We start from the raw sequence: 72,089 nt of genomic DNA, 5'->3' as shown, positions 1-72,089 counted from the left end.
AGACGTGCATAAGCATAACCTCTGGAATGACCTCCCGGCTTCCTTTGAAATCTTTTAGCCATAAAAACTCATTTGTATTTAATATTTCCCCCTTTGGATCAAGATATTTTTCCAAATCCATTGCTATTTCATGGTTGGTCATGATTATAATAACCCCTTGGTGCCAGGGAGGTTTATCCCTGGGAGTCATGTCCCATGCCAGGGGGGTAGGTAGTGTGTTTATATGCCACCTTTGAGTAACAAGGAGACTTTTAGGAGGTAACTCTTAGGCAGTATACAATTCTAGGATAAGTTCCCATTTCAGAAGAACAAGGTTCCTAAAGATAAACATCAGTATCAAGGGCCTATACTTTGGAGTTTGTGTTTCTGTGTGAGGGAGCTGGACTCAGATGTAATCTTTGTCCACAAGTCTCTCCTGTTACTTTTACAGGAACGGTAGTTGGTGCTGGGGTTTAATGCATACCCAGGGGACCTGAATCTCTGGACTGACCATGTGATGGCCAGGCCCTGAGCCTCAACAGACTTGCAACTCCTACACTCTGGTTTATTGGACTTACCCCACTCAGCTAACATGGAGGTGAAGAAGCTCAACCACCATAACAGGGAGCCAAGAATGCCTACAACTGAAAGCAGGAGAATTGCATCCAGCATCCATGTGGAATCTAAGCCCCATCTTGATATAGATGTAGAGTGGACACAACCATTCTAAGGTCCATAGGATGGAGAAATAGAGTATGGATTAGAGTGAACTTACTGATATTCTATTCATGAACTATTGTGATTAGTAATCGAAGAAAATGTGGCATTGGTGTGGAGAAAGTGGCCGTGGTGGCTGCTGGGGGTAGGGAGTGGGAGAAAGAGATGAGATGTGGGGGCATTTTCGGGACTTGGAGTTGTCCTGGGTGGTGCTGCAGGGACAGTTACCAGACATTGTCCTCCCATGGCCCACTGGGTGGACTGTGGGAGAGTGTGGGCTATGATGTGGACCATTGACCATGAGGTGTAGCGGTTCTCAGAGATGTATTCATCAAATGCAATGAATGTCTCATGATGATGGAGGAGGTTGTTATGGGGGGAGGAATAGGGGGAGGGGTGGGGCATATGGGGACCTCATATTTTTTTAATGTAACACTAAAAAAATAAATAAAGACAAAAAAAATAGAGTCCAAATCCACTTGGAAAAAGAAAAAAGAAAAAAAAATATCAAGGGCCTGGCATAATGGTCTGTCCCCCTTCACTAGGCAATACCCATGTACTTGAGGGATCCTTGCCACTCTATTAGAGACTGTAGCAGGACTTCTCATGATGGGAATTCAATATTCTTCTGATTATTGTGTGGGTTTCCACCCACCAAGACAACACCCCATGACCACTTGAACATATTCATATGCCATAGAGGCATGCTCCAGGAGCAAACCTTCCCCCACATCACCCCATCACTGATAACTCTGCACCAGTGATCCTCCCCTTCCACAGTTTTGACCCTTCTGAGATCCAAAACTTCCCCGAAATAGATCCAAAAATAATCAGAGAAAATAATAAGAAAACAAAATAACAATACTAAAAATATAACAAATAAAATAAAAAAATAAAAACAATTTTTTCATTGTGTCTTCCATCACTGGAAGATCCATTATCTTTTATGGACAACAACAATTTCTTCTGAATGTTCTCCCAGTGTCTTAGTTTATTCACTCTATGTTCAAAGAAGCTTTAGATTATAGAAATGTCACATAGAAACTATAAGTGATTCCCATATACTAAATCCCTTTCCTCTCTCTTCCTATCCCTTATTAATAACATCTTCCATGAGTATGGTACATTTGTTACAATTGAAGTACAAACATTGAAGCTTTGTTACTAACATGTGGTCAGTGGTTTTTTTATGGTTTACATTTTGCACTGTACACTTTCACACGTTTTGACGAAATTTAAAATAGCCTGTATCCACATTGTAAGTTCATGCGGAATAATTCCAATGCCCTAAAATTGCCAAGTTTTCCATCTATTCTATTCTTCCCTCAGAACCTATAGGAAATATTAAGCTTAAATTTTTGAAGTATAAAGTTCATAGTTACATGCAAAAGTGTTGAGGGCTTGACAATGGTCTATTTTCTTTTATTAGGCACTGCCTATGTTCTCCAGAGATTCTTGTTCCCTTAACTGAGAATATAGCTGGACTCCCCGGATGGGAGTTTAACGTTATCTTGTTTACTGTTTGGCTGTCCACCCACTGAGATAACACACTATGACAAAATGAACACTTTCATATTTCATAGAAACATACCCCAGGTGTGCCCTATCCTGCATATTATTCCACTCTTCATGCTCTACACTAGTAAACCTCCCCTGCCATATTTTCCAAAAGAACATTCAAACCATTGTAATTTTAATAACATATCTAGCACATCCCCAGAGTTCACCCGCTTCTTCATCCAACTCTCCCCATTCCATGGATAGTCTAACCCAATCTTTCACCATACTCCTCCTCACGTTCCAGCACCATCAAACCCAATCACATCAATGCACCACTATCACCCCATCCATTGTCTGAACCACCCCTTTCTACCTTATCATAGGTTTTACCTGTATTGAGCATCAGTTCAGCACACTCTACTCCGTTACTATCTCCTGATCACCTATCTTACAGACTTTAGCTCTCTGAGTCTGCTCAACTTGTTATATCAGTAAGGTCATGTTATATTTATCTGTCAGTGACTGTCTTAATTTACTCAACATAGGTCTTCAAGACTCATTCATGTTGCCCCATGTGTTAATACAGAATTCCTTCTTACAGCTAAGTGACATTCCATTGTTATGTATATACCACAACTTGTTTATTCATTTATCTGTTGACGGACACGGGTTGTTTCCAACTTTTGGCTATAATGAATAATGTTGCTATGAACATTGGTGTACATATATCTGTTCCTGTCCTTTCTTTTAATTCTTCTGGGTATATACCCAGAAGAGGATGTCTTGATTATATGACAGTTCTATAGTTAGATTCCTGAGGAACCACCAAACTGTCCTCCACTGTGATTGCACCATTCTACATTATCAGAAGCAGTGGATGAGTGTTCCTTTTTTTTTTATAGCCACCAGTCTATAGGTGTATGATGATATCTCATTGCAGTTTTGATTTGCATTTCCCTAATAGCTAGATGTTGAGCATATTTTTATGTGCTTTTTAGCCATTTGGATTTCTTCTTTGGGGAAGTATCTATTCAAATCTCTTGCCCATTTTTTAAAGAGGTTGTTTGTCTTTTTATTTTTGAGATATAGGATTTCTTTGTATATGCTGGATGTTAGGTCCTTATCAAATAAATGGTTACCAAATATTTTCTCCCATTGTGTAGGCTAGCTTTTCATTTTCTCAACACTCTTTGAGGCACAATTTTTTTAAATTTGAGGAGGTTCCATTTATCTATTTTTTCTTCTGTTGCTCATGTTTGGGGTGTGAAGTTTGTGAATCCATTTCTTACTACAAGATCTCATAGATGCTGCCTACATTATTTTCTAGGAGCTATATGGTCTTTGCTTTTATATTTTGGTCTTTGTTCCATCACGAATACATTTTTGTGTAGGACATGAGATGATGATCCTCTCTCATTCTTTGGATATGAATATCCAGGTCTCCAAACACCATTTGTTGAAGAGACCATTCTGTCCCAGTTGAGTGCACTTGGTGGCCTTATTGAATATCAGTTGAACTTATATGTAAGGATTTATCAGAACACTCAATTTGATTCCATTGGTCAGTCAGTATGCTTATCCTTGTGCCAATACCATGTAGTTTTGGCTGCTGTAGCTTTGTAGTATCTCAAGCCATATTTTTACAAGCTACTTTATTTTGTGCTTTTTTTATTCCAGCACCTTAAATTACTTCCTCATTTATACAGGTTTGTAAAAAATGAGTTGTGAAATTGATTTTTAGAAAAGATCAAGTGTTTCATGTTCTACATTTCTTGGAAAAGTTTAATTCTATCCCTACTAGTGGAGCCCAAAAAATGTTTGAATAAGATCATATGAGTGGTTGAAGATAATGTGCCAGGTATGCAAGGATGGACACAGAACTGAATCCTGTTTCACTTTAAGGCCTGTTTCCATATTCCCAAAGAGCTTGCTTCTAGGAATCTAAATTTCTGAATAACTGAACAAAAAGAGCTGGCTGAACTATCATTACATTATTTTGTGACTAGTTCACAAACAATGATCCAAAGTCCTAGATATGAACTGAGTAATATGGTGACTGCTAGCCACACTGGATCTTTAAATAATAGTTTTAACTCATTACAATTAAAATTTGATTCTTCATTTGCACCAACCACATTTCAAATGTTCACTAGTCGTATGTGTCTACGTGTTACCATATTGGATATTGGAGATATAGAACGTTTCTATCATCAGAGAGAATTCTATTAATCAGCTCAATTCTATATCTCTAGGTATCTAGAGAATGTACACATTCCATATCTCTTTCCCTGAAGTTACAGGTGATTTGGGGTCACAGAAATATAGAAAACTGAAATGCAGACATCACACTCTGGCACACAGTGATATGTGTAGGACAGTGAGACTCGAGTGGGCTGTAGCTTTGCAAATTAAATACTCCATTCCCCTACCCTCCCAGGGTTTGGCAACTTGCAACTAAGTGGTAAAACATGCAGGTTAGACTTTTTGCCTCTACTCAATTTTCTCCTCTGTCATAAAACATTTCGTGATTTCTCAAGAGAAAGATCCATTTTTCTAAATTTTTCAAAATATTTGTCTGCATTCCTTTAATGTGACCTACCTTGTTTATCTGTCTACCTCACTAGCCTGAGTTTCTTGAGATCCAGGGCCACATCTAGTTCACGTCTGTTTTCCTCACAGTACTTAGCATAGTATTTTTTACACAGTTAACAAATATTTCATGCATTGAGCAAGGTTTGCTGACAGAACAGAATGTATTCTTGGACTTCTGGTCTCTAACAGCTTTGAAGAACTCACGGGGGTGCGCTGCAAAGAGTATCTGAATAGTAAGGAATTAGGAGACCTAGGTTTTAATTTCAGCTTCATGGCTCCCCAGGACTTATCTCTAAGCATTTTCCTGTTCTTATCACATGTATCGGTACTTCATTCCTTTATATTGCTTGATAAAATTACCTTACATTGTAAGTCTATACCACATTTGATTTATCCATTTATCAGTTGATGAGTATTTAAGTTGTTTCCACTTTTTGGCTATTATGAAAAATGCTGCTATAAACAATGCTAAAACATGTGTGGACATGTTTTCTATTCTCCAGGGTATAAAACTATGAGCAAGTGAATTTACTGGCTCATATAATAATTTAAATATTTGAAGAACTGAGTAATTGTTTTTCAAACTGGTTGAAACATTTTACAATTCCACCACAGTGTATGAGGATTCCAATTTCCCACATCTTCACCAACACTTGATATTGTCTGTATTACTTCAGCTAACCTAGTGAGAGTGAAGGAGTATGTCATTTTGATTTTAGTTTCTGTAAAGATTAATGAGGTTGACCATTTTTTCATGCTTATTGGTCATTTGAATATCTTCTTTGAAGAAATAGCTCTTCAAATTGCTTACCAATTTTTAAAAATTCCAATACTGGTTTTGGTATTGTTGAGTTGTAAAAGTTCTTTAAGTATCCTTGATAGAGTTTTTTTTTAAATCAGGTATATGATTTCCATATAATTTTCTAACATCCTATGAGTTTTCTCTTCACTTTCTTGATGATATAACAAAAATTTAATTTTGATGAATCACAATTTTTCAATTTTCTAAATATTTGAAAAGACAATTTTTTCCCCATTGAATTGTCTTGGAACCTGTGTAGCAAATCACCTGATTGTAACTCCTTATTTCTGAGCTCTCAGATCTCTTCCATTGTTTATACTTATGCCAGTACCATATTGTCTTGATTACTGTAGCTTTGAAGTAAATTGTGAAATAGAAATGTATGTCCTTTCTAAATTTGTTTTTCTTTTTCAAGGTTGTTTCACTATTTTGGGCCTTTTTCATTTCCATAAGTATTTAAAATTAGCTTGGCAATTCCTGCAAAGCTAACTAGAATTTTTATAGGAATTGCTTGAAGCTGTAGATCAAATTGGGTAACAATGCCATCTATATCATATTAAATCTTCTGATCCATGAATATTGTATATCTTTCCATTATTTGGACCTTTAAATTCTTTCAATACTATTTTGTAGGTTTTAGTGTACTTCATTTCCTTGATTTGAATGTTTTCTCATCCTCAAAACCATGAGCTATTAAATTCCCATTGTTTAACCTGACCTATTTCATAATATTTTCTTCAGAGGCCTAGGAAACTAAGACAGGAAGTTTTTGATTATTCATTCAATCTCTTGTTATTTGTCAGAAGGGATTGTCTATTTCTTCTTAAGTTAATTTAGGTATTTTGTATATTTATAGGATTTGTATATTTCACCTAGGTTATCTAATCTGTTATCAGGAAATGTACATAGTTTCTTGTTATAATCATTTTTATTTCTGTAACATAAGTAATGTCCCACTTTCATTTCGGACTTTAGTTACTTGTGCCCTCTCTACTTGTCAGTCTATCATAGAGTGATTCTCTTGTTTTTCTATACTTTAGGTCATTTACCTCCACTCTGATCTTTATTATTTCCTATCTTCTGCTAACTTTGGATTTAGTTTGTTTTTCTTTTCTAGTTCCTCAATGTGTGAAGTCAGGTTATTGATTTTAGATTTTATTTTTCAATGTAGACATTTATCGATATAAATTTTCCTTTGAGCACTGTATTTACTACACCCCATTAAGTTTTAGTATATTGTTTTTGTTCTCTTTCACCCCTAAGAACTATCTAATTTCCCTGTGATTAATCTGTGATCCATTGGTTATTTGAGTGTCTTGTAAAATTTCCACATACTTGTGAATTCTCCACTTTTCCTTCTTTTTTTGATTTTAGCTTTTTTTCCTTTGCATAAAGTAAAGAGGAATTGTATTTCAAACTTTTAAAATGTGAGACTTATGTTTTTGCCTAACGTATGGTCTATCATGGAGAATGGTCTTTGTGTACTTGAGGGGAATGTGTATACTTCTGTTGTTAGATGGACTGTTCATTAAAGTCTGTTATGCCTAGTTGGTTTGTAGCAGAAATATAGGGTTTTTGTTTTCATTTATGATGCTGTATTTTCTATTTTCTCTTGTGATTTCTTCTTTTACCTATGGTTATTTGGGAGTGTCTTGTTTAATTTCAAGTTATTGGCTAATGTCTTTTCATTTCAGCCAGAAGGACACCCATTATTATGTTTTTATGATACAATTGCTGTAAAAAAAAAAAAAAACCCTCAATTTTGCCTATCTCATTGTGTCATAGTTTTTCTTTAATCTTATAGGATATTTTTTGCTCAGTATAGAATTCTTGGTTGACATTGTTTTTCTATTAGCACTTTAAATATATCACCTCTCTGCCTTCCGGTTTCTATAGTTTTAGGTAAGAAGCTAGCTGTTCATCTTATTGAGGATCCTGTACATGGTGAATCATTTTTCTTTGTTGTTTTCCAGATTCCCTGGTTGTCTTTGGTTTTTAACCATTTGGTCATGCTGTAGCTAGAGATGAATCTCTATACATTTATTAAAATTACCATATTGAAGTTCGTTGTGATTTTAGTATCCACATATTAATGTTTTCCCTATAATTTGGGAAGTTTTGTGCCATTATTTCTTCAAGAATTCTTTATTTCCCTTTCCCTCTATCCTGTTCGTTTGGTGTTCCCACAGGTCTCTGAGGCTGTTCATTTTCTTTCATTCTCTTTTCTTTCTGTTCCTTAGACTGGATAATCTAGATGGAGTTATCTTCAAGCTCATTGATTTCTTCTTCTGCCTTGTAAAAAATGCTGCTGAACACCTCTACTATAATTTTCAATATGGTCATAGTATTTTCAACTCCAGTATTTTTGTTGTTTTGTAATTTCTATTATTGCTTTATCTATTTTGTGAGATATTGTTCACATACTTACCTTTAATTATATGGACAAAGTTTCTTTTAGTTGTTTGAACATATTATTAGTAGCTGATTTAAAGTTCTTGCTTAGTAGATCCAATGTCTGGGATTCTTCAGGGACAGTTTCTATTGTTTTCTTTTTATCCTGTGAATGGGCCAAACTTTTCTGTTTTTTAATTTTGCATGGTCTGTAATTTTTGGTTGAAATTTTAATATTTATAATAACAATATTTTTTGGAAACTCTGGAAATTTGAATCTCCCCGACCCAGGTTTGTTATTGTTACTCTTTGTTCTTGCTTTTGTTACATCTTGTTTAGGGACTGTCTTGGACTTATTCTATAAAACTGGTATCTATAATACATGGCCACTGAACTATATGCTGTATTATCATAGTGTTCAGTAGTGACTGGACAGAGGTTTCCTTAAACACCTGGAACTAGTAAGTCTCCTCGCCTTTGCCAAGAGACTCATGATATTTTTGTGGCATGACATACATACTGCAGAACGTGATTTCAACTGTTTTTTCTTAGTCTTCATTTCCTGCCTTTGCCGACCCCCAAAGTCAGTCAGATGTGAGAGATTTGGTCCTCAGGTTTTTCATGGACGTAAGCACAGCCCTTGCATGTCATGATCTTCTAGATTCCCAGAAATATGCTGGAGATTTTTATATCCTCAATGCACAATTCCTTCCTCATTTTATTCTTTTAATATTATTAGTACCAACTGTATTTCCATCTTTGGCTAAGGAAATATGAAAGTCTCCTGAGATTTTCAACAAATGCCTAGGGATAGGACTGTGTTGTTTGCACAGAGTGAGCTATGAATTAGGTCAAATAAAGACAAGCTTAAAAATGGATCTTTACAGGAAGCTGCCAGGCTGGTCAAATAGTGTCGGTTTTCTGAAATAGGCTTTTGTTATGCTCCAGACCCATTCTGTCCCCTCCAGGCACTGCTTGGCTGTTCTTTTCAGAGCTACCTTGGTTACAAGGCAGTGTCTTTCAAGGATACTGCAGAGCTGGAAATAGGGGCATGAGAATAAGGCAGGTTAAAAATGCCCCAAAACTTTTTATTCTTAGTGAGATTCATCTGTTTTATTTTATTTTTAGAATAATTGCTCAGATTTTTGCAAACCTTTAGTTAATTTTGGAAAATTTGATGTTGACAGTTCTTGTCAATGTTCTCTGCTTTTAAGGAGATGGATTTTTAGAGGTCCTTACTATGCCATTTTTGAAGTGCTTCTCTTTACAAATCAGATTTTTGGAAGAGTAACTGAACTGAGCAATCAGTCTTAGGACTCCACATTTCCTAGAATGTGCAACTAAGGCACATAGAAGTTAAGGGCTTGCTGCAGAGTAATCGATAATCTATGGCACACTGCTGCACTACTATTTCTTCTCTGCCTCACTTGGCTGCTTCCATCCCCCCCATCTGTTCAACATACATTTACTATGCATCAAAAACTGTTAGGTATTAAAAAAAAAAAAAAAAAGACAAAAAAAAAAATGTAGGAAGAGGGATAGGGACCCTTCAGGAAAGTTGGTGTAGGCTCTTGTAGAGTGGCTGCTTGAACCTTATCTGTGACTGTTGCGAGACCCTCTCTTGTGCTGACAGATACCAAAGCATTGCTGGTAATAAGAGACTTGGTTGAACCAGGCTACCAGGCAATTGCTTCATGTCCATCTTTTAAAATAAAACCTGACCTTATGAATTGTTTGCCTGATGACATCTGTTTTGGCTACCTGTCAGTTCTGGAGAGGCCTTTCTCCCTACTTTTGTGTGTAAATAGAGGAGGGGCTCAGAGGGTTTCATGTTAAATATCAATTACCTCCCATTCTCTGTCTTTTTTTCTGTGATGTGATGGGCCACTCAGACCCATTTTTACTTGTACTAATGTGTCTGTCTTTTCTCCTCTGCCCACTCATTATTTTCACCTATAAATGACCTTTTTTTATATTTTCCAGTTCTTGGTGACCAAAACCAAAGCTGCTTAAATATTTGGGGCAGGATATTTTATGGAAATACTTTCTCTTCATTTGAGTAAATATGTACAACTGGGGTTACAGGACCATTTGTTAAGTGTATGAATTACAGGGTGTGATGCTTCCATTATCTTCTAAACTGTTTGTATTATTTTGTTTTGCATTGTCATGGGCAATAAATTTGAATTACTGAAAAAGTAAAAAAACAAAACTGTTAGGTATTGTGCTTATGTGAACAAAATTTCGATGTAATAGGGAGATTATATAAGTATAGAAATTATACTTGAAGAAAATTCTCAGGAAATGGGGGAGGGAGAATAACTGGTTGGGAGAGTTGAGGAAAAGGTCCTCAGGGAGTTGATGTTTAAGCTGTGTCTTACCAAAAGAATAACAATCTGCCAAGAGGAGCTGGACATTTCCTGCAGAGAAAATTGCTTATGTGAAGACATGAAGACCTGTCCTGTCCAGGGAATTGATAGTTCAGTAGTGTGGCAGGAGAAGCACTAGGAGATATGACTAAAGAGGTTATTGGTTTCAGATCACAAAAATAATCATATCCCAGCTAAGGAACAGAACCACCACACATGGCTGTGTAGGCTCTACATGGCCCAATTCCAGAGGCACCCTTCACATATACTACAAATCGATGGCAACCCTGGGGTTTTTGACAATCATTTCAAAGAACTAGTAATTTCCCATGTTCAAGAAGGAACAGCAAATAATCCCAAAATATTAATGGCTAACATTAAAACAGATTCATTTTTCACATCATATGATGTGTCCTTCATGAGTCAGCTAGGGTTCTCTTTCATGTCTTTGCCATTTTAGGGTATAGGCTAATAGAAATTCCCTTATCTAGAACATTGTTAGTCTCATAGCAAAGGAAAAAAGAAACATGTTGAACTGTGCATTGGCTCTTAAATGTCTAGGTGACTAATGGAAATTTTGTTCCCATTTTGTTTTCCAAAGCAAACAACTTGGCTATTCCTGCATTCAACAGGATGGTGATATATAATCCTCTACAAAGGGCAGCATCTCAAGGAAGAGCATCCCAGAAATGTATAGTGCAATTTCAACTAATAATGTACTTTAACAGAGCAGCTGTTTTTAATTCTATTTTGTAGATTAAAAAATAGGTTCAGGAAAATATAGCAAGTTGTTTAATTCACAATTAAAATTAATAAATGGCGGGGGAACAGATGTGGCTTAAGTAATTAGGCACCCACTGCCACATGAAAGGTCCTGAGTTTGGTTCCTGGTGCCTCCTACAGAAGATGAGCAGAAAAATGAGGGAGCCATTTCAGCGGATGGGGTGGGGAGAGATGAAAAGTAAAATAAAAATAAAAAAATAAATTTAAAAAAGTTAATAAATGGTAAAGCTGAGAATTAAATGTAGGTCAATCTAGCTCCAAAGCCCTGGACTTCAATTCTTCTGGTGCCCCACACTACCCTCCTGAATTTTTTAATCTATTTTTGTGTTCATCAAAACCCTGTGTTATCTTTGAATTCTTGCTGTATCTTGGTAAACAGAAGCCACTATCCAGACATTGATTGTTACAACTGGCTCCATCAATGATTAAGTGTCAGCCACTGCAAGTGACCCTTTGCATTTGGCCTTTTCCTCTTGCTTTAAATTCTCATCTGTTTCTATAGAAAATGGAAGAGCTCAGCTTTCAGAGTACAACAAATATTCCATGTGAATGCACTAAACACAAGAAGTCTCAGAAAGCATAAAACAACCTTTCAGGGACATCAGCCTGTTCTTGAGCATGGGACAATTGGATAGGGGTCCATTCTAGAAAGCCAATTGGGAACTGGGACTGAAGAAGTATTATAAGAACAATCATGTGCTCCTGTATTGTGTTCCTGGAAGATTATAATCGAAGTTAGCATCAAGACTGGGAAATGAGTCATTATTGCGAGATGATAAGGACAGAGGAGCAATGGAAGAGATCTGATTGCTGGCAATAGGTCCAAACTAGCACCACTTCACATTAATTCTACCTTATTCTGTTCATTGATTCACTATTCAATGTTCTGCCCATTGTTCTTAATACTAAAGATCAGTAGTAAATAAGACAGTTACTCTTTCTGCCTCAGGGAGGCTATCAGAAAGACATTGCTATGTAACAATGAACCTCAAGACCAAGAAACTTAACAAAACTATTTAACTCACAAATTTTGAGGTTGACAGTTTAGGCTGGGCAATTCTTCTTGTGTTAGCTGAGCTTATTCATGCATCCATATTCTGTTGCTGGATACACTTGAGCCCAGCTGGTCTCAGATGACATTATCCATAGTTCTTATAGATGGCTTTTAGCCAGGGCAAAGTGACAGGATTGACTGCCGCACTGTGTGCCACTGAGGCAAGCCGGGTGCCCCTCCTCCCACACTAACCATCAAGTATGAAGAGTTGAACACTTTAAGCAACCAGGAGAGATCCCAGTAAAAGCACAGGTTAGGAGCCTGAGTATAAAGTGTTCTCTAGACCAACATAAAGTTTTAAATAGGTCCTGAAAGGATCAAACTGTTCTAAAAGTGAATTCACTGACTGTCAAACAAAAGTCAACACTTTTTATAGGAAGACAACACAATTCAGGGACTCAACAATGTAACATTTCCACAGTCAATTATAATCACTAGACATGTGAAGAAGTACAAATATGCCACCTAAAACGCTGAGCAAAATCAGTTAATATAAATGACACCGACATGAAAGAAGTGATGGAATTATTAGACAAAGACTTTAAAATGGATATTATAATTATATTGAAATATATAAAAGAAGACCTTGCAGAGAAAACCTACAAAAATTCAAGTGGTACTTCTAGAGTGTGAAAATACAATATAAAAAATAATGGGTAGGTTAAATGGAAGATTAGACTCTGCAGAAGAAATAGAAAGTGAATTTGAAGACAGATCAATAGAAACTATCCAACATGAAGCACAGAGATATAAAAGCTGAAAGGTAACAACTTCAGTGACCAGTGGGTTATTCTCAATTAGGCAAAAATATATTGTGCTGACACCCCAGAAATATGGTGAAAGACGTGGGAATGCTCTCAGAAAAAAACTTGAATTCATAATGGCAATATATTTTTAAATTTGCTAAAATAATGAACATGAGTTAATAGAAGCAGCTCCATAAACTCCAATCAGAATCCAAACAAAAAGAAGTGTATTAAGGTCCATTATAATCAAATTTTTGAAAGGTAATAATAAAGAAAACAACATCTGGGTAATATCTATAATTTAAAAAAGAGAACAGAGAAGAAAGATACGGATTATTGTGAACTTTCCATCTGGAAATATGCAATCTAAAAAACAATGGAATGACATCTTCAAAGTGCTAAAAGCAAAATTCCTGTGTATCTAGAATTCTGTATCTGGTGAATTCTTGTGAAATTCTTCAAAAATCAAGAAGAAAGAGAAGGAGGAAAAAAACAGAATTCAGATCAGAAGGTTTTGCACTGATTCTTAAGAAGGGGTAGATGGGTAAGGGGGACAACTTAATGGACTCAATCATTGCACATCCCTACCCCTGAAGATTATTATGCTGTGATGAAATTGATGAAAGATGTATGGAATTGCATGTGGTTGTGAAAATTTCCTTTGGTACTCATTCCTCAAATGGTATCACTATTGTAAATTTGTTTATATGTTTATATTCCTATTCCATCATAATTAGACTGAAAGCTTTAAGAATGGATGACACTGTATCTCCCCTTGTTAATCACTGTGTAGCTGGCTTATGGTATGTGCTCAGTAAATATATGTTGAATATGAAAATACTACTAATGTGAGGATTGGTTCTAATACCCAGAGTATGTGGGTATTGGAGGAATCAGTGCAATTTAACCAGTAGGAATTTAACTTCTGAGTCATACAGTCTTATGCTGCCAAGCCTACAAAGCTAATCAGAATAAAAGGAAGGAAAGTCTTCTATTATAAATATATTTGAAACTTTACTTTCAGGGACTTAATGGCGAAAAATCAAACATGTGATAGAATAAAAATTAAAATTAAAAAAACAAAAACACAAAAGATACTTTGTAAGCTATGTCAGAGTTCAGCAAATCTCCAGTCCAAGGTTTGTTCCATTAACAGTCTTGACCTCTTCTTGTGTCCACAGTGATATCCTGGGGACACAGCAAGGTCCTGAGATGTCCTGTGGGTCATACATCTATTTCTTTGTTCAACACATAAAGAGAAAGAGCACTTATTAGGGTCTTATTGTGGGCTGGATATTTGTACCAGGATGTGAAAATGGGCATCTTCCTATTTCAGTTTCAGGTGAAGTTCCAATTTCTGCTAGTCAATGAATATGTGCTCAGTGCTCAATAAGCTCACAGTTCTAAAGTGGATGCTTGATATCGTGTGTAGGTAGGTCTTTCCATGAGGGCATCCAAAAACTGATTTTGTGATGCTTATAGCCCTTCACCTATGTAAAGGGTTTATAAAATTTCAGGATTAAGGAGATAGGGGCATCTGTGGGAAGTTGTTGGACTTTCGGAGTGTTCTGTGGAGGTTGTGAGAGCCCCGTCCATCCCACCTACCCAATCCTCCCAATGAAGGAGGGGTGGGGCATGGCTTACCCTCATATATAGAGAGGCTTCAAATCAAAAGGAGTTTACTTGTGCCTCCTAGAGTTTCTGGGTTACAAAGGTCTAATCCCACACCGAAATGAGTTCAGTGTGAGGCTGACAGAGGGCAGAGGAGTAAAGGCTCTCTTGGAAGGGATGTGCTCTGCCCTCCTGATGTGGGGAATTTGACTTGTACCTCATGGGAATGCACAGCATGAAGTCCCTGGGGCCCAAGAGATGATTGCCTGGAGGGATAGTGTGGACTAAAGAGAAGTTGAACTGGCAGGTGCCCAGGAGTATATAAGAACTCAGCAAAAGGAGAGCATGGTCCATGTCAAGGGCACTGCAGAAGGAGGGCCCTGGTTGAAGAGGCCTCAAGAGGGCAAGTATTAGCACTGAGAATCCAACCCTCACCCAGAGGCGAGATGTTCTGTTCACCTTCCTCTGCAAGATACAGGGAGCCAGAGGCTGCCTTTTGTGGGTTTGGGGGAGTGGTAAGGGAAGTGAAACAAAAAGGAGAGTAGGCCATGCCTCCTGCCCACTATCTAGGAGACTGCTGGGTCTACACTGGGCCAAACATGGGGAGCAAAATCAGCTAATTTATGGAGATGTGTAAATAATAAACTTACCAGCTGCAAACCTTATTGATCAAAATGACGGTTCTTAGGACTGAATGCAATAAGAACATTTATTGTCTAAGAGTGACCAAAAAGTGATGGACTCTGCCCAAAATTTCTTTCAGGGGCAAAATCAGAAGTCCAGAGAATGTTTTGGGGGATAGGGAGGACTAAAGCTTGCATAATATGAGTCTCATGCCATCAGTCTAATTGCTATACAAAGAGTAATTCATGATTTTAAGTTTTATCCCTGGTGCCACACAGTGAAATTTCTACTCTTGTACTCATGTTTTAGAATAAGAAAACTAGAAACTATAGGCTTAACTATCTTGCTCAAGTTCACAGTAAGGGATTTAGGAAAGACATCCCAATGTGCCTGGACACTCATCTCCACCCCAGACTCCATTTGGTAGATTTTAGGTTGAGTTTTGTACCCCCAAGAGGTATGTTCAAACCCTAATCCCCTGTCCCATGTATGTATGCATGTGACATTATCTGCAAATATTGCCTTTGATGATGTAATTAGCTAAGATGAGGCCAAACTGGAATAGGTCCCTAGTCCAATATGACAGGTAGATTTAAAAGAATAGGAAATTTGGACACAGGGTGAGACAGAAACACAGACAAAGGAGGCAAAATCATATAATGATCAAGACAGAGATTGAAGTGCTGCACCTACCAGCTAAGGAATGCCAAGGATTGCTGGCAAACATCAGAAGCTGGAAGAGGCAAGGAAGGATTCTCCCCTAGGTTTCAGAAGGAGCAGGGCCCTGTTGGTACATTGATTCTGGACTTCTATCCTCAGAACTGTGAGACAATAGATCTCCAAGTTTTAAGTCAGCCAGTTTGTAGAACCTTGTCCCAAAAGTCTAGGAAATGATTCAGCAGGTTTGAGTTAGCTCAGAGAAAGAGTGGCTTGACACCAGAGACAGAGCTCTGGAGTTCTGGCTGTAGAAAGCCACCTCTCACCCAGGAAGTTGTCCTTATTAGATAGTCACCTAGTCACCCCATCTTCCCTCTTAATATCTTGGGCAATGTGAGGGTGAGTCTCTCCTGGAGGCCCCTTTCTGATGCATGCTGTCCACCTATGCTGAACACGAGCACATTTCTGTAGGAACTCAGGGTGTGTGTCCTGCTACTTTTCTGCGCTTACAGTTCAATGACCCCCTATTCAGTTTTAAATTTAAATGGCACAATATGTCTTTGTCTCTTTGTAGGACAGCGGAGAAGAGAAAATTCACATTCTAGGTTGTCTTACTTATAGTGTGCCTCTTCTGTGATGCCACAGAAAATGTTGTTTTTCTTTCACACTATTTTTCAGGCACACTTTGGAGTTAAGTGGTCCTGGAACTTCACAGGTAGATGGGTGAATAAGAGAAGTAGAACTGTGAGTACAAAGAAATCTTTGTATAATGCTTGAACAGGAAGAGGGCTCATATTCTACAGTCACGACAAGCTTTGGGAAAAAAAGGTATTTAATGTGGCCAGAAAAATCCATTACTCACCGTCTTCTATTTCCCAAGAATTTTTGATAATGGCAGTCACGCCTTCCTGGGTCCTGGGTCCAATTATATCCATTAGGTCATGATGAGACCCCAGTGGTTTTACATTTATCCACCAGTAGGTACTGAGTACTTACCCATCTAGAAGCATGGAAAATTTGCAACGGGAATGGAACTCATAGATGATTTCAGTAAAGGGCTTCATGATACCGATGAGGAAACCGAGGCATATAATGTAAAGTATCTTGGCGAATATCCCAGTGAGTCAGTGATAGTGCCCTATCCTACGTGGGTGATCAAAATTAAAATGAAATGGAAAGCAAGGTCTCAGACATTGGGAAAGTTCGATGCCTAGTTTCATTGTTTTATACCTGAATAGAATTGGGGCTATTTTCTAGAGGTATAACTTTCAAGTGGGTTATAAAGCAAATGCACTTGGGTGGCATTTCTTGCTTTTCCTTCTCTCTTCTATCAGGTAAGAATGACTAGAGCCTCTTTCTACACATTGAGAAATGCAAACATATCTGCCTTCCAGAACACCTTCTTTTCTAGCTCTCCCAGGCTAACTTAAACTACCTCCAAACAAACAGGCTCTTCCTCAATCCTTTTGTCTGTTGCCCTTTCTCATGGTGTCAGTTGAACTGGCTTTCCTCTGATTCCCTGATTGGTGATGGTATGGAATCTGGGCCACAGGAAAGAAAAGCCTCATGGCCTCACGGTCCATTTTGTTTTTGTTGTTGTTGTATCTCTTTAAATTATTTCAGTCTAGCAACTCTGGGAAAATGATCTTTTCATATGGTTTAGTACAGTTCACAAGGTTCTTTGTTTTTTGCATGGGAGTCAGGGCCAAAACTCAAAGTTACACAGTCTTCCCATTTATGACTATCACCTCCTGTGAACAATCATACACAGAAAGGTTGAGTAGGATCCTGGCACTTGTTCCTGGTGCTATATGTTCTACCAGGATGCAAATGAATATGGGCTAGTAATACTTGCCATCCAAAAGCTTAAAGTATGTACACCCACTACACAGTTAAATCATGGTGTAAATCATAATGGGAATAAATGCATAATGGAGGGTCTAAGGCAAGGAGGCTGTACAGTCACTCTTAAATATTGAATGTATTTCACACTTTTTTCCTAAAATTGTTTCCCAGGTTAATTGTGGTCACATCCTACTTGACCCTGAGTCCAAGGCCAAGGTAGTTATTTCCTTATGCAAATCACAGAAACTGCTCAACAACACTTGCTTTCCATGTTTGTAAATAGGAAATGATGTATTCCCTGCTGACTACAAAGGGTGATTCTTGGGCACAAGCGAGATAAAACATGCACCATGCTACCAAATATGAGAGTCTTAATGCTAAACTATATGAATGGGACCCAAGTTCTAACATCTAACTTTTATCAACCATTTGTACCACTTTGAAGGAGCTGAAACATGTTAAGAGACCACAAGCAAGAAATACCTATGGAAGGAGGAGGCAGATAATAACTATAATTTTATGATATGCTTTATGATTTACAAACCATCTAAAGTCCATTATTTCCTTTGATTCTTATAGCAACTCTCTTTAGGAAAAAAGTCATTATCCTCTCATCATCCAGGAGACTACATTTCATTTTCATTTCATGAAGAGGTAAATCATTTGAATGTAAATAAATCATCAAAGAAGATGTCGGAGCTTGGATTTGGATCCAGGTTCTTCTCTGTCCACTTCCAGTGATTTTTCCTCAGGGCCACGTTCATTCTGCCCCCCACTTCTAAGAAAGCACCAGTGTATTCAGATCACATTTCTTGTTTCTTCTTGCTTTCCTTAACCTGTCCTTACCCAGCAGCATCATCCCTAGGAATGGCACAGAGGCGGTGTTTAACTGGGGAGATGGTGATGCCCATTCTGAACTGCAGGCTCAGCTTCTCACTCTTTGGAGGCCTGAAGGTAAATTTTTGCAGAAGGGAGGTGAAGAAAATGAACAGTTCAGTCCTGGCCAACTGTTCTCCAGGGCATGCCCGTTTTCCTGAAAGACAGAAATAGTTAAGACTGAGTTATCTTCCAGGTTGAGGAGGTACACAGCAGAGAACGAATGTCTGCTTAATGTCTGGGAAAGATGTTCCCAGTGGTAACAAAGTCATTTTAGCATAGGAGACTGTTAAAGTCAGATCTATTTGCATTTGCACCAGGTTCTTGAACCCAATTGTCTAAGATGCTGTTTTATATTATAAAGACCAGGAGAGCTCATTGATATCTCTGATATCTGATATGTCTGAGTAGCAAAAGTCCATTCTATGGATGTAACAGGTTGGAAGAGATGATCTGAGGCTCTCTCCAACTCTCACAGACATTCCTGCAAATTCTGAGCAAAGGAAGGACCTGCTATGCTCCTGGGCTTTAGGTACCTAGTGGCAACCTGTCAGGCAAACTAAAGCACAGAGAGAGTATAAGCCCATGATCGTAAATTCAAATACCTTCAGGGATTAGGCTTGTGAAGGAATGAAGGTCAGGGCACAGGTAAATAAAAGTGTGAGTGCTGGGTTGACCAAGAAAGTGGATGTCTAGTCTGGAATAAAATCTCAGTCTTTCCTAAATTTCATGACTAGTATTTTTGAAGATTACAGACTAGATATTTTGTAAAATATCTTTCATGTTTCCCTATGATTACATTCGTTGTGCGGTTGTACATTTTGATAGGAATATCATGACATGACACTATATTCCTCACATTTCAACCTACCAGGTTGTGCATGATTTTCATCTGTCCCATTATTGGTGATATTAACCTTGATTACTTGATCAAGGTGGTATTTGACATGTTCTCTCTCACAAATTACTTTTTTGCTTTGTAATTAATATTTTGAAACAAATAAATAAACCATAAACTTCCATCTACTAGTTTTAGCATCCATTGATGTTTCCTAACAATGATTCATTACCCTATTTTATAATTCCATCACTCCTTTCACATGTATTAGTAGGAATTCTACCACAAGGAAATCCTTGTGCTCATCTTCATTTATTTTTTTGTTTATACTAGTGTGGATTTATGTATTACTATTTTTGTTTCAAGGGTTATAACATTCTGTTATTGTCATAATTTATTTTGATGCTGACAATCTTCCAGATACAGCATCTGGAAGCCCAATCAAGCTGGTATTTCTTTACTTTTAGCACAAAAAAATATTCCAGGCTCTCCTTATACTTTCCCTTCCTCAGAACTGGAGTAGCCACCATTCCAGATATCCTGGTTCCTTGTTTCCCACATTAGTAAAATGAGACAGTTGACCTAGGTCGTTGGCAAAGTTATTTCCAACTTATTTTCCTAAGGTTTAATGATTTTATTTGAAAAATGAGGCACTAGACTCTTGCATTTCATGAAGCTGCCCCCTACATTGATGGATCAGATGAGAAAGACTTACATGAGGAAAAGAAATTCTGAATTTTTAATAATAGTTTTTAAATCTTGTCTGATTACGCACATGTAGTAACCACATACCTGATCATCTTTTCCAAGAAAACAGAAGGAGCTCTCCACACCTCAATTCCACAGGGTGGCTCTCTTTAGAAAGTGCTACCCAAGTATGTTGAAAAGTACCTGTGTGCCAAAGCTAGGATTGTGATGGATAAAACCAGCCAGTTGTGTTGACATCTCTTAATCTTAGTTTCCATTTACTAAGAAAAAGATACCAATCCTTTTCCTGTTTAACTACTAATAACTGCATTATGACAGGATTAAATAAGATAATTTTGCTTTCAAATGAAATTTATAATTAAGGAGTGATAAAAATCCCAATAACAAAGCCCCAGTGAAGAAATATTTGTAGAGCTTTTCATACTCCAACAATAAATGCAGATGGGATAGATGAAGCAACTATAAGGAAAAGCCTTCTCTCATATGAAGTAAGTTATTCAGGCATCACTCAATTAGTAGGATCCCTCTTCTTAAGCAATGGATATTTATTAAGATTTCTCTCATCACAGTTGTAGCAAGCATTAGGTGATGGAATTTTGTGAAATGCATAAACAGCAACATTTTTGGTATTTCAAAATCACATGGATCTTATACAAGGGCCAAAGAACAATATAATAATTACAATAATTGATATATGCAGTTGACACTTTGTACTGTAATATAAGAGTTGAAGCTATTACAGACAGGAAGCCTGGAAAGATATTCCAAAGAGGAAATGACTTGTCTAATGTGATCAAAGGTGACACATTACCAGATGATTCAATACAAACAATGTAATCAGAATCTGCCCAGATACACTTAGGGCAGTGCAGTACAGTGGGAAGGCATGGTCTCTGGAGTCACACTGACTTGGGTTTCAATTCCAGTTCCTTCCTTTCTCTCTGAGCTTTCACGGTATCATCAGGAAAATGATACTGTTTCATAATATGATGCATAACATATTTTAAATTAAAAATAAGCATCATTAATGATAAGAATGATGGGGCATGTTTTCCACACTGTGGACTCTTGTGTAGTGTTTATTTTTAGGAGATAGAACTAGAATGAGCACAGGCTTTGGTTTTTGAAAAAATTACTGGCATTGAGCCCCAGGACTGACATATAGAGGTTTTATGATCTTGTTTCTTGGTTGCCATACTTAACCTTCTACACATAGTTTCATTATTTCTAAAATGGCGATAGTAACTTGAACCTTGGAAAGTTACACTAGACATAAACTCCATGAAGACAGATTTATTTTTTCTCTTTTATTCTTTGTCATATACTCTAGGTTGAATGCTTGACAGGTAACAGTTTTCTTTGCATCCTCTTTTGTACTTTTCAATTCGTGCACAATTTAAATATATTAACTAAGTTTTTAAAAGACAAAATGACCTTTCAGGGAGTAAAGAGAAGAAGTGGATCTAGTTAAGCCTATGATATTTATAGTCATAGCCTGATGCCCTTAAGTAGTGAGTAGTCCCTTACTCTGGCCCTTTCCCATGTCTTTATTTTAAAATGTGGTCTATGTCTGTGTAAGTGGGTCAGTCTTTAAAAAGGAAGTAAAACAATAAAAAAACTATGTAAAATGGCAGAAGAACAAACTTTCTTGTGAGCAAAAGGCAGGGTCTGTTTTTCTCCTCTTGGTGCTCCAGGGTAGTCAGAGCATAGCTGAAATTTCCATCAGAGGCAAGCGAAGGCTCAGGAAGTAAGAGCAGTTAGAAAAAATGTCCAGCCCAGGGAACCTTGAGGCTGCCAACAACAGCAAGACAGAGTCACACTGGGTGCGACCGAAGGGAGACATTCCAAATAATTCAGAGAACTTTAGGAAAATAGCTGAGAGGGCTGAAAGAGGAACTCTGAACCCTCATGCTCATTTACTAAAACTCACCTATTGAGAAAGGCAAGAAGGATTCTCTCTTTTTAAATTGTCCATTCTCCAGAAAATGCTCCGGATTGAATGTGTCGGGGGTGGCCCACTCTTCAGGGTCTCTGTGCAGTGCAGTCAGGTTGGTCATGATTAAGGTCCCCTAGAGAAGACAGCAAAAACTTCAGGCAAGGATTGACATGCGCCACATGCCTATGTAACAGGGATAGGTCTTCAGGCTCCCACACTGGCCTGACCACACCCTGAATTTACTGAACCCATCATCTACTGAGGCCCTCCTTCTTACTTCCCTCACTCAGAACCCTGCTCTTGACAGACTGGATCACAACTGCCTGTAGGGAATTTTATCAGGAAAGGTAATGCTAGATTATGGGATGGGTCCCTCTCTACAGGGACAGATGAGCTTAGGACTTAGAAGGGATAAAGATACAAAGGCAACGCAATGGAACTGCTGTCCAGTCAGCATTTTACCAAAATCAACCATCTGCTCAGGTGGCAGCTCACGAGTGCACAGTATGTCTCATTCATCCCTGTATCTCCCATTCTTCTCCCTCTATTGCTTCCAATAGCACATTGACCCCACCCATATAAACAGTGGGTTAAAAATAGAATCATGCATTGCAGTGAAAATCATCATTGTCCATCCTATTACGCACCAAGGGGACAGCCTTAATGCCTTTCGTTGCTCACTGTACTTTCATCAAATTCATCAGCTGGAATGGTCCACTGTTCTACCTAACTTTCTCTGAATTCTGTCACTCCATTCCATGTCCAGCGCTGCCACCCTAGACAAGCCATGTTGCTTTTCTCTAAACCTATATTACACTCCCAACTCTGCCCTATATCCTCTCTTGCCCCTTTCAATTTGCTAGGCACCCTGAAAGCAGAGTAAGCCTTGAAAAATATTTTATCATCCCACACCTACCCACCCATAATACCAGGAACTGATACTCATATAGCGTTTCCAGGCACTGTAGGTTAAAAGGACCATGTGGGCCCTATCTGGGCCATTTCCTCCTCCTCTCTGCATTCCGACTACAGTGGTCTTCTTTCAGTGTCTTAAACATGCCATTTTGCCCACTCATTTCAAAGCCTTTTTAAATACTTTGGGCCCTTTCTGGAATGTTCTTCCTCCCCATTTTCTTCACTGAGCTAACTCTTGATCTCCCTTTAATCATCAGCTCACACATCAATTTCTTTGGGAAGCCTTCTTAGACTACTCTTGCTCCAGTTAATCTGCATTGTGTGAGCCTTGTTCTTTGGGCCTTTATCATACCTGGTAAATATATTCTTGTGCAATTGTTCCCCTGGTTATTTTTGCTGAGGATTTTTCTCCAGATCTGAGCATATCAGTGCATAATGAATATTTTTTTTAATTAATAAAGAACCATACCTACTATTTCTTAGCTCTCTACATTAAGCAGTAGGTTAAGTGTGCTATATAAATAATCTCATTGTACCTCCTCAATCACATTCCAGATGAAAAATTGAAACTCAGAGGTTAAAAGCATAAGAGGAGGAAGCAGAGATTTCTTTGAAGCAGGTTTGCCAAAGCCCTGGTTCCTCACCTCTCTATCATACAGTCAATTAGATTTCTTAGCTCTCAGGCTGAGAAACTTTCACATTTAAAATTGATGCTAAAATCAGTGGTAGAAGCATTCTATTGAGCTAGGCTGCTTCCCTGGAATCTAGCAAACTGCTGGAAAATTGCAAGTAGCATATTATAGCATAACTTTCACCCACAAGATGGCCCATAATGAAGTAATCAGTGAAGGTAACAGCTGTTCTTCCTAGCTCTGCAAGGACAGAGAAGAAGGAGTGACCAAAGGTAACCAAGGTGTAAATGGAGGCTCCTCTGGTTCAGCCACTTGAGATCATCCCTTTATAAGACACACTCAGAAGGACTTTGGCAAAATGGAATCGATCCAGGTTGGCTGTCCTTTGTAGTATGAAGGAAGGGGAGGAACTGAGAATGTGTCATCTGGAGATAGGAAACTAGGGGGCATAGGAGAGTTGCCTGCAGAGCTCTGGACCTGTGGAGAGGGAGTAGAATCAGAATTCCTTGTGAGGATAGGGAGAATTTAATATACACCAATTGGAAAGAATTATAGGGAGACTCTTTTAAAGTCAGAGTCACAGAATCCCCTGTGAAGGGAACATGGGATAATACATAATATACATGCCTTGGAATCAGTAAAGATCTGTTTCTGGATCTGTTAGTGGCTGGAGACCTTGGCCAACGTACTTAATTTCTCTGAACCTCAATTTCCCAATCTACAAGGCAGGTATAACAAAGAATTATTAGAGGACTAAGTAAGACACTTTGAAAGAACCTAGAGAATCCATGGCAGAAAACAGATGAGTAATAAGTGTGGAATCCTTTCACTCCCTTTCTAACCTGGGTTGGAAACACAGGTTATACTAACTAATTAACAACCTATTTAACTAACTAAAAACTAACACCTAGTTTGTTTTCCTGACCTGATAGTTAAGCCCCCATCACTTGGACTGTAACTATCTAGCTAACTAACAACTAATACCTGGGTTGGATTTCTTTGTGTGAGTGAAGTTCTCCATCTCTAGGAATGTAAAGTAAAAGCTAGAAAAATACCTGTGGCGGTATTACGTTAGAAAATCCAGCATTGACGTGACTTGTCCCAGGTAGTCTCAAATGTCCCTCAACATTTTAATATTCCATTACCCCAGTACTGAATGAAGCTGTATTTTCAAAATACAAGTCTGCAAGATGCTCTCTTATGAGAAAGTAGCATTACTGCAAGTTGTAGCCGCCCAAAGATTCACAACACACAGTAGCATAGTAAAACGCTGAGAAATCCCACAGGGATTCTTGCCCTAATCCTACTGGAATTTATGAACATCTAGTTGAACTAATGTTTTAAAGTTCATAAATGGAGGAAAAAAAAATCTATTGAATCTGGTATAATATACTCTTTCCACATTCATATGATTCCTTAAGATAAGAACACATGCACTTTACAAATTCAGATTCCAACAATCTAAAAATATGGGTTCGACCATCTAAAAAGATGGGCTTGAAGTCTGAGGAGTCCCTGATTACCTTGGGCAGGTAGTATCCAGCCACAGTGGTATCGGCTGACACTTCCCTGGGCACATTGAGGGGGATGATGTTGGCCATTCTCTGCACCTCGTGGATGACAGCATTGGTGTAGGGCAGGTGCTCTCGGTCGGCCATGCTCGGCTGCTTCATAGGGCCGATCACTCTGTTGAGCTCAGCTTGTACTTTCTCTGGAAAAGAAGAGAATGTTCTGTTTTAAATGTCTTTGATTCCTTTCAAAGATGTAGGGGTGGTGCCCAAGTTCTCATCTGCTTACTCCAATAGGTGACCAGGTTGCAAAGAAATAAAATGGGCTTTAAACTTTCCAAGGGCTTATTTAGAAAAGTTCTTAGTCCATAATTTTTCTTGATCCTGGGTAGGCGAAGGAGTGGATAACCAGGATCAAAATGGCTAAGACTGCAGTAAGCTCTATAGACTCTAGTTTCTCAAGGAGGCATAAATGAGGGCAAAGTGAGCCAAGATATAAGAAAATGTTGGATATAAACTTTTGTTCCACAACATTAATGCTCCAACTTACTTAAATTTTATGAGCCTCATTTCCTAATCTGAGTAGTAGGGACAAATTTACATGCATCATAAGGATATTTTGACAATTGCATTAATTGATGTATGTAAGCTCCCAATATGTGATAGGAACTGCTAGTTGTCCCCCAATATGTTTTCCTTCTTTTCTATAGTAATAGAGGTTTTATCTGGATACATGATTGCTCAGCTATAGAGTATATTTCCCAGACTTTCTTCCCATTAAATGTGACCTTCTGGCCAACTGAGTGTGCACTGACTCAATGAATAACACCTGGAACAAATCCTTAAAGGAAAGGAATGTGCTCCCTTCTCCTTTTCCCCTTCTTACTGGTGCAATGGCAGCCTTAGTGGTGAGCCATCTTAGTGCCAACAAAGGCATGATTCTAGATACGACAGAGCAACAAGTTGGAAGGAGTTTGGAAACTCTAAGGACTCTAGGGAGAACAACTCAGACTTTTTACCTGATAGACAAATAAATCTTCATTTCAGCAATTGCTATTTTGGAGCCTGTGTTACAGAAACAAAATCAATGTTCTAAGTAGCTTTGAATGTTTTTTTTTAAAATGTAATCTAAATTGGAAATGCATTTTACATCATATCTTAAGAAACATATACACAAATATACTTACATTATATATACATTCATGGAATATGAAAGAAATAAAGTTTCATGAACATATTTATCCTTAGTTCATAGAAAGGATGATAGTTTCTACTCTATTTTTATTTTGGTAGAAGTTTTGGTCTTGATCCACCAAATTGATTTTCTGTATCATTAATAAATTGCTACCCACAGTTTTTGAACACTTGTGCCCTAACAGTTCTCAGCCCTCATTCTGAGAACTGGAGAAAGAAAAATGAATAGAGCACAGTGTATGGGGAACACAGGTAAATACTGTGTGATCAGTAGAGTGGTGGAGGTACATTGAATCATCCCCTAGAGAAGAAATGCTAGTAATTTCCTAGAAGAATTAGAAACATCATGGGGAAGGTAGTGTTTGAGAAGGTTTTTCAAGAAGACTATTGGCTAACAATATAGGGAATTGCAGTAGTATGTTCTTTACAGAGGGAACATCACATGTGGTGGCTTAGAAGCATAAATAAGGACACTGCAACGGGAAATGTCATGTAATTTAGTGAGACAAAAATGCAGCATGGGTGGATTGACGCTGGACAGGTAAAAAGAAGGGCATTAGAGGATGTTATATACCAGTGGATTGAGATTGGATAGGTAAAAAGAGGTGCATCAGAGGATGGTATATACCAGACTAAGGAGTTTGGACATTATCAAGAGGACAATGGGAGAAGGGATGACCAGATTTCCATATGTGAATGCAGCTCTTTCATGGGAATTTGTCACAATGCCAATTGAGTCCACTGTTTCTTCACTCCCTGTGCTTTGTTTAGCACAGGGACTCTCTATTGTATTTATATTATCAGGACTCATCACAATCCTAACAAAAACTAAATGTGTTCCAGTTCTCAATACCATATTACCTCTGGAGTGTTCAAGTGATCTTTTCATTGTACCCTGCTATCTTCTGGGCCCAAATTCTGGGCAGTAGGTTCTGGGAGGCAGTCTTTCCTGTTCCAGGCACAACACCAACATGCTCACCTTGGATTTCTGGGTTGATGGCCAAGTAAAGTAGAGCCCAGCGTAGCGTTGTAGAAGTTGTCTCCGTTCCAGCAAAGAAGAGGTCCAGGGTGCTGCAGATGAGGTTTTCTTCATGGAAACTTGATGCAGCATTATCAGAATTCTACAAAGAACAATGTTTATTGATTTGTTTGCAGTGTTTGTGCTTGACCATAAAACACAGGGCTTCATCATAAGGAGGGAATGTGGAAGGAAATGTCCTCTGGATAAATGATTCTCCTTTTGGCATACTCAGGAGACAGCGGCTATTAAGTCAATATCATTAGCATTGTCCTGTCCCAAAGATCAGAAGTTACCTAGGACTTCTGGTACTCGTGGGGATAAAAATTGAGATGGACATTTTCTTTAGCCTATAATTTGGGATTAGGTATTAGTACAGTAGAAGGAGAATAGGCTATGAATAAGACAGATTTGAGTTTCAATATCAGCCACATAATTTAAAACAGTATGACTCAGAGAAAGCTATTTAAACTCTCTGTGCCTCAGATTCTTCCTTTATAAAATGAAAATAACAATATGTGCCTCTTAAGACCATATCATGAAATGCCTGAGATGCAAAAAGAACATGGCAAATACTCAATACATTTGTACTAATATCAGAAAGAATAAACTAAATTCCTCTTTAATGTAGCAATTCTCATAGTTTCCTGTGGATCTTTTCTAGATTAAACCTCTCTGATCTGATCAAACATTCCTCGCGGCACCTTATCATCTTTATCACCTTCCTCTGTAACTTTCAGTTTGTCAACATTCCTCCTTTTCTGTGGTCCCATACCTGAGCATCTTGTAGGAAGAAAAGGCCCCCCCTTTGAGGAAAAAGAATGCTTCCATTGATATTATGCCAATAAGATGAAATAAGAGAGGAAATGGAAATAAATCCACCATTCTTCCCATTCTAGAGAAAGGAACCACTAATCTGAAGAGTCAAAGGTTACAACACCTATTGGATGAATGTATATTAACTGTAGGGGACACTGTGGTAAAAGGCAAATATCCCTTTAGCTTTATCCCTGTTTTCTGCCTATAATGTTGGAAAGTAAATGATATGGTAGGAGGGTTGGTAGGAAGCCCCACAAAGGCCCTGAATAAACTCTAGCATCTAACTCAGTTTAACTTGTGTACTGCAATGGGGGCTGGAGGAAAGGAAATTAACTGGGCAGACACCCAACTGATAATAAAACAGTGTTTTTATTATTCTCAATTCCTCTTGTGAATAATTCCTTCACATATGGGTAAAGGGCAGGGAATGAAAAGGCAATACTTATGCATTCCCAAGGCTCAGGCTATATACCACTTAGCCCTCATCTTTACTTACTTGCAACACTAACCCTGAGTTATTGCTAATCTTACTCTTACACTCACTGAGAGATGCCTCAAGTTTTACCTCCAGAATAGGTTGAATATGGATAAAATGTTCATGTCCTAATTCGAGAACATGTGAATGTCACTTCAATTGGCAAAAGGGACTCTTCAGATGTGAAGAAATTAAGGATCAAGAGATGGCTAAATTGTCCTAGATTATCAAGGTGGGACCTATGTAATCAAAGAAACTTTATAAAGGGAGAAAAAAGGGTCAAAGACAGAGAACAGCTATAAGGAGAGAAGCAGAGGTCAGAGAGATGCTATACTGCAGGTTTTGAGGACAGAAGAAGGGGCCACAAGCCAACTACTCCAGGCAGCCTCTAGGAGATGGAAAAGGCAAGGAAGCCAATCTCCCCCATAGCTATAGCTATAGCCTGCAGAGGGCACTAGCCCTGTTAGCACTTGGTTTTAGTCCAGTGAATCAGATTTCACATTCCTGATCTCCAGAACTGTATGAGAATAAATATGTGTTTTAAGATACTATGTTTATGGCAATCTATTATGGCAGCAATATCTTTATTTACCCTTTAGGAACAAAACACAGAAAATGACTTTGGTTTCCTTACCTTTGCTATTTCATTGAGGTAAGCATCAATAAAGTCTCTCGTTTCAGCAGGATTCCAATCTCTCTTGTGTTCTTCAATCGTACAATAAATAAACAATTTCAGGTTTTCCCAATTTCTAATGAGCATTTGGTGAGTTCCAGGAAGGAATTTCATTATCCGTGGAAAAAGACTATAGAGCTAAATGATAAAAGCAAAACCATCATGGAGACCACATGTTGTCACTTTTCCACTTTTCAAGATAAACAATCTTCTGCTTCCATATCCCTTTTATTTGCATAGGCTTAAACCGGCAAGTCATCCTTGATGCCTCTTTTCCTCTGTCATGCCTCTCACCCTTCTAGAGAGATTTCAGCTCTCTATCCAAAATATATCCAACCTCAGGTCACTTCTCACCATCCCAACTGCTTACTGCCCCAGAACAAACCACTAGCAGTTTTTACCTGTAGTTATCTCTTATAGTTTTTCTGATTTAATTCTTAATCCAATTTTCAGTCTGTTTTACACAGAACTGCCAGATTGAGCATTTCACAATTTAGCCATATAATTTCACTCTTTAGCTCTCAACCCTCCAATAGGTTTTCATTACACTCAAAAATTGCCCAAATCACTACCTGGGTCTCTAAGTCCTTACACAAGCTGGAGATGGCCTACTCTATTATCTCCTTTCCTATCACTCATTGACACTGTACTCTCTACACTCCTGGAACACTGGCCTTCATGACTTCATCAAGTATGTTTCTATTTTAAGCCTTTCCCAGTGCTATTCATTTTACCTGCAATCCCTCTGTCCTCTATAAACCTGTATGGTTCACCTCCTCATTTCATTAAGGTGCTGCATAAATGCGACTTCATTGCAATGGTTTACCAGGAAATGTTGAAAGTGGCAGCACCTCTGCACCCTTTATTTTCCCTTATGCTGCTTTATTCATGGAAATTACATATATATAAAATAATACATACACCTACACATACATGCATAGATGTACATACTTACATATATGAATGTACATGTATCTTTGTATTTTTCTCTCCATTATTATGCAATTTCCATTTGGGAAAAATTTAGCCTTTTTACTCAAATAAAATAGGTGTTAAATTTTCTCTAATGTCTGGTAGAAAACAGATAGCATAACATAATATACACTGTCTAGACTTAAGATGAGACAGACAAGTGTTTTCCTGTTAGCTCTCCCTTTTTTCTAGCTTTAATACAGCAATAGTAGTAATAATAATAAAAATGAAATTTGTTGATCCTTGCTTTCACTGCCTGTGAGGTCCAAGGGTTATTTTTGGATCAAATGACATGAGATACATAGAACATTTAACCCACAGCCAGTAGACCCCTATCTGTATTCGCATGCACACTTTCATATCTGCTTGCACACACTGTACAGCTGCATTTCCTTTTTTAGGACTGCTGTGAAAATTAACTGAGTAAAGTATGCACAGTTGTCTACCAATGTACCTGGTATATTTGGGGGCTCCATGAAATGATTGTTATACACAATGTACTTTCCTGTTTCTACCTTCCCTGCCCTGGAATTCCTGCCCCTGAGATATTTACTTAGAAGTCAACTGCATATCCACTGAACTCTGATTTACTACACTCTGTATTAATAGGAAGGAAAACATGAATTTACCTAAGAGAGACCTACCATGAGTATAAATGAAAACAAGGAATTCAAAATAACTCTGAAAATAATAACAGCTAGCATTCATTATAGCCTTTTTATATGTCAAAAATCAGGGTAACTGCTTGACCAATTTTCATGTTATGGGTCCAGAAAGTTCCAGGAAAGGTACCTTTCAACAGTAAATATAAATAAATCCACTTCTAGGTACATCATAGGGAAAATAATGAACTCTACAGGCAGTGAGGTCTATTATAAAATGAAGCCAGAGAAAGGAAAAAGTGGATTCTTCTACTGTCTCTCCATGGTACCAAAGCCAGAAAGTAGGGAAATAACATTTTCCATGTGGAAAGAAAAATAAGAGTCAACATCAAGATACATTTTTTAAAGTGAGGGCAAAATAGTAATATTTAAAGTAAACAAAAATGAAATAATTTGTCACCAACTAATATCTAGGAAAGGAAATACAGGAGGAGAGTCTGGATGCAAGAAGGAATGATGAAAACGTGGTAAGTGTGTAGGTAAACATAAAAGGTTACAGAATAAAACAATAAAAATCATGTACTTTTGAATTAAAAAGGAACAAACTAAAACACATGATACTAGGATCCTAGAAGAGTAGTCAGAAGTAGTGTTTAAAGTTCTTGTGTCATTTGGGGAAAGTTTAAAGATATTAATTTTAAATATTGACAGTTTAAATATGCATATTAAATTTTCTAGGGTAAAGACTGAAATAATAGAACAAGAGTTTCTAAAATAATACAGGAAAAGATGAAATCAGCAAAACATGCAATCAAAAAACTAGTCAACAAAGGAGAAAAACGGGGTATGAATAGAAAGCACAAAATGACCAGAATTAAGTTCTAATTTTCAACAATTATGGTAAATGAAAAGAAATTAAATGTGTCAATAAAATGGCAAAGAGTTTTAGATTGAATAAAAAACTTTACATTCAGCTATATGTTGTTTAAAAAAGAAACAAAAAAAACATAAGGGAATAAAAAAGTAAAAAAAAATGATGGAAATGGTTTAACCAAATTCTAATGAAAGGAAATGTGACTAGCTATATTAATATCAGACAAAGTAAGCTTTAGAGAAAAAAAATATTAATGAACATAAAGAACATGACTAATAAAAAGTTTCAGTTCACTAGAAAGACATAACAATTTTAAATTTGTATGTACCTACTAAAGACATAGAAATATAAAAAGCAAAAATAGACATAATTAAAAGGGAAATAAAGAAATCTGCTATCATACTAGCAATTTTTTTTAACAAGTACATTGGAGTCTCTAGCCAGCACAATGAAGCAGGAAAAATAAATTAATGATGTGACAATTGGAAAGGAAGAAAAAAGCTTTTATTATTTGTAAATGATAAAACTGTCTATGAAGTAGCCACATATGAATTACAATAGTAATGAAAGTTTATTACATTTGATGAGAGACATATCAACCAAATTCAACAACATATGTGCCTAGGTCGGATTACGATTCAAAGACAAATCATAAAACCCATAGAAATACTTAGGAGACACTTTGAGAAACCTGAACACTGGCTGAGTATTGAAGACAAAGATATTATTATCAATATTTTGCAGGTTCAAGAATATTATGTTTTTCTTAAAATGGGTCTTATAAGACATATACTATAATATTAATGGATCAAAAAATTGAGGACTATAATTTGCCCCAAAATAACCCAGGGTCAGGGACACTAGTTGAGTGTATATACAGATTAAATGAAAACATCTGTGTCGATAATTGTTGGAGCCTACTGATGGGTATATAGGATTCATTATTGTATTCTCTCTACTTGTACATTTGTCTGTAATTTTCAAAAATAAAGTGATTTTGAAAGTTAGGCAATTTTTTAAAGTTTGGCAGTGAGGTATATCAAGGGCAACACGTCTACCAAGAACAGTAAGATAATATAAAAAAAATAAACATTTGTGTACACAAACACACACGATTACAAAGTAGTGAGGAGTTCAGGGATAAGGTCTACGGAAAGAATGAAACTCAGAGAGGTTAACTCCAAGTGAGATATCCACAAATATACTTTTACAGGAATGATCATGGTAGCTTTATTCAGGACCTCCCCAAAATGGAAACATACCAAATGCCCATCATTAGAAAATAGATAAACAATGACAAATTCATGAAATATAATGTTACAAAAAAAAAGCAGAGCAATCAACAAAAATGAGTCTCAAAAGGATTTGTTAAGTGAGAAGCAAGATTCAAAAGACAATCTCTGAGGGAGTAGGGAAATGGATAGGATTAGAAAGGGACTAAAATGTAATGCGAACATTGTTCCTCTCTTTAAGAACAACATGGGTGCACAGGTGCCTGTCATATGAAATTTTGTACCTTGCATAAATGTTAAAACTGATCTTTGCACATAGTAAATATTTTAAAATATTATTAAAATGTGAAAGCAATCAGATTGATTTCAAATTAATTTTGTTGAAGTCAATTAAAAGACATATTTTAGCTGTGGAGAAAGGGGGAGGGAAGAACTCATCTGTGTCTGATTCAGCCCCACTTTCCTTAACCAATATTTTCCTTACTTGGCACTGCATTGAAGTTTCCATATATGTAACCTCATCCAGCCACTTCAGCAGTTCCTGAAATTGACCATCCTGGTACTCAAAGCGCTCGCCAAAGGTGACAGAGCAAATGATATTGGAAACTGCATTGTTGATCTTGAAGTGAGGATCAAAAGGCTGACCTGGAGGTAGAGGAAGGAAGAGATGGATCGTTCAGATCGTTTCGTTTTTGCTTTCTATGGAGAACCCACCCAAAATGACACATGGCATACTTAGTATGGAACCACATATGAGGTTCAGGTCAGAGCACCCTGCACTGGGGCTGCACACCCAACAAGTACTCAGTCAACACCTGCAAAGTCAAATTGATGACCAGAGTTTAAATCAGCAATATTTTAAATGCCTGTCTTGTGATTAATTCTAGAGCCCCAAGAGAGCAAGGACAATTAGTTCTTCACTATTATCCCCTAGTGCCTAGCATAGTGCATGCAGCAGGCACTAATGAGTACAGTTCAGTCAATAAATGAGCCACAATCTCTTGCACCTGTCCAATGAGACACTCACCTTTCTCTTCTTCTATTGCTGCTATGAGGTGGCGGGCCTCCTCTTGAATGCGTTCTTCTAAACTCTTCTTTCCTAACCCAAAGTTCCTTAGTGTTGTCAGGACAAACCTTCTTTGTTCCTTCCACATCTGGCCATTGGACATGAGTACACCTGGGAAAAAGAAAGTCAATATTATGCTATCCTGACTTTATAATATGAATGTTTGCAACTACTTTGGGGATCAGAGGGAGAGAAGGTGAAGAGCTTTAAGGCACTTGAAATATGTTCTAGAAATAATCCCAAAGCAATGGATATAATGACTAACATTTATTGAATGTTTCCTATGCCCAGCACTTTACTAAGTGTTCTTCATGCATTATTAGTTTAATACTAACAAAACTGCATGGGGTAAATTATTATACAGTTTACAATTATTGCTTTCATTTTACTGAAGAAAACGTTTTACAAGGGGTACTTTGCAAAGTGCCACCATTATAAGCAGTTGAACAGGCATTCAGATTTAAATCTGCCTGATTCCAAAGCCCATACTTAGAATATGATCCACAAAGGTAAATTTAAGTACTTATGATGTGCTAAATATTAGGAATGAACTCAGTGGCAAAACAAGGTCCACACTCTGAAGAAGGCATCAAAGGCTTTATGGGAGGTTTCAGCTATTATGGGTAATAACGAAAGAAAGACTCAAGAAAGCAAGGAGGAGGGAATATACAATAAAGAAAAAAGAACAGAAAAGAGAAAGGTAAACTAAATCTCCTGTGCTCAACCTAACATCATTTGTTTTATATCACAGGTAATGGTACTTACTTTTCTATTTCTCATTCAGCTTCTCTAAAATCTGGTGTTAGCTTTCACCATTCCAATGAAATGGTCTGCCTTTTGTAAAATCAGTGGTACTTTTTTAAAAAAGCAATTTTATTGATATTGATATTTTATTGATATTGATATTAGTAAGGCATATAATTCATCCAAGGTGTACAATCAATGGTATTTGCTATAATCACATAGTTGTGCATTCATCACTCCAAACATTTCCAGAGAATTTTCATTATTTCAATAATTAGAATAATAATAAAGAAAATAACAGAGAAACAAACAAGAAAATTCCTCACCTCTCAATCTTTCTATCCTTCCCCCACTGTACATAGTTGCTATTTCTGGCTGTTCTATCCAAAATGTATAATCAATAGCTTTTAGTATAGTCACAATTTTGAACATTCATTATCTTAAAAATTCTAGAACAATTTCATTACTCCAAAAAAGAAAGACTCCAAACTCGTTAGCATTCCTTCCTCAGACCTACATAACAACTAATGTTTCATCTTTGTGAATTTACTTATATTTACATTTTATGTAAATGGAATCATACAATATGTAGCACTCTGTATCTGGTCTACTTCACTTGATATGGTTTTTTTTTTTTTTGGTCTGATATTAACATTTTGCAGTATTAACTTACATTTATTCAGCTTTAAGGAAAAATGGTCTTATATATGCAATTCTACCCATATTCATATTTTACATAATATATTTAGTTCATTACAGCGTAATCATACAGTATTTGTCCTTTTTTGTCTGGCTTGTTCCACTCAACATAATGTCCTTCAGGTTCATCCATGCTATTATTTGTTTCATGACTTCATTTCTTTTTACCACTACATAATATTCCATCATATGTATACTCCACAATTGTTTATCCATTGAACAGTTGATGGACACCTGTGTTGTTTCCAACTTTTGGCTACTGTGAATAATGCTGCTATGAACATCGGTGTGCAGATCTATTTGTGTCATTGTTCTCAGTTCTTCTGGGTATATACTTAGCTATGGTATTAGTGGGTTCCCTGGCAAGTCTATATTCAACTTTGTTAGGAACTGCCAAACAATATTCCACAGTGGCTGTACCATTCTACATTCACATCAACAATGAATATGTGTTCCTATCTCTCCACATCCTCTCCAACATTTACATTTAAAGTTCTCTGTTTATTTATCCTCTGTCCAGATGTTCTATGCAATCTGAGAGTGCTGTATTAAAGTCTCCGACTATTATTGTAGAAACATCTATTTCTCCCTCCAGATTTGCCAGTGTGCATCTCATGTATCTTATATCTTGGGGCACTGAGTTTAGGTGCATAAATATTTAGAATAGTTATTTCTTCTTGCTGAATTGCAACTTTTATTAATATATAACGACTTCCTTCATTTCTTATAACAGTTTTGCATTTAACATCTATTTTTTCCAATATCAATATTACTACTCCAGCTCTTTTTGGTTTTTGCATGGAATATCTTTTTCCAAGCTTATACTTATGCCTGGTTGCATCCTTATATTTGAGATGTGTCTCTTACAGACAACATATAGATGGGTCATATTTTTTAATCCGTTCTATCAGTCTTTGTCTTTTGATAGGGGAGTTCAAGCCATTAAGATTCAATGTTATAACTGTAAAAGCATTAATTACTTCATCCATTTTGACCTTTGGCTTTAAGTTGTTGTATCACAGTATAATCTATTTTTTTACCCTTTCTAATATTCTTCATTTCTTCATTTCTACACTCTTTACCATTTCTCTTGCACTTGTTCTTTCCTTTCAGGCTGCATCACCCCTTTGTAATTCTGGCCTTTTGGTAACATATTCTATCAGTTTCTGTTTGTTTGTAATGACTGAACTCAAAGATTTTTGAAGGACAGCTTTGCCAGATACAGAATTTCTGGCTGGCAGTTTTTCTTTTTCAATACCTTAAATACATCATGCCACTTTCTTCTCTTCTCCATGGTTTTTGATGAGAAGTTGGCAATTAATCTTATTGAGTTTCCGTGTATGTGATGCTTTGCTTTTCTCTTGCTGCTTTCAAAATCTTCTCTTATCTGTCATATTTGGCATTCTGAATAGTAGGTGTCTTGGGGTAGGTCTATTCAGATTTATTCTGTTTGAGGTGAGTTGCCCTTCTTGGATATTGATATTTGTCTTTCATAAGGGTAGGTAAGTGTTCAGTCATATTTCCTCAAATAGTCCTTCTGCATTTTCTATTTTCTTCTCCATCTGCTATACTGATAATATATACATTTTTGCATTTCTCAATGTCATTCAATTCCCTGAGACCCTGTTCCTCTTTTTCCATTCTCTTTCTGTTTTCTTGTTTGTTCCAGTTCATATGTTCTATCTTTGAAATCACTAATTTTCTCTTTGGGCAATTAAAATCTGCTCTTACGTGACTCTAATATATTTTTCCATTTTTAAAAAATGTATTGAAGTGTATTGCTCATACATAAACATACATATACAATAAGTGTATAGTAATAGTTGTGAACTTACAAAACAAACATATCTAACATCATACAGGACTCTCATAACTCACCCTACCACCAATACCTTGCACTGTTGATAAACCTTTTTAGCTAATGATAAAAGAACACTGTCAAATATTACTACTAACCAAAGTATTTTCCCCCAACCCACCCTATCATCTTTATCTTTGTATCATTTATATATGAACATACATAAACAACTACTATATAGTAAAAGTTGTGAACTTACAAAGCAAACATGCATAATATCATACAGGGGTCCCATACATCAACCCTCCACCAACACCTTGCATTGTCATGAGATGTTTGTTACAAATTAAGAAACAATATTGTCAAAATTTTACTACTAATTATAGTCTTTATCTTACATTTGGTGTGTTTTACCCCCAACCCATCTAAAGTTTTTTTTTTTTTAATTTTTTTTAATTGATTTTGTAAAAATATTACATTAAAAAATATGAGGTCCCATTCGACCCCACCACCCCCACCGCACCCCTTCCCCCCACCCCCCCAGCAACACTCACTCACTCCCATCATCATGACACATCCATTGCATCTGGTAAGTACATCTCTGGGTATCTCTGCACCTCATGGTCATTGGTCCACATCATGGCCCACACTCTCCCCCATTCCATCCAGTGGGCCCTGGGAGGATTTACAATGTCCAGTGATTGCCCCTGAAGCACCATCCAGGGCAACTCCAAGTCCCAATGTGGATGTGGATGCGCCTCCACATCTCATCTCTTCCTGCCATTCCCCATACCCAACAGCCACCATGTCCACTTTTCCCACTCCATTGCCACCTTTTCTCTGAGGTCCTTGGATTGGTTGTGTCCGTTGCACCTCTATGTCAAGAGGAGGCTCAGATTCCACATGGTTACTGGATGCAATCCTCCTGCTTTCAGTTGTAGGCCCTCTAGGCTCCATGGTGTGGTGGTTGCCCTTCTTCAACTCCATCTTAGCTGAGTGAGGTGAGTCCAATAATTCAGATTGTAGGAGCTGGAGTCTGTTGAGGCTCAGGGCCTGGCTATCATATTGTCAGTAAAAAGATTCAATCCCCTAAATATATCTTAAACCCCAATACCAACTACAATTCCAGTAAAGTAGCATGATAGTCTTATGAAAAGAGATCCCCTCTGGGTCCAGTTTCATCACTCAGAAACACCAGCTCCATAGAAGGGCCATCTGACATGGCAGTGAACCCTATCTGCCATGACCGTAGAACCCGTGGGTCCCTTTAGCCCTCAAAGGAACCAATACCTGGGGATTGTATCTCCATCTAAAGTATTTTTAATCTCATCCATCATGTTTTTCATTCCCATAAGATCTGTTTCTTTTCTTTAAAAGCTTTCAAATTGTTCTTTATGTTCATCCAATGTCTTCTTAATATCCTTTATTCTTTCATCATACTTTCTTTCAATTCTTTAAATTGATTTAGGAGAATTGCGTGATTATCATTGAATAATTGTCTTCAATCCTGTATCTCTTCAGGATATTTGGTTTGTTCCTTTGGCTGGGCCATCTCTTCCTGTTTCCTAGCATGGCTTGCAATATTTTGTTGATGTCTAGGCATATGAATATATTGGTGAATTTACTCTGATGGCCAGTTTATGTCTCTAGTCTTGCCCATTAATTTTTCACCACTCTTTGATATTTGGTTCAGCGTATCCTAAGTCTTTAAAATTGCCCAGCTTAAGTTACCAAAATCTGTGGCAGAGACTTGCTAATGGGGTGCAGGCTTTCTCCCAGGAGTTGGGTAAAGAGAGCTCTAAAAGCAGTTTCTGTCCATGTAATTTCCAGACAGGCCAGCAGATAGTGATTGTTGGTATACCTTTCCACGGTGGTATATCTATCTCAGTATTCCTTTGTTTTCATCTGGCCAGAGCCAAGATTCAAATTGGGCTCTGCTGACTGAATTCACTGAAGAAACGCACAGCCCCCCGACTCCCCATTCCCTCTCCCTTGTAAAAGCCAGCAGGTGGAAGACATCTGCTATCTTCTCAGTGAGGTACAATGTGCCACAGGTCACCACTGCTGAACAAATTAGGCTACGAAGTTTTGCTTCATCTGCCATATTCACCTGATCTCTCGCCAACTGACTACAACTTCTTCAAGCATCTCAACAACTTTTTGCAGGGAAAATGCTTCCACAACCAGCAGGAGACAGAAAATGCTTTCCAAGAGTTTGTCAATTCCTAAGGCACAATTTTTATGTTGCAGGTATATAAACAAACGTATTTCTCATTCACAAAAATGTGTTGATTGAAATGGCTCCTATTTTGATTAATAAAGATGTGTTTAAGCCTAGTTATAATGATTTAAAATTCACAGTCCAAAGCCACAATTCCTTTTATACCAACCTAATAATATACATCACCTTAGACTTTCCCTTTCAACCACTATTATAGCCATAAAAAACACTGCTATTTATAAATATTAAGTTGTGCTTTCACTTTTTCTATTTATTTCCAAAGATTAACACACATCCTTTTTTACCAATTATACACAAAGAATGGAAACCCTCAGCTTTCCATTCTCTAACCTAATTTCATTTTCTGATAACCCATATTCAAGTTATTAAATCCATGAGATTACACAGCATATATGGTTTATAACAGCACAATCATACCACATTTGTCCTTTTGTGTCTGGCTTGCTTCACTCAACATAATGTCCTCTAGTTTCATCCATGTCGTCATATGCTTTATGACTTCATTTCTTCTTACAGTTGCGTAATATTCCATCTTGTGAATATACCAGTTTGTTTACCCATTCACTGGCTGATGGATACATGGGTTGTTTCCATCTTTTGGCAATTGTGAATAACACCCCTATGAAAATTGGTGTGCACATGTTTGTGTCACTGCTCTCAGTTCTTCTGGTAAGGAGTGGTATTGCCAGGTCATGTGGCAGATCTTTATTCAACTTCTTTAGGAATTGCCAAACAGTCCTTCATAGTGGCTGTACCATTCTACATTTCCCTGTATAAATTCCCTTTTCAGCACTGCCTATGCTGTATTCAATAAGATTGGATAAGTTGTGTTCTCATTTTCATTTGTCTCAAAATATTTACTAATTTCATCTACACTTTCTTCTTTGACTCACTGATTGTTTAGGAGTGTGTTGTTCAGTCACCACGCATTTGCAAAATTTCCCCTTTCCCATCCATTACTGATTTCTAGTTTCATTCCATTATGATGTGAGAAGGTGCTTTGTATAATTTCAATCTTTTATTTTTATTGAGTCCTGCCTTGTGACCTAACATGTGGTCTCTCTTGGAGAAAAACTAATGAACACTTAAGAAGAATGTAGAATCCCCTGATTTGGGATGCAACATTCAGTATACGTCTGGTGGGGCTAGCTTGTTTATCATATTTGTTCAAGTTCTCTGTTTTTTTGGTTGATACTCTGTCTAGTTGGTCTATCTAATGATGTGAGTGGTATTTTGAGGTTTCCAGCTATTATTGTAGAGATGTCTATTTCTCCCTTTGGTTTTGCCAGAGTTTACCTCATGTATTTTTGGGGCACCCTGGTTAGATGCATAGATATTTATGACTTATTTCTTCCTCTGAGATTTTTGCTTTTATTAACATATAATGGTCATCTGTATCTCATATAACTTTTTTGCATTTAAAATCTGTTTTGTCCAATATTAGTATAGCTATGCCTACTCTTTTCTGATTTCTGTTTGTGTGAAGTATCTTTTCCAACCTTTCACTTTTTTTTTTCCAGTTTGTAACCCTGAGTCTAAGGTGAGTCTCTTATAGACAGCACATGGATGGCATAATATTTTATTGATTTACCATCTGAATATCCTGAATCCATTTGTCTTCACAGTTACCATGCTTGTCTAACCTACTCTCCTTTCTTGCCACCACTCTAATCCAAGCTACCATTTTCATTAAACCCTTAAATGAAGTGTTCTACTTCTATATTCTTGTTCCCTTCATTCTATTCTCTATCCTGTACCCTAAGTGAATCTTAATTAACCATTAAATATGATGATTCCATTCTCTGTTTAAAATCATTAAATAGGTTCCATTTTAGTTAGGATAAAAACCAATAGCCTTAATAAGAACTTGCATGAACTACTCCTGATCATGCTCAGCTACTTCATCTTGTGCCATTATCTCCATTTAATCCCTGTTCTCAAGGTCACGGTCCTTCATCTCATCTCAGCAATTTCCATATATTATTCATTCTGCATGATTGCTCCTCCTTTCCCTTCAATTTACTAAATCAATCATCATTTACTCATGTTGGCTTTTCCTGAATTCCTGGACTAGAATAGTTACCTCTAATAAGTGTACCCTGCACTTATCTCCACAGTAATATTGGCATTAAATTGTTATAGAATTAAGAGTCACTGTCTTTCTCCCTGAACTGAATGTAAGTTACATAAGGACATGGACTTCTCTATTCTATTCACTGTTACATCCTTTGTGTGTAGCTTCACATGGCAGAGAATTAAATCATACAGGGAATGGAGGAATAGTGAATGGATGAAATGTTTCAAAGAGGAATTTGAAAGCACCTGAAAAAATGGTGATTTGACAGACTAATAGATTCATTTCTCTTTTCAGTTTTTAAATGATTAAGTCTCTTTAATAATAATAATTTTAAATATTCATGTCAGTCTGTTCTAACATGTATTGGGATGTGATGACCTGGAATGTATAAGACACCCTCTGTGGCATGATCTTAATGATCAACCATAAGTAAATAGAGAAAAAAGAAGGAATTAGATGAGTAGCAGAAGGAAGCAGATCCATATCCATTTTCCTAAGGCAAGAGGTTTTGCCATGGGAAAGCAGGAAAAGACAACACATTGCCTCTTCTCTACTTCCAATGAGAGCTGAGCTTATTTGATAATCAAAAAACCCACAATGAATTCCTGCAGAAGAGAAGACGTCTCCCAAGTTCCTGACTTTAGTGCTGACCCTACCAAATCCTCTGAGGGCCTTGACATGTGGATAATGGGCATCCAGCTTCCTTTAATGGAAGGGATTTTATAGTGGGCCTGATCTCTGGCCCACTATATTATATAATACATAATGTGAAGAATTACATTAGAAGCATCTTTAACAGAACATAAGAATATCAAATGCACAAACCTCATAAGTGCAAGAAACTTACCATAATTCTTAAAGATACGTTCTCGCATAGGAATCATGGGACGGTTCATAAAGTTTTGCTCCTGGTGGACAAGGACTTCTTTGATTAAGGGCAACCCTGTTACAGTTACTCCATTCAAGTAACCGAATTGCAGGCTTAGGAGGTTGCCATATTTCTTCACAAGCTGAAAAATAGTTAAAGGGTCACAGATGAATGTGCACATGTATATGTATCAGGGAAGTTGTGTGTGTGTGTGTGTGTGTATGTGCATGTCTGTATGTTTGCAATTGGAGGGGGTTTGGATTAAGGATATTATATGTTTGTATATGCATATCTTGTTATTTATTGGAAGTGTCTGTCTCCTTTTTTCCTCCTCTAAACTAGATTCAAGTTCAATTTACTATAGGATTTGGAAGTTCTTTCTTATATTCAACTTACATGAATGACTGAGCACCCACTGAGGCTATACCTACAAATAAAATAAACAAGGTCTCTAATCACCAGCATTCGAGAGTCTAATCAAGGGAGAGAATTCTGTACATCTGACCCACCAAAAATGACTTTTATATTTAATGAATGTATGGTGTAGCAAACAATTTCTTTGTAAATCATAATATCTTTTTACCCAGAAGAGAATGCCCCATTCCCCAACACAGGCTAGATAATACAGAGCTCATTAGAGGGCTGGGTCCATGTATAGAGAAAAGCGGTCTAGCTCTGGAGTTATGTGTGAATCTTGAGTCTACAGTTCACTAGCTCTGGGCTCTTGGAAATGCTGCTTCACCTTTTTTGAGCCTCAGCAACCCAGCTATAAAAGAGAAAATTATTCTTTCTCAGAGGGTTCTGTGAGGAAGACTGAGAGCAGCAATGAGAACAGAACTTTGTTTTCTAGTTCCTGGCACATTGCTTCTCTGTCAGTCTCTCAGGAATCAATAGACTCTATGTGAAGAGCGATATGGGTTCATAGTAATGGTGACAGAGAGGGTGACAACACATGTGGGAGAAATCACTTATGGTCAAAGACAGCCACATTCACTGGATACCATGTTAAGATTTCATAACAAAAAATAAACCTGAGATGGCTAGAACACCTTTGAATTTAGTGAGAGTAAGAAAGCGAGGGTGTGGGAGGTCAATGAAAACCTGTGTGGATGTGCTTATGAGTTCATGGTTATGCACAGGTGTGCAGGTAACTGTAATGTGGCTTTTTCATGAATCAAAGTCTCTCCCAAGCTGTCTATTCCTAGAGGCAGCTCTATCTTAGTAGACATTGCCTCAGTCTCTTATCTAATTGTGTGTTCCCTAGCTGCAGGCAATGCATTTACACAAAAAGCTTCCGTTTCCTCCAGGGAGCTGTGGCTCCTCCTCCCTGATCCCTGTGTACTTACTCCACTATGGCACCTTTAGAACCTAGGACCTGTATAACCCCTGTCAGAGAAAAGACAGTAGATTCAGTATAATCATATCACCCTACTCTTACATTAAATACCTAACCTGAATTTAACCCTTCCATTGTTCTTTTAGCACAGATTATCCATCCATTTTTGTTTGTCTCTAGCACAGTATGTCCTGACTTGCTACTAAGGGCAGCACAAAGATCTAGTCTGTCTACCTCCAAAGTACATGACTGCTTCTAGGAAATGACAGTAAAGAGTCCATATAAATCAAGTAAGCATTTTTCTTCGGTCTTCCTGGGTGCTTGGATGAACTTCTTAGCCGTTTTTTTTTTTCTTTTTTGAAAATGTAAAATATTATTTTATTTCATTTTTATTGGAGAATTTGTAGTTTTACCCAAAACAAACAAACATTCTGAATGTATAGACATCCCCCATGCCCTTCACAAACAGTTTTCCTATTATTAACACTGTGCATGATTGTGTTGCTTTGGTTAAAATTGTTGAAACAATAGTAGATTCACTGTTTGTGTTGTACAGTTCTCTTATAACTTTTATTCCATAAAATATGTGCAACCAAAATTTTTCTATTTTAACCATTTGTCAATATGCAATTCAATTGTGTTAATATCCACAATGTTGCATTACCATCATCACCACCCCTAACCCAAGTTTGCTATCACCCCTAACAGAAACTCTTTACCACTGAAGCATTAACTCCCCATTCCTTACCCCTTGCTGGGCTCTTGTAACCTATATTCTAGTTTCTGACTATAAATTTTCATATTCTAATTATTTCATATTAGATCATGAAATATTTGTCCTTTGGGGCCTGTTTTCATGCAACATTATGTCTTCAAGTTATTGCATGCTGTAGCCTATAGTAGAACTTAATTCGCTTTTAGCATTGAATAATATTCCATTGTAAGCATATATCACATTTTGTTTATCCATACATCTGATGATGGACACTTGGGTTGCTTCCACTTTTGGCAATTGTAAGTAATGCCACTATGAACATTCTTGTCCAAATATCTGTTTAAATCCCTGATTTCAGTTCTATAGTGTATATACCTAGAAGTGGGAATAACGACTCAGCTGACAAGGTGATATAATCCAGAATCTCAACTTGTACTTGGAACAACCTAGCACTCCATAAATGTTTCATGATATGAAATTTCTCCAAGTTCCATGTCCACCACTCTCTGCTCACATCATTTCAGACCAACAGAACTGAACAAAAAGTTTTATGGTATGATCAAATGTGTAAACATGGGTACATCAACTTAGCTCCTAGTGCCCTGGTTTCACAATAATATTTATGATTGCAGTGTTGACTAATGTTATCCTTAGTTATAGCATTGTGCCAGTTGCTTTAAATGGTTTAAATGAACTGAGGGCATATGACAAGTATCCTCAGGTAGAACATACTTTGTGCCTCATTAAATAGGTCATTAAAAATTTTGAAAATTATGTATTAGGGGAACAAAAGTGGTTAAATGTAAGATGGCTTAGAAAGCTTAAACAGGTTCAAAACCATAAACGAAACAAGAAAATGAAGGAGAAAATAACTGAAATAAAAGCTATAAAAAAGGGAAAAATGCATTAGATAACAGGAATTTACTATGAGGCATAAATTTTCCAAGGGTAAGATAAAGCATTTACAAAATAAAGTGGAGCACAATAACCTTTAGAGTAAGTGTTATATTCTAAGTAGTAGGTTAGTAAGACGAGTCTGAACCATGATTATTAAAATATAAAAGGTTGAGGGATATTCCATTTAATCTAAGTTTTTAACTTAAGAACCAATAGAGCAAAGCCATGAAGAGAAGAAAAGAAAAAAAAAAAAGAGTATACCAATTCATACTTGCACCAGCAGTGGGTGAGAGGGTCTGTTCTCCAGAACTCTCACTACACTGGGTATTTATTAAGTGTGCATGTGCGTGTGTACATGTAAACATCAGCATCATTCTGATAGGCAAAAAATGAATGCTATATCTATATTTTATTGAGTTTTAACACATTTTCCACAATCTGCATATAGAATTAACTGTTTATATTTTCTAATCACTTTTGTATTGGGGTGTTCAACATTTTTTCTTTTTGATATATAGAAACTCTAATAAAGCATTACAAAAGAATTATATATTTATTACATGGACATCTGGAAAGATGTATACCAAATCCTAACAGATAGGAATTGTTGAGTATGTTGGAGGGGCTGGTGGGAAGCAGTGATGGGCATGGGAGGGATGGAAACGTGGAGTGGTCAGGCTCTATCTCTCTTTTGCTATACTATATAATGCAATAAGTGTGTGTTGCTTTTATAGTTTAAAAAAAGTATTTACATCCAATAAAGAAAAGGGAAAGAAAAGAGATTAAGAAAAGGAAATGAGGAGTGAAGTTTAATAACAGTTGTTCTTAACCATTTTGTAGTAATGGGATCCTCTGAATATCTTGTAGTAGTCATGGATCCACTCTCCAATCAAGTCCTGTACATAAGAATATAGTTACACATGAAGTTTCAAGGATTCTCTCATCTCCTGGGGCCCACGAACTACTAGGAAGAATCCTGGCCCAACAGGTAAGTTCTTAGGGAGATGCTATGTTTCTGATTACAATCTGTGGAAATCAAATTCAAGCTCAATCCAACAAGTTTTTATGAAAGTATAAGAGTTGCTAGGCTTCTTCCTATTTTGCCATGGTTCATGTGGAGGCAGTACAAAGATGAACAGGATATAGTAGTTTCCTAAATTATCAAAGACCTTTGGGAGAGGCTGATTGTGCAGATAAATAAATGCATTGCAGAAGAGAACATATGCTATAGTGCAGGTAGAAAGAAATGAGATGAATGTTCAGATGTCAGAGGAAACTTGTAAGAGATGGTAGTATATGAGCTAGATTTTAAGTGAAGTTCAGGTTCTCCGCAAAAGAATACATACTGTTGAAGGTAGAGACCTTTCAGTATGTGGGAATAGCATATGCAAATGTAAAGTCAGGAAAATGTGGGTGTTCCAGGACAAACAAACTACCCAGTGTGACTGGAATGTAGTGTTCCTGAGTTAAAGGAGCCCAAAGATGTAGTAGGACAAGGGCAGGCAGTGCCAGGGGGCAGCAGTGATATAGGTCTTTAACTTCTCATTCTGGACAAGATTGAGAAGAAGCCTTCCATTTTACTTTTCCTATAAATCACAACATAAATGTACACAGACAAAAAAGGTTTCAACAAAAGTCTGTTCTCTATTTAGCCAAAGGATCAGGAAAAGTGTAGGACAACAGGACAGAAGCCTTTTAATCTTTTCCTATGTCTGTTCTTGAGGCAAAAGCCAAGAAAAATATTGTGCCTCACCCACACTCTATGAGTGCTGCCATACCAAGGCGGTGCCTCTCCCCTGAAAAGTCTGTAGGATGAACTCTAACTTCCACACATGCCATGCAGTAAGAAGACTCCCTGGAGGAGTCAGTGGGAGGCAGACTTAAGAATTCTATTTCTCTACTTCCTTAATCTGGAGGTGCCTCTTCCTCATTAAGCCTGTGGACACACTCTGACTTCCAGCCCTCCTGTAGTAAGAAGGAGGCTTCTGTACCTGGAGGAGTCAGTGGACAGCATCCTGTCTTCTGTACCAACCATCCTTCTCTCTAGCCTGCACTGAAGAGACTGTGTGAAAGATTCTGATCTGGGTAACAAATAAGTGAGGTAGACTGGAATAGCACTGTAGAGATGTTACACCTACAATCACATCTGAACCACAGCACAGGAAAATGTGCAGGGGATTACCTGCAAAATATAAGATTTATATAACATCAACAGTTTTATAATATACAAAATGACCAGAAGTCAGTTGAAAATTATTCATCTGCCTAAAAACCAGGAAAATCTAGACATGAAGGAAATCAATAGAAACCAATACTGAATGACACCAAAGTTGGACTTATTGGATAAACATTTTAAAGCATCTATCATGAACATGTATCATCAACAATAATGAACACTCTTGAGACAAATGGGAAAACTAGAAAAATCTCCCCAAATAAAAAAAGAACATAGATAACTGAGTAGAAATTTCAGAACTGAAAAAGATAACTGAAATAAAATTCAGTGGATGAGCACAACAAGAGAGCAGCAATCATAGGGGAAGCAGTGAACCTGCAGATAGAACAATCGAAAGTATCAAATCTGAACAACACAGAGAAAAGAGATTGACCTGTGGTGCAATAAAAGAAGATTGCACTAATGCCATCAAAGTCTAAAAGTCCCACAAGAGGGAAAATAATGTTGGGTAGAAAGTACATGAAGAAATAATGACTGAAAATTTTGCAAGTTTGACAAAAAAATTCAACCTGTAGATTCAAGAAATTGAGTAGACCCAAAGGAAGATAAAAACAAAGAAATCAACCCCAAACAGGATAAACACAAAGAAATCCTAACCAATATATATATCACTATCAAACTTCTGAAAACTAAAGACATTATCTTTTGAAATCTTGGAATCACTTCAAGATTGCAAAAAATCTTGAAAGCAGTCAGAAAAATTCTTGAACTCAGTCACCATTACTTTTGGTTTACATCAAATCAAATAACAAGTTTTCTCATCAGAAACCATAAAGGCCAGTAGAAAGTAGTAGAACACTTTCAAGTGTTGAAAAAAAATAGTTGTCATCACAGAACTCTATAACCAGTGAAAATATATGTCTAAAATAAAGGGGAAATAAAGGTATTCACAGGTGAGAGAAAGATAAAGGAACTTTTTGTCAGAAGTCTTGTTCTAAAAGAATATCAAAGAAAGTCATTCATACAGGAAGGAAATGATAATGGGACACATGGAGCCCAAAGAATGTAGAAATAGCAAAAGAAAATGTAAATAAATTGCTATATAAAATAGTTTATTTTTCTCTAGACATTTGAATGTCATCTTTCACAGTTAAAAATAAAAGTCATAATATTGTCTAATGTGGTTCTCAGTATATTAAGGGTAATATTATAGACATTTATATCATGAAGGAGAAACTGAAGTAAACTACATTGTAGTAAGTTATATATATTCAACTTTAAATGGTAAAATGTTGATACTAGTAGGCTGCAATAAGCTATGAATACATAGTGTAAATCTTGAGTGACCACTGAAAAATAAAAACTATTCAAAGAGATATACTCTAATATACCACAAATAAAAATGGAACTCTTAAAAAAACATTTAAGTAACTCACAGGAAGATAGGAAAGGAGAAACAGAAGGAATAGTAATAAAAAACAAACGATAAAATAATAAAATTGCTGATTAAATCCTAATATTTCAATAATTGCATTAAATATAATGGCTTAAATACACGATTAAAAGAGATTGGCAGAATGAAATTAAAAATGAATGAAATAAATGCTTTCTATAAGAAATACATTTCAAATATAATAGTAAAAGGAATGGATGAAATATACCATGCAAATACTAATCAAAAGAAAACTTAAGTTTCTATATTAATAGTAGATAGAGTTCAGAGCCAAGAAAATCATTAGGGACAAAGAGAGACATTACAGAATGAAAAAAGGGTCAATTAGCCAAAGGATAACAACCTTTATGCATATGAATCAAGCAAAAGAGCTGCCAGATACATGAAGGAAAACCTGATAGAATGGAATGGAGAAATAGATAAATCTATAATTCTGGTTGGAGACTTCAACACATCTTTCTCAGTAATTAATAGAATCAATAGACAAAAAGCCAGCAAAGGATATTGAAGAACTGAACAATGCCATTGGCCAGCATGATCTAATTGATATTTACAGAGTATTTCACCCACCAACAGCAGGATATACTTTTTTTTTTCAAGCACACATAGGACCTCCATCAAGAGAGACCATATTTTGGGCCATAAAATAAACTTTAATAAATTTAAAGGAACTGAAATCATACAAAGCATTTTCTCTGAAGACAATGGAATCAAATTGGAAATTATTGACAGAACGATATTGGGAAAATCTTCAAACATTTGAAAATTAAACAACATACTTCTAAAACAAGGGCATGATTATAGAGGCCTACCTTTAAAATTCTAGACTTATTCTGTCACCTTGCATTGCCAATTGAGTACTTATCCCTAAAAGTGATAAATCTTGTCCCCTTGTACTTGAGTAATATAAATCTGTGTTTAAACCAGGCTGGGTATTTGCAGGGAAAGAGTACTAGTATTAATTGAGCCCTGTTCCCCCCTCCCCCCCCAAAAGCTATGCAAATGATGCAGATCAACTGTTTTATTTAATCTTTATAACCACATACCACAGTGTTGACTCTCAGCCACAAAACTGTTCTGAACTACAGGGATAGGAGTTGAGGATTCTTGAGAAAGTGTTGTACATTGGAGAGAACATTAAAGAATTCAGAGTGGCCAGAGTTGGGGAGCCTTGGAAGGAGATGAGAATAAAGCAGTGTATAGATTAGGTCAAGAAGCGCTTCAAGTGGCTTGGTAAGGAGCCTGAACTATGAGAATCTGAGGCACTGAAAATCTTGATACAGGGGAATTACAGATTTAGATTATAACTTTTGTGAAAGCATCTAAGGAGGAAGAGGCTGAAGGTGAGAAGCTCAGTTAGTGTGGGCGTGGCAGAAATCCACTCCGAAAGTGGTGAGGATTTAGGCAATATTGTCACCAATTTACACATAGGAAATGGTACCTCCGAGACGGAAAATACAGCATATTTTCAAGATGTTTTTCAAAGTACTATAGTTAAGGTGACAAACCATATTATAAATAATATATTTCACAATATACACAATATACAAAATAACATAATAAATGAGTTAAGGAAAGTAACATGCCTAGCACACTTAAATAGTAACCATTTAATGATATTTCACCCATACAAAAGGCCAGGTAGAATAACACCATTCAGATGAGGGAAATGAGCCTCAAAATGGGATTTACCCAGGTTACCAGCTTTAGCTGCAGAGCCACGCAAACCCTTCCCCCACGGCCCCTGGGTGCCCTTTACCCTGCAGGTTCAGGCCAGGGCACTCCCGGGCACCTCTGCCTGCTCCTACCTCCTGAAGCTTCAGGTGCGACTGCTCAAAGCCCAGTTGCAAGAAGTTGCCTATGAAGGGTAGACTCCGGGGCCCAGGAGGGTAGTTCTTTGGACGCCGCCTTTTGAGGAAATCAGCAATGAACAGAAAGGCGACGGCACCCAGCAGTAGATGACGGAGACGGAATCCTGCCCAGAGGGCAGCCGCCAGGGAGCCCAAGGCACCGAGGAAGACTCGGATGTCCATCTGCTCCCCTGTGGTCTGAGCAGGACCGTCACCTCCAGTCTCCGCCGCTCGGTTCCCAGGCCAGCCCCTGCCCTCCCCACTTCCTCTCAGCCCCACCCTGCCCACTCCGCACAGCCAGCAACGCTCCGCCCCTCCCGCGTCACCTGACACGCTCCGCCCCTCCCGCGTCACCTGACACGCTCCGCCCCTCTCAGCAGTTCGCGGGTCCCGGGACTCCGCAGGGCTGGCACCAGGAGCTGGATTTCCGTGAGAGCCCGCACGGAATCCCAGGAAATTGTCTTGGAAAATGTCAGGCTAGAAGCGTTTCTATTTTCTCCATTGAAAGTCCATCTTTCTCTGAAACACTGCTCTTGGGTTTCTGGGTTTAATGCAACTCAGAGAGCAGCAGACGGGTTCCTTATTTCTCAGTCATCTCCTCACACAGTTATTAGAACTGTGCCTGGTAAACAGTAAAACAGCAGCAACTGACATTCTTGGGTTCTTAAAATATTCCGCCGGCAAGTTAGTCTCTTTATATAAATTATTTTATTTTCACAGAATATGGCAGAAGATGGTCTTAGCCCTATTGCAGTTGAGGAAACTGAGAAACAGTTCAGGATTAAATAAGTGGTGAAAAAACGAATCGTTCAGGCTGGATACCTAACAGGGGTTGTTGCCAGAAAAAACAAGGTCTTGTATTTAAAACGTGTTCTGAAGATTAAAAAGCGAAATTCCTAGAATTAAGCCTAATCTGTAAGGTTTTTGAAAGAATGCATTTTAGTTCTTGTTTTGCCTTTTGAGGCTCTCCCTTTGAATTCCCAAAGCAGTGTTAGGACTCCAATTTCCAACCTTTCCTGCCATCCTGTTTCCACCTGTGTCTCACTATTTGTGAGATACTCAAAACACGCAAAATAGTTCTGGAAGAGTGTAGCAAATACTCATGTACTCAATGTCCAAAAATAAATTCTCCTTAAAGTCGTTATTAAAAAGAATATATATAATAAAACAGAATTAAAGTGTCTTCTCTACCTTTCCAAAGACCTGAAGGAGATACTAGCCAGAGCTCAGTTTGTATCATTCCAGTATGTATTTTCCTGTTTTACTTGAGTTGTTATAAATTCCTAAAATTTTTCTAATATTTATATAAAGGTTATTTTTTAAAGAATTATTCTACAACCTGCTTTTCTTTTTTTTACTCTGTTATGTGTTTGAGATATACCCAGGTTGATATACATGTGGCTCTAATTCATTCATTTTAACAGCTGTGTAATCCTCTACCACTGCAACACTTTAATTATTTCCTTATTAATGGACATTTAGAATATTATCTCCTCCTCCCCATTTTGTTTGCATTAGAGCAGGGCTACGGGGACAACATGGCAGTGTGAGGAGCTGTGTAGAATCTCTTCCAGCAAAAAACCGTAAGTGGTGAAAATTATTTTTTAAAAATCCTACCATTTTATGTATCTGCTAGTCCTAGAAACATACAGTAAATGAAGAAACTTTTATTCAAGAAAATCTGCTACATCTCAATAATGTCATCAAGAGCATGTTGCATTTGCTTGATAACCTATTACCTTTCTCTTTCAACCCCCAACTCCTTGTGCTGGAAGCTGAATCAATGTGCATGGCCTAGACATGGTGTTCTCTCAGTCCACAACTCCCAGTTGAGGGCTGCTGAATCTCTGAGGCAAGGGAAGTCTGCCAGGCTTTCACATCAGCATCCCACACCCACTACACCAACTCCATGGTGCAAGGACTCTATTTTAGGCAAGAGCAGCTGAGAGGCTCCAAGATACCTTATCCACCCAGCTCCCCTAGTAGGGTGGAAGTGTTACCTCAGGTCTGCAGGCTGAGACTTTTGGGCACAAATTACCTCCCCCTTCACTCTTAGGACAGAGGTCCTACATCAGGAGAAGCAAGCCAGGAAGACCAGAGGCTACTGCCACTGCCCAGTGCTAGCTCATAAGCAGGAGTACCAATCCCAGAGAAGTGGACCGTTGTCCCCAGCCTCAGCTCTGGAGGAGTGGCACAGAGGTTTTGGCCAGGAGAAGAGGCAGGCCAAAAGAAAAGAGATCTGTAGCTCTCCCCAGGGGAATTGATTTAATTAGAATAGAGAGTAGGGAAGTTTAGGCCTAAAGGAGCTCTAGAAAACAATGGAGATTTTGGTGGTAACCAATTAAGAGGAGACTGGTAGCTCCATGAGAGCAATTATCTATACCTTAAATTATCTAGAAGTTTACAAGAGACAACCAAGAAAAGAGACAGCTGAGAAGACCCCTTTTGGGTTTGGAACAAACATCAAAAACTGTCTCCAATGCTATACAGTGGTGGGACAATCATAGGAAAGGCATTCCAGAAGGGAAAAATTGAATGGAAAAGAGGGGTCATTGTTTCTAAACAAATCTAAAACCAGCAGATGAATGCCACAATCTTCATAGGTCTAGCTTTTTGTTCCTCCTGCTATTGTTCCACATCCTTAATATCCATTCCCACACATAATCCCCTGATTTTCTCTGTATAAAGTGAAAGAAATTCACATGGTTCTTTTAAGTGTAGCGTACTTCCTCACGGCTTACACTTTATACCTTACCTTTCAGGGCCTGCTGGGAGTTCAGTGTAAGTATCATCTGGATGCAAAGAGGAGTGTGGTTGGGTGGTACTTGGAAGAATTAGTAATGTCTTGCAAGTCAACCATCTCAGTGGATTCTATTACAGGTTTGCCTTTTGAAACAGGGTTAATTTCTTCAGACAGAAGTGGAAAGGCTGTTTCCTCATGGGAGGCCATTACAGGTTTATCCACCAAAGACAACTCAGCAGAATTTAGGAATTTAATTGTCTCTTCCTTCATCATGATCTGCTCATAGGCCCCTTTCCAATATTTTAATCTTTTTAAAAATTAATTTTTATTTACAAATACTTCACAATAACCAAGCAAACATTCTACTTCCTCTTTCCCCCATCACCTTGTAACCTCTAATCTGCTTTGTATCTCTGTTAAATTTCTGTTTTACACATATCTTAAGAGTGACATCATACAGTATTTGTTCTTATGTGCCCTGCTTGTTTCACTAAGCATAATAACTTAAGATTCTTCCATGTTGTAGCATGTCTCAGAACTTCATTCTTTCTTAGGGCTGAATAATATTTCATTGTATATATGTACAACATTTTTTTATCCATTCATTTGTTGATGAGCACTTGGATTGTTTCTACCTTTTGCTATTGTGAATAATGTTGTTATAAACATTTGTGTATAAGAATCTTTATGAGACCCAAATTTCACATTCTTTGAGTATTTACCTAGAAGTAGAATTGTTTGGACTTTAACTATTTGAGGAACACCATATTACTTTCTAAAATGACTGAACCATTTTAAATTCCAGTTAGCAATGCTCTAGAATGCCAATATTTCGGCATTCTTTCCAACATTTGTTATTTTCCATTATTCAAGATAATATTCATCCTGGTGGGTGTGAAGTGGTATCTCATTATGGCTTCAATTTGCATTTCCCTAATGGCTAATGATGTTAAATATCTTTCATCTTTTCTTAAGTTTATTGGCCATTTGTATAACTTCTTTGGACATGTGCATATTCCAGTTCTTTATCCAGTTTTTAATTGGGTTCATTTTTTGTTGTTGCATTGTAAAAGTTCTTCATGTATTTTGGATATTAATCTCTTATCTAATATATGACTTGCAACCATTTTTTCCCAGACAGTAGGCTGTCTTTCTACCTTTCAATAAAAGGTTTACCATTTACATGATATTCATATATTTACTTTTAGTGTGAACTTGCTTATATTGAATAAAATTTCAGGCACTGAGGACTTTTCCAAATACTTTGCTGATACATGGTTTCTTACTCTTATGCATTAACACATGTTGAGCAACTGTGGATCTGTGTGTGAATTCTTATTGCAAACCAATACATTTTCAGGGATTCTTTGGAATGTGAGCTCTCAATGACATGATGGAAGATGCATCTTTCCTGCAGATATTTCATATGGTTACCATTTCTTGTTTTTAAGGCCACTTTCCCTACCTGAACTCTGGTTGTGGAGAAATCCTCTTTCTTCTCTCCACAGTTCCTTTACTTGCTCCAACTGGGAAATCACGTCTTATCTGTGAACATGAAATGCCCCTTACACCAGATAATTGATGGTCTTTGCCATCATATCTCTGAACAGCCTCCTCTGGGATGTGTTCAGGAGAGCACCTCTTTTGAAGGAAGTCTATAGCTACATCTTTAAAGACCACCACCTCCATGGTTGCATTATCAGTACCTCAGGTGACAAGTATCTTCTCTTTATTTCCTTTACAATGATAAAAGCAGTATTCAAGCAATTGTGGATGTCACCCAATTTGTCCCAGAGCCAACATTGCCTCCTGGGAAACAGGGTAGGCTCTCTATGCCTAGAATCATCTGTCCACAACAACCTTGGAACCTGTGCTCTTCTCCCCATTGCCCCCATCTGGAAAATCCATGGATAAAGCTGCATACATTAAAATGGGCGTCATTCTTTTTAATTTTTAAGCATTATTTTATAGATTTCTGGGTGCATATACTTTACATATTTGATTAGGTTTATTCCTAAATAGTTGATTATTTTCATTGCTATTGTAAATGGAAGATTTTCTAGATTTCTTCTTCCATGTTTTCATTGCTTGTGTATAGAAAACACTACTGATTTATGAGTGCTGATCTTGTAACCCATCACTTTGCTAAATATATTTATTAGCTCTATGATCTTTGTTGTGGAATTTTCAGAATTTTCTGCATATAGGATCATATCATCTGTAAATAGGGAAAGTTTTTCTTCTTTTTTTCCAATTTGTATGGCTTTGTTCTTGAAAGAACTTCCAATACAATGTTAAATGTGGTGTTAGTTAGTATCCTTGTCTTGTTTCAGATTTTAGAGGGAAAGCTTTCAGTTTTCACCATTAAGTAGGATGTTGGCTAAGGGCATTTCAAATATGTCCTTTATCATTCTCAGGAAGTTTCATTCTATTCCTAGTGTTCTAAGAGTTTTTATTAAGGCAGGATACTTGATTTTGTCAAATGCTATCTGAATTAATTGAGATGATCATGGGTTGATTTTTTTCCTTCATTGTGTTAATGTGGTGTATTACATTATTTGATTTTCTTTTGTTAAACAAATCTTGCATACCAGGGGTAAATCACATTTCGTCATGGTATATAATTGTCTTAATATGTTGTTGAATTTGGTTTGCTAGAATTTTATTTTTTGGGGGGGAAGGAGATTATTTTATTAGAGAAGTTGTGAGCTTAAACAAAGCAAGCATTCAAAATGTGCAGGATTCCCATACATCCCCCCTCCACTAACACCTTACATTGTTTTGGAACATTTGTTACAGATTATGAAAGAAAGATGATCAGACTATTACCACTAGCTATGGTCCATAGTATATACTTGGTATATTTTTTCATGCCTTTTACAATCTATCCAAAGTGTACACTCAGTGACTCTCACTTTTATCATAGATTTGTGCAGTCATTGCCCCAGTAAATCTTTAAATGTTTTCCTTAGTCTAAAAAAAAAAATCCATAACCCCCTATTATTGACCCTTAATATTGGTATACTATCTTCTTTGACATTGATACAAGAATATTAAAATATTGCTGTTAACTATAATATATAAGTTACAATAATTGTATTTTTCCATCCATCACTATATTCTTACCATCTTGTAATAGTGACATACATTTGTTTCAGTTTATAAAAGAATATTTTTGTATTTATGTTTTAATTATGTATTTATGTGGGTCCTTCTCCACATTTACTGTTATTCAGCAACTAGATTATTCTCTATCATTCTTAGAATTGACATTTACATCCCTAAACTATCCATTCAGTCACAATCCCATTTATAAGCAGCCCCATTAGTTACACTCAGTATAATGTGTTGCCATCAACTCTATCCATTGCCACAATTTTACAGTCAAGCTAATTTAAAAATCTACATACATTAAGTTTCAGTACCTCTTCTAAATCCTCATCCTATCTCCTATCTCCTAGTAACCTATTGTATTAATCAGGGTACCCTAGGGAAACAGAATCAGTAGGAGAGATCTGTAAATAGTATGAGATTTTTATAAGAGTCTCTCACATGACCTTGAGGATGCACAAGTCCAGCTTCTGCAGGCAGGCTGCAAACTAGGGGCTCCGATGAAAGTTCAGTGAAGGTCCTTAATGAGTTTCCAGGAGACATTGGCTGTCCAAAGACAAGCTGGGAAATTCTCTGAATGCTGAAATCACTTTCCCTTTTAAGGCATTCAACTGAATGGATAAAGCATGACTCATTGCTGGCGGCAATATCCCTGGTTGATGTAGATGTAATCAGCCATCTATGTAGTAAACTCACTGATGACTAAAGCCCGTATATGTCCTTGTATTACAATGAAGCCAGTGCTTTCATGACCAAGCAATTGGGCACAATTATGTGGCTGGGTTGACACATTAGCCTAACCATCACATCATGTGACTTTGGCCATTTGTATTTCCTCTTTGGATAAATGTCTATTTAAGTCTATTGCCTATTTTTAAATTGAATTGCAATTTCTTCTTTGGCCCACTGTTTATTTAATAGTGTGTTGTTTAATCTCCATTTATTTTTCATTTCCCCTTTTTCTGTCTGGTATTAATTTCCAACTTTATTCCATTATCATCAGAGAAAGTGGTTTGTATAATTTCAATCTTTTTAAATGTATTGAGATCTCTTTTGTGACCCTATATTTATTCTATTCTGGAGAAAGATCCATGAGTACTTTAGAATAATGTATATCTTGCTGTTTGGGGATGTAATAATCTTTGTAAAACTATTTAGTTTTTCATATTATTCAAGCTCTCTATTTCTGTATTGATTCTCTGCCCTGATGATCTATCCAGTGATGAGAGTGGTTTATTGAACTCTCCAAATATTATTATAGAGACATCTATTCCTCCCTTAAAATTTGCCACTGTTTGCCTCATGTAATTTGGGGTATACTGGTTAGGTGCATATAATTATTTCTTCCTGGTGAATTGCCCCTTTTATTAGTATATAATGGCCATTCAGGTCTAATAATGGCTTTGATTTTAAAGTCTATTTCATCTGATATAAGTATAGCTACTCCACTTTTTTGTTGTTGTTGTTATTGCATGCATGGAATATCTTTTGCCAGCCTTCCACTTTCAATCTATTTGTACTCATGTGTCTCAGGTGAGTCTCTTTTAGACAGCGTATAGATAGCTTTTATTTTCATATCCATTCCATCAGTTTTTTTCTTTTGGGGGAATTTAATCCATTAAAATTAAATATTATTCTCATATAGGCAGTTCTCACTTTACCCATTTGATCTTTGGGTTTTATTTGTCATATCATATTTTCATCACTCTTTTTACACTTTTAGTTACTTTTACTGATATAACCTGCATTTCTAGGCTCTCTTATAAGCTTCCCTCTCCTGTCTTTTCTTTTCAGGCTGTAGCACTACTTTTAATATTTCTTGCAAAGCTGTCTCTTGGTTACAAGCTCTCTCATTTTCTGTTTATCTGTGAATATTTTAAACTTGTCCACATTTTTGAAAGACAATCTTGCCAGATATAAGATTCTTGGCTGTTTGTTTTCCTCTTGCAGTATCTCAAATCTGTCATACCACTGCCTTCCTGCATCCATGGTTTCTGATTAGAAATCAACACATAACCTTATTGGGCATTCCTTGTATATGATGAATCTCTTTTCTCTTGCTGCTCTCAGGATTCTCTTTATCTTTGGCATTTCACATCTGATTGGTATGTGTCTTGGAGTATGTCCATTCAGATTTATTTCAATGGGAGTATAATGTGTTTCGTGGACATGGATATCCATGTCCTTCAATAGGGCTGGGAAATTCTCTACCATTATTTCCTCAAATACGCCTTCTGCCCCTTTTCCCTTCTTTTCCCTCCCATGTACATCCATGAGGCATATATTTGCATATTTTTTGCCATCATTTAGTTTCCTGAGACCCTGATCAATTTTTCCCATTTTTTTTCTGTTCTTTTTTATGTTTGCTTTCAGAGGTCTTGTCTTCAAGAATACTAAACTTTTCTTCTGCATCTTCAAATCTGCTGTTATATTCCTAGCATATTTTTAATTCCATTTATTGTGTCTTTCATTCCCATAAGATCTACTATTTTTCTATGTATGCCTTCAGATTCTTCTTTGTGCTCATCCAGTGTCTTCATGTCCTTAATCTCTTGAGCCTTCTCATTGAATTTATTACTGAGATTTGTTTGAACATCTATAATTAGTTTTTTCAATTCCTTTATGTTATCTTGTTCCTTTGACTAGGCCTTATCAGTTTTTTGGTATGGACTCTAATTTTTTGTTGGTGTCTATGCATCTGATTTTCTAGATGTATTTATTCTTGTCATCTTTTCTCTCTTTAACCTAGGGTTTTCTATTGGATTGACTTTGTGCTATCCCCCTCTTTGATACTTAGCTCAACTTAATTTGCAACTTTATAGTGACTTGTCTTTAAGTCAATCTAATTATTTCCTGCTCTTTTTGACTGTTTCTTGCCCTTTATCCCTTGCTAGTTTTGGAATAAGGGCCAAAGATGTGGTTGGTACTGTAAACCATGGAAACTGAAGCTTTCCCTTTTTTACCCAGGAAGCTTCCCCCACCTTTTTCCCCTGCTTGGGGTAGGGACAAAGCTACAGCTGTGTGCAGTAATCCAAGCTGTGCAGGGAAGACCAAGTTGCCCAGAAAGCCATGAAGCTCTATAATCCTCCCTTTCCTGCCTGAGGTGGGGATTGGAGCCACAGATTTTAGCAGCAAACTATGCTGTGCACCTCAAAACTGACCACAGTTGCCAAGGTAGATTGATGAAGCACTTGCCACCCTCCTCCATGCCAGAGGTGGGAATGGAGACTCTGGTGTACCCACCAGTAGTTTGTGCAGACCAAAAGCAATTGCAGTTGCCTGGAGAGGGTGAGAGAGTTCTGTCCCTCTTGCTGTTCTATCAGGGGTGAGGTTAGAGTCACAGATGTGTCCACAAATGTGTAGGTCAAAAGTGACCTTAGTTGCTTGGAGAGGTCTGTGGTGCACTATGCCCTATCATTGTGGGGATGGAGCCAGAGATGTGTTCAATAATCTAGTTTATGCAGGCTAAATGTGGCCACAGTTGCCCAGAGAGGCTGAGAGAACACTGTCCCATCTGCCCTGTCAACACTCTAGTCCATAAATTCCAAAAGCACCTGCAGTTGCCTGTAGAGGTTGATGAAACAGTATCCCCTTCCTATACTGTTGGGGGCAGAGATGTGTCCAAACATTTGTCCACCAATCTAGTCTGTGGGGGCCAAAAGTGCCTGCAGTTGCCAGAGAGGCTGCTGCAGTTCCCGCCATCTTCCTCCCTGCTGGACGTAGGGCTGGAATCTAGGATAGGATTTTGATCCAACCTGGATGAAAAGAGGCCGGTCCATTCACTGTGATTTTCAATCAGTCCCACTTCCCCTCATGCCAGGGACAGAGTTAAATGGAGGACATCAGCTTATTTCTGACTTGGACACGCTCAAACTTAAGCTGTTCTTAGGATTGGACTTTAGCCAGCTGAATTTACTAATCAGTAGCTGAAATTGGTGCCCGACCATCTCTTCCTCCCACATTTTTGGGAAATGGAGCTTCCAACTCCAGAGACCAAATAGCTCCCCTTGCAGCTTGTGCTGCTGGTGGAGGATGTACACCAGCTTCCATGGCGTGTGGTGCTCTACTCATTAATCTTCACTGCTGATGGGAGTTTTCGCCTTCTGTTCTTCCACGGATATTGCAGGATGATCTTCTGGTCTCCTAGACCCCAAACAGGTGATTGAATTGGCTCTGGCTGATTACTGACTGCCCTGTAGAACATGCTTACTCTTGCAGCTCCTTACTCAGCCACCGTCTTACCCTTCTCCCTGGTTTACTGGTATTTTATTGAGGATTTTAGCATGTATATTCATAAGAAACATTGGTCTATAGTTTTCTTTTCTTGTGGTGAATTTATCTGGCCTTGGTATGAGAGTGATCTTGACCTCCTGAAAAGAACTGGAGAATATTCCCTCCTCTTAAATTTTTTGGAAGAGTATAAGCAGACTCTTATACTCTATCAGCACCTGTCAGTATCTGCTTCACATATTTGCATGCTTGGTAAAATTCCCCTGTGAAGCCATATGGCTTTGGGATTTAATTTCTTGACAGTTTTTAATTACTAATTAAATCTCTGTACTACTAATTGTTTTGTTGAGATCTTCTATTTCTTCTTGAGTCAATGTAGGTAGTTTGCATGTTTTAAAAAATGTATCCATTTCTTCTATGTTATCTAACTTATTGGAGTACAGTCATTCATAGTTTCTTCTTACAGTGCTTTTTATTTCAGTAGGGCAAGTAGTAATGTTCCTGTTTTCATTTCTGATTTTGGTTAAACTATTCCTTTCTCTTTTTTCTTTATCAGTTGAGCTTAGGATTTGATCTTTTCAAAGAAGCAAGTGTTGGTTTTGTTGATTCTTTCTGTTGTTTGTTTTCTATTTCATTTATCTTCAGTCTAATTTTTTCTTTCCTTCCTTGTGTTCACTTTGGGTTAATTTTCTCTTCTTTTTCTACTTGTTTCAGTTTTGGGTTTAGGGCTCTGATTTGAAATCTTTCTCTTTTTTTTAAATATAAACATTCAGAGCTATTAATTTCCTATTAGCATTGTCTTTAGTGCATCCCATCAATTTACGTAGCTGTATTTTCATTTTCATTTGCCTCAAGATATTTCCTCATTTTGCTTCTGATTTGCTTTTTAACACATTTGTTGCTTAAGGGTAGTTTTTTTTTTAAGATTTACTTTTTTATTTTTTAAATTTATTTTTCTCCCCTTTCCACCCCCCCCCTCCCAGTTGTCTACTCTCTGTGTCCATTCGCTGTGTGTTCTGTGTCTGCTTGTGTTCTTGTCAGCGGCACCCGGAATCTGTGTCTCTTCTTGTTGTGTTATCTTGCTGCATCAGTTTTCCATGTGTGGCAGGCTGAACATTTTTCGCCCTGGGCGGCTCTCCTTATGGGGTCATTCCTTGCACGTGGGGCTCCCCTACAGGGGATTACCCCTGCATGGCATGGCACTCCTTGCATGCATCAGCACTGCGTGTGAGCCAGCTCATCACACTGGTCAGGAGGCTCTGGGTTTGAACCTTGGACCTCCCATGTGGTAGGCGGATGCCCTATCCATTGGGCCAAATCCACTTCCCTAGAGTAATTTTTAAATTCCCACGTATTTTTAAAATTTTCCATTTCTCCCTCTGTTAATGATTTCTATCTTCATTCCACAGTGTTTGGAGAACATTCATTGCATTATTTTCACACTTTTTAATTTACTGAGACTTGTTTTTTGACTCAAGTTATGATCTGTTCTGAAGAATGATCCATGTGAATTCAAGTAAAATGTGAATTCTGGTTTTCAGGTACAGTGTTTTATATATATCTGTTAGGTCTAGTAGGCTATTGTTTTATTCAAGTCCTGTACTTCCTTACTGAGCTCTGACTAGATCTTCTATCCACTATTGAGAGTGGTGTGTTAAATTCTCTTATTATTAATGTAAGACTGTCAGTTTCTCCCTTGTAATCTGTCAGTATCTGCTTCATATATTTTGAGGCTCTGCTGTTGGGTGTGCATATATTTTTAACTATCACATCTTTCTATTGAATTGTCCCTTTTAAAGTATATCATGACCATCTTTGTCTGTCATAATCATTTATGACTTAAACTTTTGTCTATTATTAGTATAGCCGCTACATCTCTCTTTTGTTTACTACTTGCATGGTATAAATTGTTTCCATCCATTTACTCTCAACCTACTTGTTTCTTTTATAGGAGTTTGGTTGTCTCTTCTGTTTGCCAGGAGACAGAATTTGCTTTCCTGGGTGTTGGAAGCTGGCAGGTGTTTGCCCCACACTGACCACCTCTATGTGTGTTTAAACTCCTTTTGTTGTCTTATGCTGGCTTCTTTTACCTGGTGGGGTAATTCTGGGAGGAGGTCACCCTGGAAAGTACTTTCCCTAGTCAGGCTTTTCCAGCTGAAACAGAGCCAGGGAGCCTGAAGGGGGTACAGACTAAATCTAAAATGCCCTGGGGAGGGGATTTGTAAGGGTCCCAAGAGTTTATTCGATTGCTCCCCAAAGCTCAGCTTTCCTGCCTTTTGAGCTAACTTCCCCCACAGCCCTGAGGAGGTACTGTGACTTTTTTTTTAAGGTTGCTGGACCTTCATCTCATTTTATTTCCATTCTTTTTAAAAAAAATTTTTATTTTTAATTTTAATTTAAAAATTTTTAATGATACATAGATCACAAAAAATGTTACATTAAAAAATATAAGAGGTTCCCATATACCCCACCCCCAACCCCACCCCACTCCTTCCTCCAAATCAACAACTTCTTTCATCATGTGGCACATTTATTGCATTTGGTGAATACATTTTGGAACACTGCTGCACTGCATGGATTGTAGTTTACATTGTAGTATACACTCTCCCCCAGTACGTTTAGTAGGTTATGGCAGGATATATAATGTCCAGCATCTTTCCCTGCAATATCATTTAGGACAACTCCAAGTCCCAAAAATGCCCCCACATCACATCTCTTCTTCTCTCTCCCTGCCCTCAGCAACTACTGTGGCCACTTTCTCTGTATCAATGCTGCATTTCTTCCAATACTAGTCAAAATAGTTCTATAGTAGAATACCAGTAAACCCATTCTAATCCATATTTTATTCCTCCATCCTATGGACCCTGGGATGGTGATGTCCACTCCATCTCTATATGAAGATGGGGCTTAGATCCCACATGGTTGATGGATGTAATTCTCCTGCTTGCAGTTGTAGGCACTCTCGGTTCCCTGGTGTGGTGGTTGACCATCTTCACCTCCTTGTTAGCTGACCTGGGAAAGTCCAATGAACTGGAGAGTAAGAGTTGCAACTCTGCTGGGGCCCAGGGTCCAGGGGCACATGGCCAGTCCAGAGATTGAAGTCTCCTGAGTATACACCAACCCCAGGGCCAACCACAGTTTCAGTAAAATTGACAGAACTTCATCACACTCAGGAATACAAATTACAAAGTAGGGCCCACTGACAAGGCACTGAATTCCAGAGCCATGTGCCATGACCATAGAACCTGTGTGTCTCTTTAACCCTTAGAAGCACCAATACCTGGGGTTGCATCTACTTTGGCTGCCTATTGGATCCTCCTAAGGCATGCATAAGCGTAACCCCTCTGATGACACCCCGACTCTTTTTTTAAATCTCCACTACCTCTGTCCATGTCTGGGAAAGTCTGAAACAATGGCTGTTGCCATACTTAATTGGAGACCAAAAATTTTTAGTTATCACCTTCAAATTTGTAGATCAATTTGTAGATCAGTTCCAGTAAACTAATAAATGTGAAAATGATTCGTGAAGTGCTTTTCTTATCATATGTTACATTCTTTAAGAAGCCTCTTTCTTTAGCAGTAACTCATTTGACATTCTTTAATACTAAAATTATTCCTTTTGCCATCTTTCAACTTAATAACAAATAAATTTTAAAAACACTATGTTACACTATAAGATCTCTGTCCACCATGCACACTCACGAAATGACATTAGTAATTGCATACACATTAAAATTTTTGCCTACCTTGTTTCTATTATTTTAGGGTTCTGTTGCTTTGCTCTGTTTATTTGTGAGATGTTTTACAAATACTATTAATCCAATATATCTGATTAGAACAGAAATATCAGTGAAATTGATGGAAATGCTAGTAAGCGAAGGTATTTCAGAGGCAATTAGAGATGATAAAATTAAAAGTGCTAGAAATTATGTGTTATACCTATGGGTAGAATGAAATATTTGATTCTTAAGAATAAGGATCAAATCATATAAGTAAAAAACATATCTTTTCTTTAAAAAGAAAAATGGTTGAAGAACAAACTGAAAATTCAGAAAGTAGGTTTAGTAAGAAGACAAGATCCAGGATTAGATTAAGATGTCTAGACCAGAAGAAACTTTTCACTTCTAATCTGAAAAGAATGAACTCTAACTTACTCTTCCCCAAACTTTACCACAACAAAGTTCCAGGAGAAAGGTCCTCAGGGCCTGGCTTGGGTCATGTGCTTGCTCCTCTGCTATGGCATTAAGTTGCCCTGATTTACAGCTCCATCAATTTTGGTACATATTAATAAAGCATAAAATTCATCCACATACACAAAAAGATGTTACACAGTGGGAAGCTGTAATTTCTCAGAGCAAACTGGGATGCTGTTAAGGTATAAGAATGAATGCTAACTAGTCAAAAAACTATATGTATATGTACACACACACACATACACTTATACACATAAACATTTAACCATACAATGTAAAAAACTCTTATAAGTAACAACAATCAACAAGAGATTAGGTAGAGGGATGGATAAAGTGGAAAAATAAGGAAGTGCTGGTGTGTTGTTAGAAGATCAGCATCAATGTTAGCTATCCATTTTACCTTAACATCAACCCTGAGAGATTTTAGGAATTAGAGTTCTTACAGATCAAGTCCAATGAAAGGGATTCAGATGAAACTCTTCTGACAGTCCATAAGAAGTGACTAGGTTCCAAAGTCCTTTTGATCTTCTCTGACCTAGATGAATGTAAATAGTGAGGTAGCAAATGTGTACATTGTAGCTGGTAAGAAATTCTATTCATTTGTTGTTCAACAGCCATTTATTGAGCATTTATTTTGGTCAGCCACTATTCCCCACATTGGAGATACAGGGGAAAAAGGCAAAAAAAAAAAAAAAAAGCAGCTCCCAAATCTCTAGGAATTTTTGTTCTGGTTGGAGGCAGCTGGTAATAAACCATTAAATAAAACTTAAATGTTAAAATAATCAGATAACCCTAAGCAGTATTCAGAGAAATAAAACAGGTGATGTGACTGAAAGTAACTGGTTGCTTCTCAAGGTTTGACAGGCTAGAATGGACTCACTGAATGAAGAACTGTTAAGCTGATACCAGAATGCTAAGGAGGAGTGAGTAAGGTCTGAAGGAGGGGGAAAATTCCGTGTGGAAGGATTATACAGTGCAAAGATCTAAGGTGGGAAGAATCTTGACCCAAAAGGAAAAGACAGGAAGAGAGAAGGTCAGAGGGGATGGGGTAATATCTAAGAGGTAGGAGGGTAAACATCATATAAGACAAGGTGTTGTAAGCAAGGCTAAGGTGCTAGGATTTTAGTTTAAGTTTATTTATCCAAGAGGAATTTTAAATGAAGGAGAAAGAATATCAGATTTTTTCCCCCACTATTACCCTGCTTTCCATGAAGATAATGAATAAAGATGTCCAGAAAAATACATCCTGTGGCTGAAGTTCCACAAGAAAAATGGGCAGGTTAAGCAACTCCAGGAAAGCATATTCTGAAATTCAAGTTTAACAAGGAAATAGTTATAGCAAGACTGGGAGAGTACATTCCTTAATTTCAGGTTTAGCAAGAGACACAAGGCCAGGAATTTGCTAAAGTTTTGTGTAAAAATCCTTAAGCCTTTATAAATTATAGGAGCAAAGAAGGATAGTCTGTCATCACAAGGGATATAAAAGAAAAGATTTTCAAGGAGGGGGTAGCCAGTGTTTTGAATTTGTTCAAGCAAAATAAGTAAAGAACAGAGAAGTAATACTTGGCATTGTCAATGTGGATGTTCCGGGCAATCTTAGGGTATCACAGTTTGCTGGCAGGGAGGGAAGCTTGATTGTGGGAGGCTGATGAAATGGGAGCTGAGGAAGGGTAAGAGCAACCAGATAATACATTCAGAATGTAGCTGCATGTGTTAATGCATTCATATTCTTACTCATCCTTTTAATTGTACAAATTGTACAATTGTACAATTAAACCTTGAAATTTTTACTTAATAAAATATCTCAGTAATCATTTAATATAAATGTATATGGATCTCCACAGTTGTTAAAAAATTGGCTACATAAAATGTCTCCTACAATGAACACCAATGCTGTTACTGTTTATAATATTCTAAAAAATGCCTCAGTGAAGGTGTTTGTAGTTGCATTTTTTAATTATTGTAATACTCTCTCTACAGGATGGGTTTATAAAACTAATCATTAGTATCAAAGGGTAGTTCATATAAATATTGATAAGTATGACTAGGTTTCTGGGCAGTAGCCTTACCAACTACGGGCAGTAGTGCTTGTTTCCCACATGCTTGCCTGCTTACAGCTTGTGATTATTTGCCAACTGGATAAATGAAAGATGATTGCATTTAATTTCAATTATTATTATTTTAAGAGATATCGTGCATTGAAACCAGGCACCTTGTACATGGGAAGCAGGTGCTCAACCACTGAGCCACATCTGCTCCCTCGATTTATAATTTTTAATTGCATTATTTTTTAAACAAATCAATTTTATTGATACATATAAATAAAGCATACAGTTCATCCAAAATGTACAACCAGTGGTACCTGGCACAAATCACATAGATGTGCATTCATCACTCTAATCACCATAAGAGCATTTTCAGTATTTCAACAATAATAACAATAAACAAAAAACAGACAAGAAAATTCCTCACCACTCAAGCTTTCTATGTTTCCCCTCCTGTACATAGCTGCCATTTCTGAGTATTCTTGCACAATTATCTGTTTATCAAGCAATTTTACTGAGATGTATTTACATACCATATGCTCTATCCAAAGTATAATCACAATGTTGTACATTCATCATTTCAAATATTTTAGAACAATTTCATTACTTCAAAATGAAAGACACCACCCCTTAGCATTTCTTTCCAGCCATACATAGCACTAATATAATATCATTATTATATATTGGTGTATATTTACATTTTATATAATCAGAATCATATAATATGTAGTATTCTGTGTTTGCTCTCCTACACTTAGTATAATGTGGGTTTTTTTAGTCTGATATTAACATTTTGTATTATTAACATAAATTTATTCAGGTTTAAACAAAAATGGTCTTATATCTATAATTTTACACATATTCATGTTTTATATATGTATTTATATTCCACATGATATATTTAGTTCATAATAGTGCAATAGTCCTTTTATGTCTGTCTTGCTTCACTCAACAGAATGGCCTCCAGGCTCATCCATGTTGTCAAATGTTCCACAACTTCATTTTTCCTGACCACTGCATAATATTCCATCATGTGAATACACCACAGTTTGTTTATCTTTTATCCATTCATCAGTTGATGGACATCTGGGTTGTTTCCACCTTGTCACTATTGTGAATAATGCTGCTACAAACATTGATATGCAGATATCTGTGTCACCGCTCTCAGTTCCTCTGGGCATATACCTAGCAATGGTATTGCCGGGTCCCATGGCAAGTCTACATTAGCTTCATTAGGGAGTGCCAAACAGTACTCCACAGTGGCTGTACCGTTCTACATTCTCACCAACAGTGAACAAGTGTCCCTATTTCTCCACATCCTCTCCAAATTAAGTTTTCTGTCTTTTTAATAGCGGCCAGTCTAATAGGTGTAAAATGATATCTCATTGTAATTTTCATTTGCGTTTCCCTAATCACGAGTGATGTTGAACATTTTTTCATGTGTTTCTTTGCCATTTGTATTTCTTCTTTGGAAAGCTGTCTTTTCAAGTCTTTTGCCCATTTTTTAGTTGGATACTTTGTCTTTTTATTGTTGAGTTACAGGATCTCCTTATATATCATGGTTATTAAACCCTTATTAGATATGTGATTGCCAAATATTTCCTCCTATTGAATTGGCTGCCTTATCACCCTTTTGACAAAGTCCTTTGAGGTGCAAAAAGATTGAATATTGAGGCAGTCCCTTTTGTCTATTTTTGTTGTTGTTTTTCTTGCTCATGCTTTGGGTGTGAGGTTTAAGAAACTACCACCTACCACAGGATCTTGAAGAAATTCTACTACATTTTCTTCTAAGAGTTTTATGATTGTTTTCCATATTTAGGTCTTTGGTCCATTTTGGGTTAATTTTTGTATAATGTGTGAGATAGGGGTCTTCTTTTTTTCTTTTGGATATGGCTGTCCAGTTCTCCCAGCATCATTTGTTGAATAGACTGTACTGGCCCACTGAGTGGGCTTAACAGCCTTGTCAAAAATCACTTTACTGTAGATGTGAGGGACTGTTTTTGAGTTCTTGATTTGGTTCCGTCAGTCAACTGACTGTCCTAATACCAGTACCATGCTGTTTTCACCACTGTAGCTAAGTAATTTGTTTAAAGTCAAGAAGTGTGAGGCGTCCAACTTTGTTCTTTTTTAATACATTTTTTTTTGCTATACAGGGTCCCTTACCCTTCCAAATAATTTGATTATTGCCTTTTAAATTTCTGCAAAAAAGGTTATTGTGATTTTTATTGGTATTGCACTGACTCTGTAAATCAGTCTGGGTAGAAATGACATCATAACAATATTTAGTCTTCCAATCCATGAACACGGAATGTCCTTCCATTTTTTAAAAGACTTCTTCAGTCTCTTTTAGCAATGTTTTGTAGTTTTCTTCATGCAGGTCCTTTATGTCCTTGGTTAAGTTTATTCCTAAATATTTGATTGTTTTTGTCACTAAGATGAATGGAATTCTTTTCTGATATCCTGATCAGCAGTGTAAAGAATGCTATTGATTTTTGCATATTGATCTTGTATCCTGCCACTTTGCTGAACTCATCTATTATTATAATTCTAGTAGCTTTTTTTGTGGATTTTTCAGGATTTTCTAGATATAGGATCATGTCATCAGTGAATAGTGAAAGTTTTACTTCTTTCTTTCCTATATGGTTACCTTTTTTTTTCTTTGTCTTGCCTAATTTCTCTAGCTAGAACTTCTAGCAATATATCGAATAATAATGGTGTCAGTGGGCATCCTTGTCTTGCTCCTGATCTTAGTGGGAAAGTTTCAGTCTTTCCTCAGTGTGTACAATACTGGAAGTAGATTTTTCATATATGCACTTTACAATATTGAGAAAGTTTACTTCTTATCTTTTGGATTTTTTTTTAATGAAAAAAGAATGCTGTATTTTGTCAAATCCCTTTTCTGCATTGAGAGTATCATATCATTTTTCTTCTTCAATTTATCAATGTGGTTTATTACACAAATTGATTTTTTTGTATTGAACAACTGTTGCATACCTGGGATAAACCCCATTTGATTGTGGTGTATAATTCTTTTAACTTTTGGATTCAGTTTGCTACTATTTTGTTGAGGATTTTTGTATCTATATTCATTAGAAATATTGGTCTATAATTTTCTTTTTTCATAGTATCCTTATCTGGTTGTGGTATTAGGGTGGTGTTGGTTTCATTGAATGAGTTTTGTAGCATTCTTTCTTGTTCAATTCTTCTGAAGAGCTTGAGTATGATTGGTATTAGGTTGTCCTTGAATGATAGGTAGAATTCATCTATAAAGCCATTTCGTCCTGGGGTTTTCATCTTTGGGCAATTTTGATGATTGTTTCAATCTCCTCACTTGCATTTGGTTTATTGAGATCTGTTTCTTCTAGGGTCAGTGTAACTGGTTCATGTGTTTCTAGGAATTTATCCATCTCATCTGCATTTTCTAGTTTTTGGCATGCAGTTGTTCATAGTGTCCTCTTATGATCTCTCTGACTTCTGTGGGGTCAGTGGTAATGCCCACCATCTCATTTCTGATTTTATTTGTGTTTTCTTTGTTTTTCTTTTTGTAAGTGCAACTAAAGGTTTGTCAATTTTGCTGATCTTATCAAAGAACCAACTTTGGTAGTATTGATATTCTCTATTGGCTTTTGCTATTGATTTCATTTTTTTCTGCTCTGATCTTTACTATTTCTTTCTTTTTACTTCATTTGGGATTAGTTTGCTATTCTTTTTCTAGTTTCCTCCATGTGTGCAGTTAGGTCATCAATTTTAGCTATTTCTTCTTTTTTACTGGAAGCCTTGAGGGTTATGAATTTCCTTATCAGGGCTGCCTTTGTGGTATCCTGTAGATTTTGGCATGTTGTGTTCTTATTTTAATTCATCTCAAGAATTTTCCTGAATTTGATTGCAATTTCTTCTTTGAGCCACTGATTGTTTAAGAGTGTGTTATTTAATCTCCATGTATTTAGAAATTTTCCCTTTTTTCATCCATTATTGATTTTTAGCTTCATTCCATTATGATCAGGGAAAGTGTTATGTATAATTTCAGTCTTTTAAAATTTATTGAGACTTGTCTTATGACCCAATATATGATCTATCTTGGAGAATGACCCATGAGCAATAGAAAAGAATGTATATTCTGTTGTTTGGAGTGCTGGGGAGAGACGTCAGGCCGAGGTATGGCTCACGGCAGTGGCAGGGCTCGGCACACGCCAGGCGCTGGCGTGAGCCAGCCCGGGCGGCAGGCACGGGTGTAGGGCCCTCTGCCGAGAGGGGAAACCGGGCGCTTTCCCGCCCTCCCCTCGCTCCCCGCCACGATCCGGCCGGCCGCTGCCTGCGCCTCTCTCTCATCACCCCCCCTCCAGGGGCCTCCGCGAGAGGCCGCCGCCATAGAGGAACCCCCGCGCCTCTTCCCCCCTCCCACAACACGCAAGTGCAGACATAATCACTGCTTGCCACACCCCTCCCAGCAGGGCGCAGGCGCGCCTGGCAGTCACAGCTTGCCAGCCCCCTGCCGGCCCCTTGCCGGCCCCCCCCCTCTGCCCCGTCTCTGCCCACTGGCCTGGATAGCGACATCTCCCAGCCATATTAGGGCATAAAGTCCATTCCCACCAATCCACACTCGCCCCAGGCCAGCCCCGCCTCTGCTCCCCCAGACTTATATTTGCAAGCACTTCCTCAATAAACAGACCTGCTCATAGTCCTCGTCTCCGTGGCGTTCTTCATCGCGTCGTGCGTCCCCACCAAACCTGAGCAGCGAGAAGGGGCCTTGAGGCTTCGTGCCCGCTCCTCCTCCTTCGCCCGCGCGGCGGCCCCATCCGGAGAGCCCACCCGGCCAGCCTCGCCGGCCCTCCCGGAGGCCCGAAACCGCCCGCAGGGTGCAAAGTGCTATAGATGTCTGTTAGGTCTTTTTCATTTATCATATT

General features: G+C 37.5%; 1 protein-coding gene across 1 annotated transcript; it reads right to left on the bottom strand.

Moving 5' to 3' along the window:
• Positions 1–18,168: 18,168 nt before the first annotated feature.
• On the bottom strand, positions 18,169–51,159 carry LOC101439086 (cytochrome P450 2J2-like). The gene is made up of 9 exons (XM_004484532.4): positions 50,822–51,159; positions 42,416–42,578; positions 33,970–34,119; positions 33,427–33,587; positions 29,224–29,400; positions 27,257–27,398; positions 25,099–25,286; positions 22,023–22,161; positions 18,169–18,703 (listed from the first exon to the last, which is right to left on the bottom strand). Exons 1-9 carry the CDS (start codon positions 51,044–51,046, stop codon positions 18,513–18,515), a joined length of 1,536 nt encoding a protein of 511 aa, XP_004484589.1. The 5' UTR covers positions 51,047–51,159; the 3' UTR covers positions 18,169–18,512.
• Between the last annotated feature and the right edge of the window lie 20,930 nt (positions 51,160–72,089).

The sequence above is a fragment of the Dasypus novemcinctus genome, chromosome 9 (genome assembly GCF_030445035.2).
Source record: "Dasypus novemcinctus isolate mDasNov1 chromosome 9, mDasNov1.1.hap2, whole genome shotgun sequence".
NCBI lineage: Eukaryota > Metazoa > Chordata > Mammalia > Cingulata > Dasypodidae > Dasypus > Dasypus novemcinctus.
The sequence above is the reverse complement of the archived record's forward strand: the minus strand, read 5'-3'. Positions and strand labels throughout refer to the sequence as shown.

Excerpts from the sequence above, each read along its gene's own strand:
- LOC101439086 (XM_004484532.4), bottom strand. The coding sequence starts at position 51,046 with ATGGACATCCGAGTCTTCCTCGGTGCCTTGGGCTCCCTGGCGGCTGCC. Across the intron at positions 42,579-50,821 it reads CGCACCTGAAGCTTCAGGAG|CTTGTGAAGAAATATGGCAA; the intron begins GTAGGAGCAGGC and ends ACTATTTTTCAG. Across the intron at positions 34,120-42,415 it reads ACGTATCTTTAAGAATTATG|GTGTACTCATGTCCAATGGC; the intron begins GTAAGTTTCTTG and ends TCTTTTTCCCAG.